This window comes from Pelophylax lessonae (assembly GCF_965119305.1).
Source record: "Pelophylax lessonae genome assembly, chromosome: 9".
NCBI classification, from domain to species: Eukaryota; Metazoa; Chordata; class Amphibia; order Anura; family Ranidae; genus Pelophylax; species Pelophylax lessonae.
Genome location: NC_138776.1, coordinates 201533430 through 201605518, shown reverse-complemented (window position 1 = coordinate 201605518; position 72089 = coordinate 201533430). Strand labels below are relative to the sequence as shown.

The 72089-nt window shown below is 45.4% G+C and overlaps 1 protein-coding gene across 1 annotated transcript; it reads left to right on the top strand.

Moving 5' to 3' along the window:
* Positions 1 to 59332: 59332 nt before the first annotated feature.
* On the top strand, positions 59333 to 60259 carry LOC309564303 (olfactory receptor 5V1-like; the record flags this gene model as incomplete). Its single annotated transcript, XM_082268929.1, has 1 exon — positions 59333 to 60259. One exon carries the CDS (start codon positions 59333 to 59335, stop codon positions 60257 to 60259), a length of 927 nt encoding a protein of 308 aa, XP_082125055.1.
* Between the last annotated feature and the right edge of the window lie 11830 nt (positions 60260 to 72089).

The window sequence follows — 72089 nt, the reverse complement described above, 5'->3', positions numbered from 1 at the left end:
TGGAGGCAGGCATAACATCTGAACTTCTGCAAAGGGGTATATATACTGTGACAGGAAGTCAGGTAAATCTGTGGATGTAGTCACAGACAGGAGATACATTTCCACCTGGTTTAGAAAATTCACCAATTACTATAGGGTGTCGGCTGAAAAGGTAGCCAGGACGGCTTAAGGAAGTTGAAAGGCCTTCAGCTGTTTGGAATGAGGAAGTTAAGGCCTCTATAATTTGTCCAAAGTAAGTCTATTGATTGCTGCCTCCTAACGCTGTGTGAGCTGGGGAGAGGAGGACAGTCAGATGTGTGCCTACCAACGCTGTGTGAAGCCTGGGAGAAGGTTTGCTGCCTCCTGACGCTGTGTGAAGCTGGGGAGAGGAGGACAGTCAGATGTGTGCCTCCCGACGCTGTGTGAGCATGGGAGAAGACCTCCTGGAGCGATGTGCGCTAAGGAGGGTAAAAAGTGTGAAAACTTCTCCAGGTGAGAAAATGAACTATTTCTATGTGGAAGAAATAAATGAACTGTTTGCTATGTGAAGAGACACGCAAAGGGACATGTTCAATGTGAAGAGGAAAAGGGACATGTTCAATGGACATTTGTTGTGTGAAGAAAAAACATGGACTATTGAGTGTCTGCTGTAGGATCAGCAAAGTTTGCCCAACAGTAGGTTGGAGACAGACTCCGTAGGTAGGTTCCTGTATGTGAGAAGGTAGCCGCCCACAGTGGCAAGGATTTATTTTGTGTTTTACTTTTATTTTGATGTTTTTGAGGCTTGCAGTCTGGTGAAGGAAATTGCATGAATAAACCAAACTGTTGTTTGCAACCACTTCTCGGCTATCTCCCTGTGTAACAAACCCCCTCAAGGGGTCATCCACACCCGCCACTGAGCTAATCCCTCACAATACACACACACTTATATGTATATATACACATACACACATATAGGTGTGATAGGAGCGTAGCCCTATGCCTGAAAATAATTTCATTAGCGCAGGCATAGGGTTCTGCTACTCTCACACCTATATGTGTGTATGTGTATATATACATATATGTGTCTGTGTTTATATACCCCTACACAGAAGTTCAGATGTCATGCCTGCCTCCAAAGACGTCCACAAAAAAGCCCAATAAACGCCTGCAACAAAAACGGCCGGGTGTGAAAGTAGCGGAGCCACTACCCTGCTCTACTGCAATTCTAAGACAAACAATCTTTTTTCTATGGCGGTCACCCTGACATTGAAGAGTTTGGTCACCCTGCCATAGCAGTCAGAGTCAGTTAACCCTGCACTACACTACAGTCACCCTGACACTTAACACTTTCCCTACAGAAACTAGATTATTGAATCTAACTATAGTGGAAAATAGTACCCTAACTACACTAGATATCCCTTTCCTCACACTAATAATTGCTAAATGACACTTTTGAAGCAGGAGTAACAGAACTGCTTCCACTCTCTTCCACAGCCCCTGTATTACAATGCTAGAGATTTGGCGGGGCTATCTTATATACTGGGGGGCGTATTCACTACTGATTGGCCTCTGGACCCCCTAGTCACTCCAATCACATTCCTAGCATCCTCCTGCCCCCTCAATTGGCTTTTACTGATGGTTCTGGTCCAGTCACTGGCTTTTAAAGCCCAGTTCCTGTCCCATTGCATTTTGGTCGGTTCTGGTTGCCGAATTCCGAACTTTTTTAGCAAAAAGTTTGGAATTCGGCTGAATTTCGAACAGTCAATGTTCGGGGTGAACCGATGGTTGACCCGAACCGTTCGATCATCCCTAATAGAGATCAGATTTTCCCAGCCACCCACATACAAAGGTAGCCGACAACTTAGCTTGTATTCGTTTTGGAACCGTCCAGGATAAGAACTGTTTATTCAAACACAGGCACAAAGAGATATACACTGTGGGACAATCCCCCCTCCCACTTAGCAGCCAATCCACATACACATATACATCCCATAATAGGTTGATCTTAAGGCAGACAGAAACAATAGAAAAATGGGATACAGGCACTTACCAATAACAAACCCCACCCCACCCCACCTCACAATCTAGCAAGGTTCTATGAGAGACTCCAACAATATTCAAGCAATCTGAAAAGTCAAATTGTTTATCTTTATATATTTCTTGAGGGATATTGTTCAGAAATATTATTGTCTCAAGTGAAAGAGGCCCTTCATTCTTTCAACACAAACCACACATATAGAACCCAGGATAACTGGGGTAACGCAAAATGCGGTGTTGTTGTACAGCGAGTCTGATTAGTGCACACTCGACTGGAGTTCTTGGTCACCCTGTGCCCCTAATAGACACAGGATGACTTACACATTTGAGAGGCCGGGGAAGCTGGAAAAGGAGTTTCTTGACCTCTCTAAAGTAATCTGGGATCCACAAGCCCCCCCCCCCCCCCCAAAGTGACTCCTGTCACAGGACCTTACTTGTTTCTTGATTTTTGTTTGGGTTTCCCTCATAAAATCCATACCAGACCAGAAGGGTCTGGAGAAGAATTTGGAGGAGGCCTCATGCTGTTTTTTTGGGGGTATATATAAGACCCCATATAAGACCCTTACCTAGGATAAGGGTCTGATACAGATAAATGTCTGTTTTTTTTGCAAACAGAATGAAGCAGCTGGGAGCTGTCATTTTGCCAGCAATTTAAATACACATTTTTCTTTAGAGGCCTCAATCCATTTATTTCTCCTTTTTCATTTATACCAGACTTGAAGGGCCTGGTATGAATTATGGTGGAACCTCCACACTTTTTGAGTGGTGGTCCCCCTTTATTATCTATATCAGATCCTCATTTTGAATAAACATCTTGTATAAATGAGGGAATTCCTGGCTGCTTTGCATACAATCAGAACAAATCGGTAGGGAGATTTCATTTTGTCACCTTTTTCTTTGTTGTCAGTTTTACGGCAGTAGACTTTATACATTGTACAGATGTGCCACTTCTCAGGCAGGGTCAGGGCATCCCCACGCATTTCATTTAATCACTTGCAGACCACCAACCGTACATTTACTGCAGCAGGGTGGCCGCTCTGCTCCAGATCAGGTACCTAATATGTGATCTGACACTTCTGGGTCTGGGGCGCGTGCCTCCGGCGACCTGCTCCCCCTGTGATCACACATAGCGGGAGCCCAGCGGCAGGTACCGCGAACTTGATATCTGTCATCACCCGCCGATTACACAGTACTCAGGCAGAACGGCAGTCTGTCTATGTAAACAAGTTCTGTCAGAAGGGAAGGCATTGATCCTGTGTTACTACAAAGCAGGAACACAGATCTTTGCCTTCCCCTAGTCAAAGGACCTCCCCCATATTGAGTAAGCACAACCTAGGCACACGGTTAACCCTTTGATCGCCCCTAATCTTAACTTCTTCCCAGCCAGTGTCATTAGTACTGTCACAGTCAGGGCCAGCCCTACCATGGGCCCCATTGGGTCCATTGGACCCAGGCTGAACTTGGAGAGGGGCAGCAAATTGGCTCCCAAGATTTTTACTCTAGCAGTTTTGTGTGAGTTTTGTGTGAGAACATCACTCACGTGACTGTGGTGTGCGTAATGACGTCAGACATCAGCGCACTCCATCTCACACAGGGCAGGCTGGATGTTCTAGGACGGTGGGCGTGGCAGACACACGAGTGACAGTAGGACTGAGGACAGACGGTGGATGTTTGGAGGACCGGTCTGGTGGTGAGTTATGGAAGAAGATAACAGTATATATAATTATTTAAAAAAAAAATATTTATATAAAATAATGGATGTGGGGGCTTTTTGGTGGGCGTGATTTTTTTTGGGGGGGGGGCAGAATTTCATTCTTGGACTTGGATGTCTTGGGCCAGCCTTGGTGACAGTGCATATTTTTTAGCACTGATCACTGTATTAGTGTCACTGATCCCTAAAAATGTAATTTAGGTGTCCGATTTGTCCTCCGCAATATCACAGTCCTGCTATGAGTCACTGATCGCCACTATTACTAGTAAAAAAAAAAAAAAAATAGATAAAAATATCCCGTAGTAGTAGACGCTATAACTTTTGCAAAAACAAATCAATATTGGGATTTTTTTTACCAAAAATATGTAGCAGAATACATATTGGCCTAAATTCCTTATGTTTTATAACAGAAAAAATAAAAAATAGTTTTTTTTTTTCAAAACTGTCGCTCTTTTTTTGTTTATAATGCAAAAAATAAAAAACTGCAGAGGTGATCAAATACCACCATAAGAAAGCTCTATTTGTTTGGAAAAAAGGACACATGAACGTGTAATTGTCAGTTGAAGAACCACAGTGCTGTATCAGAAAAAATGGCCTGGTCATGAAGGGGGGTAAACCTACCGGAGGTCAAGTAGTAAAGGAATTGTGCATTTTTAATACTTCACTTTAAACTTTACTAAAATTGCTGCTCCCCACCGAATTGATTGATGTTGCCTATTAGGTCTATGAGAAACAAAAAAAAAAACAATTATGGTCTGCTCCCCCCCCCCCCCACCTGTCATTGTTTAGACTATTGATGAGCTGAATACACCTGGGTTTGGTGAACAAAAATGAACTAATTGAACTAAATTTTGGGTGCCAAATCTGAATCCTATTGAAGTCTATGGCAGGTGAATGTTGAAAAAAATCAGAAATGCTATTTTCTAGGCTAATAGACAAAGGAATGTCAAACAAATGGTATGGAGAGCTAGGCACTGTCCTGGAAAACGTATTGAAACAGGAAAAAAAAATGAAAAATTCAAGGTGCAATAATTTTTTTAGCAATGCTAAAACATTAAAATGCACAATTCCAATAAATAACATGTAAAGAAATGCCTTTTTGGGACCTGCCACTGTGGTGCAGCACATTCCACAAATTTGAGAAAGGGAGCCAAGTCTACCAGCTGAAACGGCAGCAACTGTAATGCTAGCAATTTGGCCAAGCTAGCAATAAGACGCTGAGCATGTGGATGGCTGGGACAGTATTTCTTTTTACGTTTCAAATACTGGGTAGTGAAATTTGCCTGCTGCTCAAATCAAGCGGTGGTATACTGCTAGCAGATTGGGTGCAAGTGTCTGTGCCACTCATTGCTATACCATCATCCCTCTCAATGCTGGTATTTGAGAAGGCATGAGGTATAGTAGGGTTAGAGATCGTAGATGAGGACAGGCGTGCCCCGCCTGCAGAGGATGCACTATGTCGACTGTGACCACCATTTTTCACAATGGACACAGAGGCTGCTTGCCCTCTTTTCGTGGCCTGTGAGCATCAGCCTCTCCTTGTCGGCCTATAGATGAGCTGTGGTGGTTATAAATGTACGCAAGTGACCAATTATCAATACTTTCACTGATATATGATGTAATCTATAATCCTATAGATGGATGATCTGTGATCCCTATAGAAAGATCCACAACTGAGCAAAGGTTACTGTGGCTGATGTCTGCTGTGATCTCTATTCCTACAGGTCTGAGGCCCCTATAGAAAGATCCACAATTGGGCATAGGTTACTGTGGCTGATTCCTGCAGTGATCTCTATTCCTACATGTCTAAGACCCCTATAGAAAGATCCACAACTGAGCAAAGGTTACTGTGGCTGATTTCTGCAGTGATCTCTATTCATACAGGTCTGAGACCCCTATAGAAAGATCCACAACTGAGCAAAAGTTACTGTGGCTGATAGCAGTGATCTCTATTCCTAAAGGTCTGAGACCCCAATAGAAAGATCCAAAACTGAGCAAAGGTTACTGTGGCTGATATCTGCAATGATCTCTATTCCTATAGGTGTGAGACCCCTATAGAAAGATCCACAACTGAGCAAGGGTTACTGTGGCTGATTTCTGCAGTGATCTCTATTCCTACAGGTCTGAGACCCCTATAGAAAGATCCAAAACTGAGCAAAGGTTACTGTGGCTGATATCTGCAGTGATCTCTATTCCTACAGGTCTGAGACCCCTATAGAAAGATCCACAACTGAGCAAAGGTTGCTGTGGCTGATTTGTACAGTGATCTCTATTCCTACAGGTCTGAGACCCCTATAGAAAGATTCACAACTGAGCAAAGGTTACTGTGGCTGATTTCTACAGTGATCTCTATTCCTACATGTCTGAGACCCCTATAGAAAGATCCACAACTAAGCAAATGTTACTGCGGCTGATTTCTGCAGTGATCTCTATTCCTACAGGTCTGAGACCCCTATAGAAAGATCTAAAACTGAGCAAAGGTAACACGTTTCGGAGCATGCGCAGTAGATGGAAGAAAATAAGGCGCGCTCCTTGTGACGCTGGCTTGTGACGTCTGAGGAGTGACGCTTACTTACCATCGTGCGTCTCAGCCCTCACCCCCAGCTGGGGATTATTCTCGTTCCATCTCCGGATGGATACAGAGGGACACGAGTGAGACACCATACAGGTATCAAATCGCATAGGTACAAACCCCCAATGCGATCCGATTCAGGTGCGGACCAAAAAAATGGTCCTGCACGACTTTGGTCCGAATGTGATGCAAATTCAGCCATAGAATATGTATGGCTGAACTCGCAATGCACAGACATCTCATGTTATTTGCATAGCAGTGCAGTGCGAATTACATGTGATGTCTGACATCGCTATAGTGTGAACCGGCACTAAAATCTTAGTAAGTCAACTATTACGCCTTAAAATCTTAGTAAGTCCATACAGAGGAAAAACGGGCTCAGTCAGGTGACTTTAAGAGCTTAGGCATGGGAACAGGGCCATTTTTAATGCAGAGCAAAAGGGGCAGCTGCCACGGGCCCAGTCATTGTTGTGAGGCCCAAAATATCTGCCCCTGGAGCCCATGCTTCCTGCAAATGTGAATGTGAATTTGGGTGGACCCGAGAAAATGTTTGCCCAGGCTCCAATCAACATTAAAGATGGCCCTGCATGGGAACAAAGTACACCGTGTTCTCAACAGATACATCACCATATATTTTGCTGCATTCCAATACATAAAAAAAATACTGGCAAGAGAAAACATTTTGTCTTCAATGGGACTCTTTTCACATTAATGTTTCTTGTTGCAGTGCATTGTGGAAGCATCCCGTATGCTGTATTTTGGTTATAATAACCTGTATTTTACCAGTCTATGCTAGGAAATGATTATAAAGACATGTTAACGTGCTAAATTGTGCTTCTCCCGTACTGGGAATAAAAACCAGACCTGGAAATAATTTCATACCAGCCCCAGAGCATCATAATACCAGCCCAACAGCATAACGTCATTATTTTCTTGTTCATCAAAGGGAAACCATGCATTCTAACCAGTTCTGTACCAGAAGGTTTTACCCCCTTAATCACTTTAAAAACCGGTAGGATTTGCCCCCTTCCTGACCAGGCCCTATTTTGTGATTCGGCACTGTGGGGAAGCCGATAAGTCTACGTTGGTTTGCACAGGGCCACTCTGCCGCAGTAAAAAGGTGGCGGATGGTCGGGAAGTGGTTAATGACCAGGCCATTGTTTGCGATTTGGTGTTAATTTAACAAAAAATTGCGCGGTCATGCGACGCTGTACCCAAATAAAATGTATGCCCATTTTTTCCCCACAAATAGAGCTTTCTTTTTGGTATTTGATCACCTGTGCAATTTTTATTTTTTGCGCTATAAGCAAAAAAAGAGCGACGATTTTTTTTAAAAAAACAATATTTTTCACATTCTGCTATATAACATTCTCAAAAAAAATAAAAAAATTTTAAATCAAAATTTTTTAACATTTTAGGCCAATTTGTATTCTGCTACATATTTTCGGTAAAAAAATCCCAATAAGCATATTTTAAATGATTTACGCAAAAGTTATCGCGTCTACAAACTATGATAAAGATTTATGTCATTTTTTATTTATTTATTTATTACTAGTAATGGCGGCGATCTGCGATTTTTAGCGGGACTGCAACATGGCGGCGGACAGATCAGACCCCTAACTGACATTTTTGACACTTTTGGGGGGACCAGTGACATTACTACAGTAATCAGTGCTAAAAATATGCACTGTCACTGTAATAATGACACTGGCAGGGAAGGGGTTAACCCAGGGGCGATAGAATAACCTGAACTAATTATCTAGCCATCTGGACAGAAACAATGTGAGGTCATTAACATTTAACAATGGAACAGACAGACTTAACACAATCCACATCCCACCTCAATAGACAGACAATAAGAAAAGACTGCCAGTGACAGTCTGTCCATCTCCTACATTGAAGTACATGGAATACACATCTAAGCATTGCTTTGATTATTTAGGAGTCACAGACTTCATGGCAACAGGCTATAGGTGTCACAGTGTAAAGTGGGATTAAATCTTCATATTTCTTGAGAGATATTGTTGATAAATATTACTCTCCCATTTGAAGTTATCCAAACCATTTTCTCAGTGTCCATTAAGAATCTGTCTTTCACTCCCAGTGATGGTGAGTACCGTCACAAATACTACAGCTCTATCCATATAGGCGGTTATATGATCTCTCATTTCTTGCACTCTCCAAATGAGCAGATCTATGCAAGATGAATTTAGGACAAAACAAAAATGTCTGTATTTAGCGAGAGCAGTGATCACTAATTAATTGTATTAGAAAAGTGTGCACCTAGCTTGGGGTGGTTGGGATCTGCTGGAAGGAGGAAACACAGCCACAGGTGTGTGCTAATGAGGTCAGCTGATTAATTCCTTCCTGTGTCTTATGGTGACCATACACTATATGAATAAAATCATCCGAAATTTGGACGGTTCGTTCATTTTTCGCCCAGTTAATGGGCACAAATCGGTAATCGGTTGTGACGTTTTTGAGCCAAAAAAAAATGAAGGACAAGTTTTGAAATTTTCTGCTGAATGAACGATAAATTGAAAGGTTAATGTTTTTTCTCGGCCAAACTGTTTGCACTCGGTATATGTGAAAAAACAGACAAAAAAAGGATTCATTTATGTCCTTTGAACGATTTATCAGTCATTACATCACTCTCACGGCCGGAATGAGTTTGAACAATTTTTCATGTATCAATAAAATTCATCACCAAGAAACATCCCAGAGTTCTTATAGAATCTTAGTAGCGCAAGGATGGAAAAACCCTCCTATCATAAAGTGCAAATATGCATACATAGCCTATAAAAGCATAAATTAAATAAATAACTGTGACAAGTCCTTCTCAAGTCCTTATGTAATATATCACAGTGTGAAGAGGGTCTTGTCGGTGCCAATGCAGGGGTCACCAAAGGATGTCACCACCACCAGTGCTGGGGGAGATTTAGCCAAAATGCACACTCACCAGAAGACCATGCCTAACCACTCTCATGGAATAGGCTAAAACCGCATGAATAAATCAGATGGCTTCCTCCCGGTATAGATGGCTGCTGCACACTTACTCCTCTCATATATGGTATATGGGTGACAAAACAAAGAACACCTCCATAGCGTGATAACGTTTCAACATCAATTTATTTGAAGAAGACAGTACACAGTCCGCGGTCCCGCTGCTTACACCAGACGCCAGAGCACCTTCCCCATCACAAAAGCTCTGGGGGACAGGGGGGCTTGATTTTTTTTTATTTAATTTTTTTAAATTATTTTAACACCTTTCCTTTAATTTTTTTTCTTTTTTTTTAATCAATTTTATTGTTATCACAGTGAATTTAAATATCCCCTATGATAGCAATCTGCAGTGACAGGTACTCTTTTTAAAAAATTGGGGTCTTTTAGACTCCAGATCTCTCCTCTGACCTTAACGCATCGGACCACACCAAAATTGGTGTGATAAAATGTTTTCCCAATTTCCCAATGGCGCTGTTTATTTCTGGCGAAACAGAAGTCATGAAATGCTCGTAGCTTCTGGTATCTTAGGCCATAGAGATGATTGGAGCCATTCTCGTCTCCAATCAGCTCTATGGTTAGATAATTGAACTACCGGCTGCACTCTCGGGTTAACCGGTGGGACAGGAGAGCCCGAGAGAAACCACGGAAGGTGGAGGGGGAGGGGGAGTCACCTCCCACTGCTTGTAAAAGCAGTCTAGCGGCCAATTATCCACTAGGATCGCTTTTAAATGTAAGCCGACTGCTGGCTGTAAAAAACGATACCAAGATGATGCCTAAATCTGCAGGCATCATCCTGGTATAACCACTCAAAGTCCAGCAACGTACCAGTACATTGCTGGTCCTTGTTTGGCATATAGTGTCGTTTTTTTTCTTTTTCATGCAGCCTGTGGGCAGAACGAAAAAAAAGAACCTAACAGAAATCTCCGCAGAAAAATTGAGTAGTATACACACCATTAACTGCCCAAACATCCAAACCCACTTCTTAATGGCGGATATACATGACAAAATTCCATGTATATCTAAAGGTATTTTAACTGCAGTAGCAAACGCTGTTTGTGTCAGAATATGTAAAATCAGTGTGGCAGCCAATGAGTGTAACTGCAATGCAAACAGGTTAACAAAAGAATGAAAAACAAACAAAGTACAGTAAAAGTACAGTAGGAAGAGTAGAAGAACATAAAAATAACTGAAACGTTATATATTTTTTGTTTATTTCTGTAAATTTTTTACATTTTATTTGTGAAAAAAATGTGAAAAAAGTGACGCTCATGTGGACATGTGAAAAAAGTGACGCTCTGTCACTTTTGTGACAAAGGCGTTCAGCATAGCCAATTGAAATAAATAAACCAAATTGTATCAGCGTCTCGCTTTAGGGGCAACTAAGTACGGCGTCAAAAGCTGGTCGTTAAGGTCCACACTTATTAGTCGTGGACACAGAGGGGTTTCTCCATAACACCAGTTGCCATAGTAATTTGGACTGTCATGTCTGCGTGAAGGGATGACAAAATGAAAACATTCCGTGTATCCCTCCACTTCACTGCAAGCAATTTGTCCCAAACTATCTTGCCGCTGCTCCCTATGTAGTCTGGGCAGTTGGGGAGCTCCACAGTGCTATCTTTTCCCTTGTAGACCCGGAAACAGTGTTGCCAACCGTCCGTATATTTACAGACAGCCCGTAAAATCAGGGCACTTTTCTCCTGCCCGTAAATGCCCGTAGCAGGAAAAAAGTGCCCGTTAAAAAGATGGCTGTGGCGAGACAAACTGACTGCGCATGCGCAGCGTGCGCCTCTCGGTTTCGGTCACTCACTCACACTCAGTCAGTCAGTCTCATGTCTCCTCCCCCGCCTGTGCCCTGCCCACATGGCCCGCCCAGAATTTTCCCGCCACTTCCTGCCGCTACCTCCCCCAGCCTAAATAGCCCAGGACCGAGCGGGTGGCCGCGGCGCGCGCAAGCAAGCCAAGCCAGGAGGAAGGAGCCTGCTGGAGGTGCCGAGGTGGACAGTGGAGGAGTCCGACGACCGACCAGCCCAGGGCAGCAGCACTAGCCAGCTCCCACCCCTGCCGACGTCCCCCCACGAGGATCCATCCATCCATCTGGCTGGCACACCACCATCCACTCCACTGTCTCTCCATCTGATCTTCTCCAGTGAGTACTCCTCCTAGTCTCCTCGCTTCCGAGTCCAGTGGGGACTCCAGTCCAGTCCCCACCACAGTCCTGGTCCTGGCCCTGAGCCCAGGGCTGCTGGAGGATCCATCCATGCCATTCGTCGCAGGAAATGCAGAATGCGGAAGAAAGTCCAGCTTAAACAAAATGTGTTATGCCCAAAGGAGGATCAATTGGGATGTCACAAGAATGATTGCAGAGAATTTCAATTGTTGTGCTGCTGTATTCCTTCACCTAAGTTTGACTAATAGAACCTACACCCTGGGGGACAATACCATCTAACTAGAAAAGACAAGCATACGGTTGTAGAAAACAATATGAGTGCCAGAGCAGGTAAAATGTACAATATAGGCCTATCTACTACATACAAAATAGTCTGTTGTTAGGGAGACTGCACAAAAATTCGACCATTCAAGCCGGTACCTATGGTGGAAAATTCTACTTTTATATAACGGGCAGCATAATGCTGCCCCACAGTGTGTAATGGAGCATAAGCTTTTAATAACTTTATTGCATCATGTTTTGTGATATTCCTGAGAGACATAGGACACTGAGGACAGCCTCTGTTTCACACAGTCTATGACAAGCTTGTTTGGTGACGGGTCTGTCTGTCCACCACACTCCACACAGTTAGCTTCTAACTGTAAGAAGACACACTTTTGGGTAATACACACACACTACCACTACTGTATCAAAGCTGAATTTGCAGGAGAGGCTATAACACACTACGTATGACCCATTTACTGTCAAGAGGTTAAAGTGTTTTCTTCTAAGGTTATCATGATCAAGAGCATGCAATAGAATTATAGAATTCACAGGACAGGAAAAAAAATGTTAATATACTCATATATACTAATTATATGCCATTGCCAATGCTCCTACATCACAAAAAAAAAAAAACTGCTCTTTCATTTCCAGTAATTCATGCAAGGTAGTGAAAAAATAAATGGAATTGATAAGAAGCCTGAAAAAAAGTCCATTGTGGGCAGGCCCAGCCCCCCCACCCCAGTCAGTCCATTCCACTCTAGTCTAGTAGTCCAGTCAGAGCCAGCATTCTTTTACCTTGAAATCTCCCCCAAATCACACTGTTAATTGCATATTGTATTTGTTTGCAACATAAAGACTTAAATTTGCACTTAAAATGTAATTTTGTACGTTTTTGAAAATGCCAGTAAAAAATTTGCTCTGCCAGTAAATTTTGGGTGTCGTATCAGTGATTTTTAATGTAACGGGTTGGCAACACTGCCCGGAAACTAACTGTATAGCCTGTGGCCCTGTCACAGAGCTTATACAGCTTGACCCTGTATCTGGCACGCTTGCTGGGGAGATACTGTTTCATAGCAATGCGGCCAGTAAACTTAGTCAGGGACTCATTAACGCAGACAACTTGTTGGGGGGGAAACAAGGCTGCAAACCGCTGATTGAAGTGGTCTACGAGGGGCCAAATTTTGTGGAGCCGGTCATATTCAGGGTCTCCCCAAGGACGAAAGATTTCATTGTCGTTGAAATGCATAAACCGCAGAATTTGCTTGTATCTCGCCCTGGACATGGAGTACACGCGCATCTGGTGAATTGGGCTAGTGGACCAATATAACCGCAATTCACTCTTTTTGGTTATGCCCATGTTGAGGGAAAGGCCCAGAAACGTCTTAAACTCGGAAACCGTTACAGGTTTCCAGCCAAATTGTCTGGCAAGGGGCAAATTTGGGTTGTCGGCGATGAATTGACCAGCATATACATTTGTTTGGTCCACAATAGATCTGAAAAGATTTTCCGTGAAAAACAGCTCATAAAAATTCAGGGGAGTAAAATTGGATGTTTCCACGTGGATTCCAGGTTGGCCAGTGAATGGGGGAAGTACTGGCTCTGTAGTATCAGTGGGTTGCCATTCAGGATATGCCAGGGGGGGCACTATGGGCTCTACGGGCCTGTCTTCGAATACGCGGTGGCTGCAGACCACTACTTGTGCTAGCCACAGCAGCAGCTTCAACTGCACTTATGGGACTTGCCACGTCACCAAGTGTTACTGCAGTGCTGGTTGTACTAGGTCCAGGGTGTACTAGGCCGCTGGTGCTCACCAGATCACCAGAAGGCTGAGCGCCACTAGTACCGACACTCTGCTCCATACGAGCACGCTGCGATCTCTGCACCTCTTCAACTCCAGAATGGGGTCGGGTACGCCTGGTTCTAACAGGGACCCATCCATCGTCTGAGCTATCTGTCAGGGAGCCACTGCTCTCTTCAGGTTTCTATACTAACCCTGATTCTGCCAGTGAGGCTTCCCCATCGCTCTCATCTGACATGGTCAGTATACTGCAGGCCTCTGCACTACTGTACCACCGTTTTGTCATTTTAGCAACTAAATTTACAGATACAGTATTGTGACTCACAGGTAAAAAAGCACCTGGTTGTAAAGGACTATTTCAACCGCTACCAAAAAAAAACTGCTAATGCTAGCAGGGATCAGGCCTGACTCTGCTAACACAGCAGTTTTGTGTTTTTTGTAAGTGACAGCAATCTATTGATTACTACACTTGCCTGGGTGGGGTGGGCTGGGCGGAGGGGCTAAATGCTGGCAGCAATCAGTGCTGATCGTGCAAACACCGTGTTTTGGGAACCCTAAACTATTGGGGACGATAGTATAGTTCTGATCAGATCGGATATTGATCTGTTCAAACAATATACTAGTAATGGATGTGTATGTGTGTGTGTGTATGTGGTAATCAAAGGGTTATTTCTAACTTTGCGCCGGGGATCTGCGATATCCTAAACTGACGTTAACACTAACTAATGTCACCTGTGACACTAATAATAGTGATTAGAAAAAAAACTGTACACTATAAAAGTGACACTGTGACAGGGCAATGGAGGGTATAACCGGGGGGGATCAGGGAGTTTATCTTTATTGGGGGATGAGGGGTGGCGGGGACCCTACACCTACTTGGGACAGAAATGTACTAACTGAAGTCACAATCACACTATCACAGATATACAGAAAAACACTATATTACCTGTGTATAGTGTGCAATGTGACAGAGGGGAAGGGGTTAACTGGGGGGGTATCAGGGGGTTAAATCTTTATTGGGAGGGTGGCGGTATCCTAACCCTAAAAGGAACGGCCGCAAGCGCTAACCACCCGGACCACATCCAGGGAGTGCAAGGCAAACTCCTGGGGATGCTTAGGTGGCACACACAGCAAAGGCATAACTATATCATCATTGAGGTGGAACGCAGAAACCACCTTGGGAAGAAACCACTGATTCGGTTGCAGAACCACCTTATCTCTATGAATGATCACATAAGGAGAACAGCAGGATAAAGCCGCCAATTCGGATACTATGTGAGCCGACGTGATGGCAACCAGAAAGGCAACCTTCTGTGACAACACAGAGGAACCTTCCTGATGTTTTCGAAGGGAAGTTGTTGTAACACAGACAAAACTAAATTCAGATCCCAGAGAGGCAAAGGAGCTCTCCTCGGGGAGCCAAATGCTGCACCCCCTGAATGAAGGTGCGGACCAAGGAATGCGACGCCAAAGGTCGCTAAAAAAAGATGGCCAAGGCTGACAATTGACCCTTGACCATAGTCAGTGCGAGACGCTGATCCGCGCCCTTCTGCAAGAAGGCCAAGACCCTCGCCACCGAGAAGGAACGAGGATGAAGACCCTGCGATTCGCACCAAGCAATATACGCTTTCCAGGTGCAGTGATAAATCTTTCTGGAAGTGGCTTTACGAGACTTCAACAAGGTAGGGATGACCGCCTGTAGAAGACCTCTATCCCTCAGGACCTGGCTTTCAACAGCCATGCCGTTAAAGCCAGCGACTGTAAAGCAGGATGGAAGATCGGTCCTTGAGACAGAAGATCGTCTCTCAGCGGAAGACGCCAGGGAGGTTCGACGACCATCTGAACGATGTCTGCGTACCAGGACCTTTGAGGCCAGTCCGGGGCCACTAGAATGACTGACATCCGTTCCGACGCCACCCTGCGGAGGAACCTGGACAGCAGTTGAATCGGAGGAAAGGCATAAATCAGCCGATAGCGGTGCCAAAGCACCACCAACGCATCCGCCAGAGGATCACGAGTTCTGGCCAAGAACCTTTCCACCTTTTTGTTGAGATGGGACGCGAATAGATCCACGTCCGGTGTCCCCCACTGGGCACATAGCGGATGCAGGGACCATTCCCCATGGTCCAAAGTCTAGCGACTCAGATAGTCTGCCTGCCAGTTTTCCACACCCGGAATGTGAACAGCCGAGATCGCCGGTACATGCGATTCGGCCCAAGAAAGGATCTAGGCCACTCCCTAGGCCGCCCGGGCACTCCTGGTGCCCCCTTGGTGATTGATATAGGCCACGGCCGTGGCATTGTCTGTCCGTCGTGGCATTGTCTGTCCGGACACCACCTGTAGCTGAGATGACCACCGGATCAGACAAAGCTTTATCGTTGGAGCTCCAGGACGTCAATAGGCAACAAGGTCTACCCCGCCGACCAAGTCCCCTGGGCACAAAGCATGCCCAGAACTCCTCCCCAGCCCGACAGACTGGCATCCGTGGTGAGAATCGTCCACAACAGAGGCCGAAAATTCTGGCCCTGCATCAAGGACAGCGACTGGAGCCACCACAAGAGATCCGACCTTACTCGACAACTCAAGGAAATTCTCCTTTCCAAGGACTGAGGCGTCCTGTCCCACCTGTCCAGGATCTCTGCTTGCAGAGTCCTGGTGTGAAATTGAGCAAATGGAACTGCTTCGAAGGCCGAAACCATCAGGCCCAGAACCCGCATGCAGGTCCGCAAGGAGGAAAGATCGTTGTGCCTGAGAGCCCTGATCTCTTCCCGTAAAGTCCAGAGTTTGTCCTCCGGAAGGAAGACCCAAGAGTGAGCGGAATCCAGGACCATCCCCCAGGTACTGGAGACGAGTTGAGGGAGTCAGTGCTGACTTCTGAAAGTTGATGGTCCACCCGAAATCATGTAGCGTCTGAACCGTCACAACCAGATCGCTTGCCAAGGTCACACATGAGTTCGACCTTAACAAGAGGTCGTCCAGGTAACCGAGGACCGCAATGCCCCGTAAACGCAGTAAAGCTAGAACCGGAGCCAACACTTTGGTGAAAACTCTGGGAGCCGAAGCGAGACTGAAAGGTAACGCCACAAATTGGTAATGCTCCCCAGCCACCGCGATGCGGAGATATTTCTGACGACCCTCGAAAATAGGGATGTGCAGATACGCATCCTTCAAGTATATGGATGCCAGGAAGTCCCCGGGCCTCAACAATGTCACCACCGACTGGATGGATTCCATCCTGAACTTCTGTACCCGCACAAAGCGGTTCAGAGATTTCAAGTCCAGAATCGGACGTACCTTGCCCTCTTTTCTGGGCACCCTTAATAACGAGAGCTTCTTTTAAGCGCTAATGAGTGCATCCATTTTGCACTTTCCCACGCTACCGAGGAGGAAGATTCCTCCTCTTCCCGCTCAGACGCGGGGGACCGGACCCCTCAGGGGTCCGTGGCAACCAATTCAGGCTCAGAATCAGAGGACTGGGAGGGCATAGGCCATTTTTTGGAGGAGCGTTCCGACATCAGCAGATGCATCTGAGACACCAAAGTCGAAAGGGCAGCAGATAAGGAGGCCATGGAGGAGGATTTAGAGCCCATTCAGACTAGCGCGACACGACTTTGGAGGGCGACTTGCAGAGACTTCACATAATGGAAGTCTATGCAAGTCGCTCCCAGGTCGCCCCAAAGTAGTACAGGACCCTTTTTCTAAGTCGGAGTGACTTGTGTCGCTCCTATTAGAATGGCTCCTGTACTAATCAATGGACCGTGACCTACCGCGACTTGTCAGGCTGACAAGTCACGCTAGTCTGAATGGGCTCTAATGCAATTTTCGTTTACTGCAATTGGACTCTGTGTGTTTACTACCGCTGCACTGCACTTCACCTCCTTGGTGGCAGTCTTCTTGCTGCGGGTGCAGGGTCCATCATGGCACCATTAAAAATGGCCCTGGCGCTACTACCTAAGTTTACCGGCTCCAAAATTCCTCTGGCTGAGTTGGAGGAGAGATTAGAAAGCATCAGGTTCCTGCCCGGCTGATCGAGGAACTAGCTATTAACGCCTTTAAGGATGATGCCAGCAGAGTGGTGATGCGCGTCCTAAAGAGGAACGAGCCACCCTGGAACAGATTGTGTTGCACCTGAAGGGCCTGTTTGAAGAGAACGTAATGGTCCCATAGTTGAGGCAGAGATTCTATGTCCAGAGGCAGCAGGAAGATGAGAGCCTCACATATTTTGCGGTAACACTCCAGAATCTCAAGAAACGCATGGAGAAGAGAGATGTATGTGGCTGTGCTGATATTACTGCTTCAGACCACCTCCTAAGGGACATGTTTATGGGGGGGAATAAAAGCTGGTCTGGTCAGGAGAGCCCTGCAAGAGTGAGTTAGAGAGCAACCCGCCATCTCTTTCAATGACATTGTGGTAGATGCAGTTGCGTGGAAGCAACTGTGGCAGTGACAAAGAAGTATGATCCAATGCACTTGAAAGCAGAGGTCATAGCCCCTTTCAGCCACACAGAGGGCGCTGAGAGAACTAACTCAAGATGTTGCCTCCCTGAAACAAGAAATGTTCTTGTACAAACAAGACTTGGCTCACCCCCTTAAGGGCAATACAAGCTACTGCTGAAACAGCTGGACATTCCTTTCTGGGACTATCCACTGCCATAATGCTGCTTCATCAACTGCTGCAAAAACATCTACTAGTCTTCGCCACCAGCCCAGAAAATTAACGTGTTCACCGATGCCATCCATACAGGGGATTCTCCACACATCCGGGATCGGTACCTGCACATTCTCCCAGCCCTGTGTCAGGAAGTCCAGTACCTGCTCTGCAACATGCTACAGAGTGGGGTGATTCATGAGAGCCGTTGTCCCTGGGCTGCCCCCATGGTCCTGGTGTGAAAAAAAGATAAAAGCCTGCTGTTTTGGTGTGGACTACCGCAAGCTAAATGAACACACTGTTTACACACTGGGATGCCTACCCATTACCCTAGGTGGAGGAGTCTCCTATGGCACTGGGCCAACCCAAGCATTTCTTGGCTGCCAGATTCTCTTACGATTATCGATAGCAGCTGCTATAGCCGGTAGCGATAATCACTGCCTTCTCCGGGTGGGGAGGGCTTCCCCCGCCCGCCCCCGCCGGGAGCAGACAATTGCTCGGCGGGAGGGATTCCCCTGTCAGCACTGTCTGTGTTAATGGGGGAATCGTGCAAATTTCTTTCCTGCAACCTGTGGTTGCAGCCAACACTACAACTTTTACTGCTGAGGAACAGCTGCGGAGACATTAGGTGTGGCATCTTAAAAATACCAGAACACTGGAAAATACCACAGAGTTTGAGGTGCAACACAAGACTGGCCCTTGCATGAAAGATTGCCCAAAATTGGCAGAGGTGCAAATGCAGAACCATTAGGTGCGGTACCTTCCCAGTGTCAGAGCTCTAGAATACAACAAAAACTCTGAGGTGCAATGCAGCAACAACCCTGCAAAAATAAAATTTGCCCAAATTTAGCAGCTGAGGAGCAGCTGCAGAAACATTAACTGTGGCACTTTGACAATGAGGGAACACCAAATTAGAGCTGTAGAGGCAGCGTGAGAAAGTAGCACTTTGGCCTTTTTGCCTTGGGCCAGTGCTGGGACCAATATTATATTAATACTATACAGGATTTATATAGCGCCAACAGTTTGCGCGGCGCTTTACAATGTAGAGGGGGGCAATACAATAAAGTTCAATACAGAAGGAACAGAAGGGCCCTCATGATCTTCAAACACTAGTGTGTTGTGTCATGTAACCAGCTACCTCATTCACTCTCACCCACTTTGTAAGCCTATGGGGGGGGGGGGGGGGCTGTTCACAACTCACAATTATTTGCAGGTGTTGGAAGGGGTACACAGAGTAGTTTGAATCTCAATCCTCAGAGATTAGTGCTGACTGGTAATCCGTCGAGAAGGTAAAGTTGGCCCAATAGAACCAGTGGTTTCAGCATTGTTTCTCTCAGCTGTTCCCAGAGGCAAGCATTTCTTCCATTCGCTGGATTTAATTAATCTTAGAAAACTATAAAACCAATGTTGGAGTTGTGGTTTGCTTCCAACTCAATGGAATGCATGCTTTAGCTGCGTTAAGTATATGGATTAGAAGTGAGCATCTGTATCTCTTAAAGGACATCAGGGCCAGATGCAGCAAAAAAACCACATGATCATTTGGCATCCAAACGTCCGTTAACCTGCAGATGATTTGTTTGACTTCCAAAAAGGCATTCATTTTGGGCAAGACAAAAAAATATGGAGCATGGAGCCCTCTTCCCCCTGGCACCACCAAGGCGAAATGGAGTAACTGCAGGGCTTGCCAAAACTACAGAATTTGGTCAAATCAGTTTTTCAATTCCACGAGTGACAGGGCACAGGTACTGATCCCGAACTGATGGAAGCGAGAGGCTCCCTAAGTACGCTGAGTCCAGATGGACCCTTTCTGTAAACCATTCTGTAAGAATCAGGGGTGACCTGTTACGGGGGTAATAGCGGAGAACGTGGTGGCAGACAGCATTGGATGCCTGTCTTTCTGAAAAAGTTTAAGTGTGGCTCTGATTGCTGGGTGCCCAAGCAATGCTTTCGGATTGTCCTTGAACAGCCACGGCAAACCCCACAAGGGAACCTCTGTAAAAGCCTGTTCCAGCTGCTTCTACTGCTTAGCTGATCCGGCCATACACCATTCCAGAATACAAGTTACATTTGTTGCTTTGTGGTCCTAAACATGATAGAAAGACCTAAAACTCCACAATTTTTGGGGAGCGTTGACAGTGAATATTGCAACCTAATGGAAAAATGACTTGGGGATCCATATTGGTAGAGTTTGGAATAAGTATAATAGGTAAAATGGTAAATATTAAGGACACTATTCCTCCCGCACAACGAAAAGAGTAGAGGACCATTTGGAGAGGTCCTTCCGGATCCATATTAAAAGTGGCAGAAAGTTAGGTGCAAAAATATCGCTGATGAGTGGTGTAAGAGATATAGTCAAATATTTCAAACAGGATCGGACCCATCTAAATGTGAAGTGTGTTTGAAAGGGTCGAGACTCAGCATTGGGTGCATTAAAATTTGTGATTTTTGCAAATAATCTTAAAATTGAAAAGTCTAATACAGTGCTCAAAAAAATTAAAGGAACACTTTTAAATGAGTACAGCATTAAGTCAAGTAAACTCCCGAGATATTTATCTCTGTAAAAACCTGTTCCATCTGCATCTACCTCTTAGCTGACCCAGCCATACACCATTCCAGAATACAATTTAAATGTGTTGCTTTGTGGTCCTAAACATGACCAAAAGACCTATACCGCCACAATTTTTGGGGAGGGTCTGACAATGGGTCCAAGGATTCTATCCCAATACCTAATGGCATTTAGGGTGCCATGTCTAGCCTGTAGAGGTCTCTGTCCCTCCATGGATATGCCTCCCCAGACCACCACTGACCCACCACCAAACCAGTCATGCTGAACGATGTTGCAGGCAGCATAACGTTCTCCACGGCTTCTCCAGACCCTTTCACATCTGTCACATGTGCTAAGGATGAATCTGCCCTGATCTTTTAAAAGCACAGGGTGCTAGTGGCAGACCTGCCAATTCTGGTATTTAATGGCAAATGCCTAAGGCACGGTCCCCATAGGGTTTGCTGTGTAAGGACTTGTTGGGCCTTCTCTAATTACCAGCAGACAGTCACTCCAGCACTTTACTTGTGAAGACAGTGTTACTTGGGCAAATACTCGGCCGCTGCTGGTAGCAACCACTGCTGTAACTCAGAGGAAATCCTGGACAACGCCCTCAAATGTAGCACTGTTCCCATAGGGCTTGCTGTGTCATGACTTGTTGAGTCTCCTCTGATTACCAGCAGACAGTCACTTAGGGTACAATTCACACATTCATCCTTACTCCCAATGGCTCATTACTCAATAAACAGTCCAGGGGTGTTGGTTTTTAGTATTTATTGTGGAACTTGGATGGGAGAATAGAAAAGTGGGATACTTCAAATGGAACTGTAAACAGTTGATAAGGACAACTCTCACTTGACCTCACCAGGTTGCTTGTGAAAGCAGTCACACTGCTTGACCATACTGCCACGTGTGTGGAAAGGGTTACGTCTTCTTTCTTTCTCCAGCAATAGACTTGGTGTAATTATCTCCAGGATACTCTCTAGCATCCCCTTTACTTACATTAATCCACTGACTCTTCTAGCTGCAAGGATGGCCCCCCCTCAGGTCAGGCCCCTTGACACAGATCTGTATGCAGAATCAGAGCCTTCCAGTGTCTCCCTTCCAGTCAGCTTTACAGGACCTCCAAGTTCAGTTCCTCTCTAGCTCTTTAGGCCCTCAGGTCGACTATCCGAGGCCACATGGCAACTTCTACAGAGAGGAGGCAGCTGCCCCCTCCCTCTGAGACTCCACTCTCCAGCTGAAGGACCCTGAATGTGCTGAATGTGCTCCTGGCATTTATACAGCATCTCAGTGTGCACAGAGGCACTTTCCTCTGCCAATCACCAGGGCTGTACTAAATGCCTGAGCACTCATTTGTAAGGTTTCCTCTCACTGTCCAATATACCTCCCTATTGGACCAGTGTGAAACACTTCAGACAAACTGAGTTGCACATAAGCAGATCCTTCTCTCTGGTAGGCAGAGAACAATATATATTTACTTGGCAATCCTTCTGGTAAGCAGAAAGGATCCAAAACTATACTCTCTCTCTTTCTAACACCTACCTAGGAGGGCGCTACATACACCCCCCCCCCTCCCACCACCAAACTGAGCCATGTCCTCACTGGCTCTGGGCATCTGCCCCTACAACAATACCTAAACAAAATTGTACACTTATCCCACAGTGTCTCACAAACTTGGAAAGGGGAAAAGGGCGATAACATATGTACAGGGCCATGTGTAACGCTCCTGCGTTTCTTATATGGTGTGGATTTTCAGCTGCAGAAATAGTTCCACGTCAGTTGTCATGTAAGAGATATGCTGAGATACCATTCCCAACCTCAATGACTCATCATGTGTGGAGGGTCTTATTTCAGCCAGTAAATACACACAATTAGCAAGCTGGTTCCTAGAGTGACTTTATATATGCGGTAACACAATGATGAAGGTTTGAGGGATAGGTTGAGTGGAGGTGGTAGGTGATAGACACTTGAAGGTGAGACAGTAGCAGATGGATGCAGGAAGGTTTAACAATGTTGTATGATAGCAGATGATAGAATAGCAGGTGGACATACAAAAGAGATCAACCCAGTGCAGAAAAGTAGCAGTAGTCTCAAGAGCTAGCAATCTAGTTTATGCAGATGTGATAAACAGTCTCTACTATGCAGAGCTAGATAGTGTAAGCTTAGTATAAGTTTATAGAGAATTCCCCTGCGGGGTACTTAGCACTATTAGCGATACAGCCGAAGGGTGGTTCAGGAGAGGCGGATGATCCAGTAGCGGGATACAGGGATCAGCGCAGCGAGGTTCCGTCAGCGAAGTAAGCTTGCAAGCATGGAAGCTTCAAGCAAGGTTAGCATCCAGATAAGGGTGTTTGAACGAACACATGTGAGTGAGAGCCGACGCCGTAAATAGCCATCTAGTCCGGCGCTGAGTGATGACAGCTCCAGTCTTAAAGGTGTATGCGCACCTTTCCAAAAGTAAATGGTAGGGCGCATACACTTGTGGAAAGTGTAATTTAGGGTACCAAAGGTACCGGAACATTACAATACCCCCCCTTTAAGGCCTGCTCCTGAAGGCCTCTGGAGCTGGTTTGTCTGGGTATCTCGCATGAAAATTGCGGATTAATCTAGGGGCATGTATGTCAGAGGTGTTTAGCCAGGTGTCGTCTTGGGGCCCATAGTTCTTCCATCTAACCAAGTACTGAAGTCTTCTTCTGTAGATACGAGAATCCAGAATCTCTTTTATCTCGTATTCTTCTCCACCTTCAACTTGTACAGGAGGGGGAGGTGGAATATTAGGCCTTATTCCTTGGTCCGGAACATGGGGTTTTAGTAGCGACACATGGAAAATGGGATGGATTTTTAGGTCCATTGGCAATGTAAGCTGCACTGCAGCTTTTCCAATAAGTTTCTTGATTGGGAAAGGTCCCAAGAACAGAGGTCCAAGCTTTTTGCTAGGGATCTTCAGTCTCAAGTTTTTTGTTGAGAGCCAAACGAGGTCCCCGATAGTATACTGTGGAGAAGGTCTTCTACGAAGATCATAGTACTTCTTTTGTTGACTGTGAGCGTGTGCAATGGTAGTATTTAGTAAACCCAGAGAATCCTTTATTTGGGAAAGATAGTCTGAGGCTACTGGGTTATTTGAAGGAAGGATGCGTGGAGGGAGAATAGAGGGATGGAACCCATAGTTCAAGTAGAACGGACTCTGCTTGGTTGTACTGTGAGTTGCGTTGTTGTAGGCAAATTCTGCCAGGGGGAGAAGATCCAACCAATCATCCTGTTGGTAAGAAGTGTAACAACGTAAATACTGCTCGATGCATTGGTTGACTCTTTCAGTCTGTCCGTTGGTCTGCGGATGGTAAGGAGAAGTGAGCTTCCGCTCAATCCGTAGTATGTGACATAGTTCTTGCCAGAATTTAGAAATAAATTGGGATCCACGGTCAGACAAAAGAGTTTTTGGGATACCATGTAATCTGAAGACATGTTTCATCAGGAGTTCTGCCGTTTGTTTGGACGAAGGTAGTCTGCGAATAGCAATGAAATGTGCCATCTTTGTCAGATGGTCCACTGACACCAAGATGGTATTAAATCCTTTGGAAGGAGGCAATTCTACGATGAAGTCCAATGACAGAACCTCCCATGGAGTTTGGGGTATTGGTAGACTGCATAGTAGGCCTGATGGTCTCGTAGTGTCAATTTTGGACCTGGCACAGACATTGCATGAAGAGACGAATTTTTGTATAGATGTTTTCATGTCAGGCCACCAGAATTGCCGAGAAATCAAATTGAAAGTCTTTGTCATACCCATATGTCCTGCCATAGGCACATCATGCGATAATTCCAAGATCTTGGTGCGTAGGGTAGGTGGTATGTAAAGTTTGTCGTTGTAGTAGAGGAAGCCTTCTGCATCGGTATTTAGTTGTGGTGGGGGTGAATCCAACCTTATACCATGCAGAACCTCTTCCTTCAAGGAACGGACAACTCCAATAATGCGTTTGTGAGGTATTATAGGAACGGAAGGAATTTCAAAGTAATTTTCTTCAGTTAGTCGTGATAGTGCATCCGCCTTTTTGTTCTTATCTGCAGGTGTGTAGGTCACTAGGAAGTTAAACCTTAGAAAGAATAGTGACCATCGTACCTGTCGATGCGAGAGAGTTTTGCTAGTCTGAAGATATTGGAGGTTTTTATGGTCCGTGTATATAATTATTGGTAATTGGGTGCCTTCGAGTAAATGTCGCCAATTCTCCAGAGCCAATTTTATAGCAAGCAGTTCCTTCTCACCCACGGGGTAATTTATCTCGGGACTGCTCAGGGATTTAGAAAAAAAGGCGACTGGATGAAGTGGTGAAGTGGGGGTAGGTCGTTGGGAGAGTATTGCTCCTACTGCCAGGTTTGACGCATCTACCTCCAGAATGTATTGGAGGGATGGGTCTGGATGGCGTAATATGGGAGCGGAAGTAAACCTTGTCTTTAACAAGTGGAAAGCCTTATTTGCTTCTTCTGACCATTTAAATGGTATTTTTATGCTAGTGAGCTGTGTGAGGGGTCTCACAATAGCAGAAAAGTTTTTTATGAACTTCCTGTAGAAATTTGAAAATCCCAGGAATCGCTGTAGCGCCTTGCGTGTAGTTGGTGTAGGCCAATCCTGAATGCAGGATATTTTACTCATGTCCATCTCGATTCCTGTTTTGGATATGATGTAGCCTAGAAAGAGTACCTCATCTTTATGGAACAAGCATTTCTTCAGCTTCACATAAAGATTATGTGCAAGCAATCTCGATAATACAAGTCTTACATGTCTTATGTGTTCAGACAGGGTCCGTGAATATATAAGTATATCGTCCAGATATACCACAACACAGACATCTAGTAAGTCTTTAAAAATATCGTTTATAAATCGTTGGAAAACTGCAGGGGCATTGCATAGGCCGAATGGCATCACAAGATACTCGAACAATCCGTATCTAGTTCTGAACGCAGTCTTCCACTCGTGTCCATCACGGATTCGAATGAGATTGTATGCTCCTTTCACGTCTAATTTTGAAAATTAGGTAGCTCCACGCACCTGCTCAATGAGCTCAGGGATAAGTGGTAGAGGATAGCGATCTTTTATTGTGATAGCATTCAATTTCCTGTAGTCGATGATAGGTCTGAGACTTGAATCTTTATTGCGAACAAAAAAGAGTCCTGCTGCTGTGGAAGAAGTGGAAGGTCTAATAAAACCTTTTTCCAAGTTCTCATCCAAATAGGTTTTGAGATGGGCAAGTTCATCCTGTGAAAGAGGATAAACATGACCGAACGGCAATTTGCTATTTGGGAGTAGATCAATGCTACAATCATAGTCTCGATGAGGAGGTAATGCTTGAGCATTTTTCTCAAGAAAAACCTCAGAAAGATCCTGATAACATAGTGGTGCAATCTCATCTGTCACCACAGACAGAATCTTCCCGGAAAACGGGAGGTTACACGTTTCCTCGCAATAACAAGAAGGGAAGGTCAAGGACCATTTCTTCCAATCTATGGTTGGTTGGTGTGTGTGCAACCAGGGAAGTCCCAACACAATGGGGAAGTGGGGTGATGGTATTAAATCGAAGGTAGAAGTCTCCCTATGAGACTCGTTAATAGTGACTAGAAGTGCTTGTGTCTGATCGGTGATCGGACCAGAGGATAACGGAACACCGGTAATAAGACTTACTGAGACAGGTTTGAGTTTAGAAATAATAGGAATTTTATTTAAAGCAGCAAAACATATATCCATATAATTTCCACAAGATCCTGTGTCAATCATGGCCTTAGTAGTAATCCTGTTCTGGTCCCACTGTAATGTCAAAAAAACAGAAATGTAGGGGTTAGTGAATGAAGTTGTCAATCCTCCTAGAGAGACATGTGAACACTCACCCTTCTTTTTGTTGACTAGGGGACAGACGTTTATCTTGTGATCCGGGGATGCACAGTACAAGCAGAGATTTTCATTTCGTCTTTTGGCTTTTTCCATAGTTGATAGCGGTGGGCGTATGGTTCCTATCTCCATAGGAACGGGGTCAACGGCCAGACTCCGAGAGGAAACGGATAATGGCATTCCCATCTTTTCAGCCTTTCTTTCTCGTAGTCTTCTATCTATGGTAATACTGAGTTGTATTAATGCATCCAGGGTTTTTGGCAGATCCGCTCGGGCGAGCTCGTCCTTAACGGCTTCTGATAGGCCAAGCCTAAATTGGGTTTTCAGAGATGCATCATTCCATTCTGAATCAAGGGTCCATCTCTTGAACTCTGCGACAAAGTCTTCCACAGGCCTCCTTCCTTGTTTCAAGGATCTTAACTGAAGATCAGCAGTACTCTGCCTATTGGGGTCATCATATAGGCTAGTGAGCTCTGCCAGGAACAAGGCATAGGAGTTGAGAAGCTGGTCGTTTTTCTCAAAAAGAGAATCTGCCCAGGCTCGAGGATCGCTTGATAGGTAAGAAATAATAGTACAAACCTTAATGTGATCAGTAAGGTAGGTACGAGGTTTTAGCAAAAAAAGTAACTCACATGCGTTTTTAAATTCGCGAAATTTTTTGCGATCGCCTGTAAATACCAAAGGGGGATTTATCTTGGGTTCAGGGGACTGAGCAGAGGTAAGTTGTGTCAGTCTAATTACCTGCTGCGACAGAGCCTGATTGTCTTCTTTTAATTCAGCAAGTGCGTGTATTAACGCAGATACTTGCTGTTTTAATTGTGTCACCTGAGTGGCTATTTCTGCTGAATCCATTTTTTAGGTTCGTTCAATCTGTAACGCTCCTGCGTTTCTTATATGGTGTGGATTTTCAGCTGCAGAAATAGTTCCACGTCAGTTGTCATGTAAGAGATATGCTGAGATACCATTCCCAACCTCAATGACTCATCATGTGTGGAAGGTCTTATTTCAGCCAGTAAATACACACAATTAGCAAGCTGGTTCCTAGAGTGACTTTATATATGTGGTAACACAATGATGAAGGTTTGAGGGATAGGTTGAGTGGAGGTGGTAGGTGATAGACACTTGAAGGTGAGACAGTAGCAGATGGATGCAGGAAGGTTTAACAATGTTGTATGATAGCAGATGATAGAATAGCAGGTGGACATACAAAAGAGATCAACCCAGTGCAGAAAAGTAGCAGTAGTCTCAAGAGCTAGCAATCTAGTTTATGCAGATGTGATAAACAGTCTCTACTATGCAGAGCTAGATAGTGTAAGCTTAGTATAAGTTTATAGAGAATTCCCCTGCGGGGTACTTAGCACTATTAGCGATACAGCCGAAGGGTGGTTCAGGAGAGGCGGATGATCCAGTAGCGGGATACAGGGATCAGCGCAGCGAGGTTCCGTCAGCGAAGTAAGCTTGCAAGCATGGAAGCTTCAAGCAAGGTTAGCATCCAGATAAGGGTGTTTGAACGAACACATGTGAGTGAGAGCCGACGCCTTAAATAGCCATCTAGTCCGGCGCTGAGTGATGACAGCTCCAGTCTTAAAGGTGTATGCGCACCTTTCCAAAAGTAAATGGTAGGGCGCATACACTTGTGGAAAGTGTAATTTAGGGTACCAAAGGTACCGGAACATTACACCATGGGGCATACTCCATATGTGGCCAGTGGATACAATAAATTAAGTGAAAGCTTATATATCTCTGCTGTACAATATTTACACATAGGAGTGTACCAGGTGCATTTAGACGAATGCACCCCCCGCCAAACAAAAATCTGTCTGACAGGTAAAGGTTAGACATCCTAACTGACTATGCTACAAGTAACATTTGTACATATATACAAAATGGACAGTGACCAGCCTTTCTAAGGCCTGAAGATCCTCCGCAACCCAAAGAATGGGTGAGCACATACAGTATCTCACAAAAGTGAGTACAACCCTCAAATTTTTTATTATATCTTTTCATGTGACAACACTGAAGAAATTACACTTTGCTACAATGTAAAGTAGTGAGCGTACAGCTTGTATAGCAGTGTACATTTGCTGTCCTTCAAAACAACTCAACACACAGCCAATAATGTCTAAACCGCTGGCAACAAAAGTGAGTACACCCCTAAGTGAAAATGTCCATATTGGGCCCAATTAGCCATTTTTCTTCCCCAAAGTCATGTGACTCATTAGTGTTACCAGGTCCCAGGTGTGAATGGGGAGCAGGTGTGTTAAATTTTGTTTTATCACTCTCACTCTCTCATACTGGTCATTGAAAGTTCAACATGGCACCTCATGGCAAAGAACTCTCTGAGGATCTGAAAAAAAGAATTGTTGCTCTACATAAAGATGGCCTAGGCTATAAAAAGATTGCCAAGACCCTGAAACTGAGCTGCAGCACAGTGACCAAGACCATACAGCGGTTTAACAGGACAGGTTCCACTCAGAACATGCCTCGCCATGGTCGACCAAAGAAGTTGAGTGCACGTGCTCAGTGTCATATCCAGAGGTTGTCTTTGGGGAATAGATGTAATAGGCTACTGCCAGCACTGGTGCAGAGGTTGAAGAGATAGGGGTCAGCCTCTCAGTGCTCAGAACACTGCATCTAATTGGTCTGCATAACTGTTGTCCCAGAAGGAAGCCTCTTCTAAAAATGATGCACAAGAAAGCCCGCAAACAGTTTGCTGAAGACAAGCAGACTAAGGACATGGATTACTGGGAACCATATCCTGTGGTCTGATGAGACCAAGATAAACTTATTTGGTTCAGATGGTGTCAAGCGTGTGTGGCGGCAAACAGATGAGGAGTAGAAAGACAAGTGTGTCTTGTCTACAGTCAAGCATGGCGATGGGAGTATCATGGTCTGGGGCTGCATGAGTTCATTGAGGGAACCATGAATGCCAACATGTACTGTGACATACTGAAGCAGAGTATGATCCCCTCCCTTCAGAGACTGGGCCGTAGGGCAGTATTGCAACATGATAATGACCATAAACGACCCCAAACACACCTCCAAGATGACCACTGCCTTGCTAAAGAAGCTGGCCAAGCATGTCTCTAGACCTAAACACTATTGAGAATCTGTTGGGCATCCTCAAACGGAAGTTGGAGGAGCGCAAGGTCTGTAACATCCACCAGCTCTGTGATGTCATCATGGAGTAGTGGAAGAGGACTCCAGTGGCAACCTGTGAAGCTCTTGTGAACTCCATGCTCAAGAGGGGTAAGGCAGTGCTAGAAAAAAATGGTGGCCACACAAAATATTGACACTTTGGGCCCAATTTGGACATTTCCACTTAGGGATGTACTCACTTTTGTTGCCAGCAGTTTAGACATTAATGGCTGCCTGTTTAGTCGTTTTAAGGGGACAGAAAATTTACACTGTTATACAAGCTGTACACTCACTACTTTACATTGTAGCAAAGTGTCATTTCTTCAGTGTTGTCACATGAAAAGATATAATAAAATATTGACAAAAATGTAAGGGATGTACTCACTTTTGTTAGATACTGTAGCAACGTATGCATCCTACATACTTACAGTGAGACTGTCCTCCCTGTAGAGGCAACCTTCTCACCTGCAGACTCTCTAACTAAAACATAGAGATTTCTGATGCTTCCGGCCCCCTAAGGGCACACTTGACTCATCGTTCTGTTGTGCACCTGTAATAGACAAAAACAGAACAACTCCTGCCAATCTGACTAACACATTTGCACTGGTTCCATACAGGAACCATTTGACTAGCAACAGGCACAGTACCTCTCAGTTACTAGGGCACTGACTCTTTCATATCCTAGTCAGAGCCACAAATTAGGATGAAGAAATGCAGAGTCCACCCAACTGGTGTTTAGTGTCCTTCTCTCTGTAACACAGAGGCAACACATCTCCTAGCAGCAAGCTACTATTGCTGGAGCCTGAGCAAAGCTTGCCTTACTTGGGGGTGTCTGTAAGAACTCTCCAAGGGATCTTTCACTCTGGCATCCCTCTCTCTGAAGAGGCAATGAGTCACTACCCTTCTCTTACAAGGTAGCAACTGGTGCAAAGTTTCCTTCAACATCATTCTGGCCCACTGGTCCAAGGATCTTCGCAAAGTGTCCTATAAACAAAGTATTCTCGCAAAGTGTTCTTTTCTCTGTACTTCATTATCCTGGCCCACTGGTCCAAAGGATCTTCGCAAAGTGTCCTTTAAACAAAGTATCTCCGCAAAGTGTGCTTTCTCGTTGCTTTAGCAACAGTAGTGGCCCTAGGCCAAAATGGGTCTTCACAAAGTGTCCTTTAGCAGGATGTCTCTGTGAACTAGGGGTTTACCCCCTCCAGGTAGCAGCCCCTGGTTTTAACAGGAGACGTTCTTTGTGGCAAAGGTTCTTTCTCCCAGGTGAAGAAGCTGTGGCAGTTTCGCTGATCCACATCTTCTTTTGCAAGGATACAAGGGAAGGGGGATTTGGGAATAGGGCTCCTAGCCCTAACAGCAACTTTAGAATCAAAGAGACTCTTCAGGAATACTAACCCCTTTGTAACTCTTTTCAGCTGAAACAAGAACTCGGCACACCTCAATAGTAGTGATCAGGATGAAGCATGCGGACGATTCCGTATACTGATGGCCAAGGCTTGATCTTTTCCATATGGGCAGTGAACCTCCACTCAGTCAATGTAGATTGACCACACCAGATTCTATTTTGCCTTGATTAATAGGAAGGTGTTCCATAATTGAGGCTTAAACTGGTTCCTATGTGGCTTGGGGACATACATGAAGTCCCAAACGGCTTCTTTACACCAGGCCCCTCTCTTGCGCTCAATTTCCTCCATTATCTCCCGGGCAACATTTGGATAATCGTATCCGTACTCCATGGTCATTTTCCTCTGGACAAGGTGTTGAAAACATGAGAACCTTGGGAGTTTTTGCCTGTCTCCTCTCCAAGGTGGGGGTCTAAAGGGTCTCCACTAATGATGAGCCGAACACCCCCCGGTTCTTCGATTCGCACCAGAACACCGCAAATAGAGGAAAAGTTTGTTTGAATAAACGAACCCCATTGAAGTCAATAGGATTCGAACCTCGAAAATCAAATAGCCTCATTTTGAAGACTTAAATGCAAGTCATTGCCCCAAAAAAGTGTATGGGGGTCCGGGTCCTGACCTGGGGAACATGTATCAATGAAAAAAAAGTTTTTAAAAACGATAATTTTTAAAGGAGCACTGATTTACTGACTTTAATGAGGCTTAAAGTGAAACTATAAAAATTAAAATTCCTTCAAATATCACGATTGGGGGGGTCTCCTGAATGTGCCTCTACGATGTATGTAGCCTGCTGCAGCTATACTAACACTTCTAAAGCAAAAAATACCATATACAAATATACATACAAGTTTCAAATTGCATGTACTTGTCATACAGGTGCAGAAAAATTGGGCCTTTGCGGAATGTGGTGCCTGAACACCGTAACCAAGGCCTCGCAGTTACTCTTGCTGGGTGCAGGAATGGGACCTGCTGGTAAGAATTCCATGCAAAATTGAAATCGCATGTGCTATACAAGTAACAAAAATTGGGCCTTTGCGGAAGGTGGTGCCTGAACACTGTAACCAAGGCCTCACAGTTACTCTTGCTGGGTGCCGGAACGGGACCTGCTGGTAAGAATTCCATACAAATTTGAAATTGTATGTGCTATACAAGTGCCAAAAGTTGGGCCTTTGCCGTTTGTGGTGCCTGAACACCGTAACCAAGGCCTCCCAGTTACTCTTGCTGGGTGCAGGAACGGGACTTGCTGGTAAGAATTCCATACAAATTTGAAATTGCATGTGCTATACAAGTGCCAAAAATTGGGCCTTTGCCGTTTGTGGTGCCTGAACACCGTAACCAAGGCCTCGCAGTTACTCTTGCTGGGTGCAGGAATGGGACCTGCTGGTAAGAATTCTGTGCAAATTTGAAATCACATGTGCTATACAAGTGCCAAAAATTGGGCCTTTGCCGTTTGTGGTGCCTGAACACCGTAACCAAGGCTTTGCAGTTACTCTTGCTATGTGCAGGAACGGGACCTGCTGGTAAGAATTCAATGCAAATTTGAAATCGCATGTGCTACACAGGTGCAAAAAATTGGGCCTTTGGTGTTGGTGGTGCCTGAACTCCATAACCCCTCACAGTTAGCAGGGCACAGGGACAGGGCTTGCTGTTAAAAATTACATACGACATTTAAATTGTATGCACCAAGGGCAAAACAATTAGGCCTTGGGTTGGTAGTGACCTAAACCAAAAACATTGTTGGAAGCTAGCAGAATCAAGGTAGAGGAATAGAATAGGCAGCATATGCAGTCTTCATGGGATGGCAGACCCCTAGCAAATTCAATCTGTTACATCAGCCTCAGGGGCGTGATAGCTCTTGTTGATCCAGGACTGGTTAATTTTGATGAAAGTCAGCTGATCAACAGAGTCTGCGGACAGACGCACTCTTTTGTCCGTCACAAAACCTCCAGCAGCACTGAACATCCGTTCCGAAAGCACGCTGGAAGCAGGACAGGCCAGTAGCTCAATTGCATATTGAGCAAGTTCTGGCCAGTGGTCCATCCTCAAGAACCAGTAAGACAGTGGATGCGCAGCTGGAAAAGTCTCCAAGTCTGCTCTTGCGCCTAGATAATCATGCACCATATGATGGAGACGCTGGTGATTGTTGCTTAAAACCTAACAGCCCTGGGTGCTGCTGAGGACATAAGAACTGTTTAAAGGCATCGGTCAGCCGGTCCCCTTCTCCACCGCTCCTCCTTTGGCTGAACGATGCCTCAGAAACACGTCCGGAGAATGTTGACCTCCCAGTGTCTGGAAAGGCGGTAGACAAATTTATAATGTATAAGGCCTCCTCAAGATGTTTCATCCTCTGCTTCCTCAGTGAAGGCAGGATGAGCTCTGCAACTTTACCCTTGTAACGTGGATCAAGAAGGGTTGCCAACCAGTAATTATCCCTCTCCTTGATAGCACGCATCCTCGGGGCCTTTCGCAGGCTTTGCAGAACCAGGGAGCCCATGTAACGTAAGTTGGAGGAGGCATGAGCTTCTGAGTCCTCTGGGTCACTAAGGATGACATTGTCAGCAGGAGCAACCTCTCCCCAACCTTGTACAACTCCTGGGGTTTCTGGGGAATCAAAACCATCCCTTGAAGACTGCTGTATGCTATCCTCTTCCTCTACATCCATGCTGCCGAAATCCTCATCCTCCTCCTCCTCTTTCTCCTGTGTGTTTTGTGGCTCTGCAGGAATGATATCTGCATAAAGGGGGCCTTGTGAGGAAAAGGACGTCCTCCTATTCCTGCCGCTGTTCTGCCTCAAGTGCCCTGTCCATGATTCCAAGCAGCGTGTGCTTTAGCAGATAGACTAACGGGATATTGTCACTGCATGCATCGTCCCAGCTTAGAATCCTTGTGGCCTCCTCAAATGGTGACAGGACGATGCATGCATCCTTAATCAAAAGCCACTGGCGTGGCGAAAAAAAGCCAAGCTCCCCTGACCCTGTCCTTTTGCCATACTCACACAGGTACTCATTGGTGGCCCTCTGCTGCATGTGCAGCTGCTGCAGCATTGCCAACGTTGAGTTCCACCTGGTGGGCGTGTCACAAATGAGGCGGTTGGTGGGCAGGTTGAATTCCCCTTGAATGACAGATGAGCGAGCACTGGCATTGAACAAATGGTGGAAATGGCCACAGACTTTTTTTGGCCTGCCTCAGGAGATTTTGGAAGCCTGGGTATCTGCTCAAGAAATGCTGCACCACCAGATTCAGAACATGTGCCAAGCATGGAACAATTGTCAAGTGTCCCTGTCAGAGGACGGAGAGAAGGTTGGTGCCATTGTCGCATACAACCATTCCTGGCTCAAGCTGTTGTGGCGTCGACCATCTCTGAGCCTGCCCCTGCAGAGCTGATAGAATCTCTGCATGGTTGTGACTACTATCCCCCTAGACAGACCAACTGAAGCACCGCGTGGCCTCTTTTAGCCTGACTGCTTGTGTAGCCCCTTGAACGCTTACGGAGCACTGCTGCTGCAGAGGAGAATTGAGCAGAATAGGACATGGAGGAGGAGGAGGTGGTGGAGTAGCCAGATGTGGCAGAACCAGCACCAGATTTTTGGAGCCGTGGTGACAAAACAAGCTGCAACACCGAACCCTGTCCTGCATCCTTCCCAGCTGCCAGCAAAGTTACCCAGTGCGCCGTGAAAGAAATGTAATGTCCCTGTCCATGCCTGCTGCACCAAGAGTCAGCAGTAATGTGCACCTTCCTGCTGACTGCTTTGTCCAACGAGGCCAAAACACTACCTTCCACATGACAGTAGAGAGCCGAAATGGCCTTACGCAAAAAGATATGCCTTTTTGGGACCTGCCACTGTGGTGCAGCACATTACCCATATTCGCGAAAGGGAGCCAAGTCTACCAGCTGAAAAGGCAGTAACTGTAATGCTAGCAATTTGGCCAAGCTAGCATTAAGACGCTGAGCATGTGGATGGCTGGGACAGTATTTCTTTCTACGGTTCAAATACTGGAGTAGTGAAATTTGCCTGCTGCTCAAATCAAGTGGTGGTGTACTACTAGCAGATTGGGTGCAAGTCTCTGTGCCATTCATTGCTATACCATCATCCCTCTCAATGCTGGTATTTGAGAAGGCATGAGGTATAGTAGGGTTAGAGATCGCAGATGAGGAGCAAGGTGATGTATGCTTGTTTTGATCTGGTGCCTCTTTCAGGTGCTGTTGCCAACTGACTGCATGGCAGGTCGTCAAATGCCTTGTCAAGCATATGGTGCCCAAGCAGCTGGTGTTCTGGCCACGCTTGATCCGCTTTAGACAGATGTTGCAAACAGCAACGCTGTGGTCTACTGCACAGATGCTGAAAAAAACCCACACTAATGAACTTTTTGGAGTCCGCTGGGATTTTTCAGCACCTTGCACCTGTGGAGCTCTGTGCTGTGACGCAATAGGTTGGCTACTGCTATGGTGGCCCCTGAAGCACATCCTGCCTCGTTGGAGTTGTTCGCACCCCCCCCCCTCCTCCTCCTCCTCCTCCATCCTGTCAAGCACCCAAGTACAGTCAGTGACCTCATCATCACCTCCCTCCTCATCACTGGAGCAAACTTGGCAATATGCTTCAGCTGTGGCAACATGACTGCTGGTTTCTTGTCCGTCATTGTCACCCCCCTCTCTCTAGGCTCACGTTATTCCCTTCATCAACCTGGGAACCAACATCACAGCTTTCAGATTGCTGCGCATCCTCCAGGAGCATGTCAATGACACTATGATGGAATAGTTCAGGTGACTCCTCCGTGTATGATGGTGGGGCAACTAAAGGAGTAGCTGTGGTGAAGGAGACTGTTGAACGGGCCCCTTTGGCAGCTGCGGTGAAAGGCAAACTACTGGGTGCTGGGGTGTTAGAGGAAGAGGAGGATGAGGAGGATGAGGATGGCTTATTGATCCACTCCACCAACTCTTCCACATGTTGTGGATGAATAGCATGAGCAGCACCGTAAATAAAGGACGGGCGTACCCTGCACTTTTCACAATGGACACAGAGGCTGCTTGCCCACTTTTCGTGGCCTGTGAGCGTCGGCCTCTCTTTGTCTGCCTTTCAGGCATGCTGTTGATAAAGATTAATATAGGGTATACGCAACTAACTAATAGATACTCAATGACCTGATATGATGTAATTGATAGCCCTATAGATGAGCTGTGGTGGTTATAGAGGTACACAAGTGACCGATTATCAATACTCTCACTGATATCTGTTGTAATCTATAATCCTATAGATGGATGATCTGTGATCCCTATAGAAAGATCGACAACTGAGCAATGGTTACTGTGGCTGATAGCTGCAGCGATCTCTCTATTCCTACAGGTCTGTGATCCCTATAGAAAGATCCACAACTGAGCAACGGTTACTTTGGCTGATATCTGCAGTGATCTCTATTCCTACAGGTCTGTGATCCCTATAGCAAGATCCACAACTGAGCAAAGGGTATTGTGGCTGATTTCTGCAGTGATCTCTATTCCTACAGGTCTGTGAATAATATAGAATGTTGCAGAAACTAACCGATGAACAATACTGTAACTGGTATCTGATGTAAAGAAAGACAGCTCTCCCTACCTCACACAGGAACCTTGGCCTTCCCTACACTGCTACTCCCTCACTGGCGCTATACTGTCTGATATGATGTAAAGAAATCCATCTCTCCCAAACTCACACAGGAACCTGTCCATCCCTACACTGCTAGGAATGTCTCTCTGCACTGTCTGACTTAAAAAAAAAAAAAATGACTCTCTCCCTGCCTGAATTGCATGCCTGTCCCTGTCTGATAGCCCACACAATGGCACTACACGCTGCCTCTGCGCGAGCAGCCTTTATGTAGTGTTGGGCGTGTACCTGGCCCCTGAGCCATGATTGGCTAAAGGCAGCCTGCCTTTAATCCAATCATGGCAGAGGTCATTTGATTGGCCAAAGCATGAGGTCAGGGTGCATGCTTTGGCCAATCACATAACGCGCTGCGCGTGCGGTGCACGTGCAGTGCATTATGGGAAACTCTAATTTCCCACGAAGAAGCACATTTGTTCGTCATTCGACGACCGATTGAATTGGCAATGTTCGAGTCAAACTTACCTTCGACTCAAACTTGAGGCTCATCCCTAGTCTCCGCTTTATGGATCAGATGAGAATATGCATCATTCTGTGCCCGAGCCCGGGCATAGGTGCAAGGTGGGGATAGATCTGGGACCCTAGTGGCATAGGCCTCACAGAACCCCAAGTTCCTTCACTGAGGGACCTGAAACTGGCAGGATTCTTCTTCCTTCAGTTCCCCAGTCCCACTCAGCCTCTACTTCTGATCCCCAGTCATGGATTCCCTCTTCCAGGGACCCGTAGCGATACTGGAAACTAAGTGACCCCACATCAATGGCCCCATACCTCCCCTTCACTGGACGTACTGGAGGACTTCAATATCTGGGCCCATTGACTGCCCTCTGCCTCTTTAAGAGCTGGACTACTTGCTGCTGTAACTGCTACCAAGGCACCTTGCAACTGCTGCTCAGCTCTGACAACTTGTGCGCATTGCACCTCTAAGATTTGGGTCTCCTTGGTTTGGCAGATGGTTGTGCTGGTCCCAGCCCCAGCGGTACGCTCGGCACTCCCGGTTCTCTCAAAAAAGGGATAGCCACTATGGGTGTCAGCAGTTCTGAAGTGGTTTGCACTTCCCAGTTCAGATACAATCTTCTGGGCTGGCAATCACTCCTCTCTAGCTTCAGCAGCATGTCACCGCAGTGCCCACACTGACCCCATGCTTGCAGCGGCATGGACATATTCAGGCATCTGCTACATACTAGTCCAAGATGCTCCGTGTCCCCTCCACTGCACAAGGCCAGAATTCCCTTGGGCTCAACCGGAGCCCTGTGTCCAACAGGGTCAGATTCTGCCATTCAGTCCGCTCTGCAGGATCTCCGCCAACACATGGGATAGCCACTGCGCTCACTCCGGCATCCGCCATCACACGTGTCCATGGGCGTCCGCAGAACTTTTTTCAGGGGGGGGGCATCATTTTAAGGTCACCCATTCTGTGCCCCTTTTAAAGCACAAGTGCTTGTGCTGTGTAATCCCCCACCCCCCGTATCACCTTAAAATACCTGGCTGATCCTGCCTGGCTATGTCCTTCCCTCCGTTTACGTACCTCCATCACCTGCAGCCCTCCTGTTCTCCTCTGTCCTCTCTTCCCCCTCTCTCCCTGCCGGTCTGCTCCTCTCTCAATGCCCCCCTCCCCCTTCTCCCCCTGCTGCTGTAGTTTCATTTAAAGTTTCCTATCCTGTCTACAGTCTGTTTAATAATCCTGTGTGCCCCTGTGTCTGTGTTTTATAAAAATAAGCCATTCTTTACAAGTTTTCAGAGTGCCGATCGGTGCTCACGTGACCCACCGCCTCTCTCCTTCTCTCCTCCTCCCCTCCCAATTGACGACAGGAATCCTCAGCCCCACCGACTGCAGGCGGCTGTCAGATAGGGAGAGGAGAGAGCCGACGGGTCACATGAGCGGTACTCGACGCACTAAAAACTGGTAAAGAAAGCCTTATTTTTTTAAAATGCATACACAGGAGCACACAGGATTATTAAACAGAACAGACAGGGTGGTATAAAGTGGCTTAACAATCACTTTAAAGGGGCAGTTGAGATTCCAGGGGGGGGGGGGGGGAATTTGCCCCTCCTTGCCCCTACCTGCAGACGCCCATGCACGTGTCTGCTCTTCAGCTACACCCGATGGTAGAAGTGACATCTCAGCTCCCTTAAGATTGGCAGCCTGCGGATGGTGAATCCGCCCACAGCCCCAGACTAGCTGATTCTTCAGCGGTGGCTCCTCCTGCAAGGCAGATCTCTTTGGCACGCTCTCTCCCGTGTCGTGCAGTAACCCCTTCGTCATTGCTATAACGTTTCTCAGCCTGCACGAATGGTACTGCATTGCAGATTGTGTTCCCTGCCACAGATACACATACATCTGCTTCTTCTGTCTGTACTTGAGCTTCAGTTGCACTTCTCCATTCACAAGCCAACCAAACTCCCTCACTGCTGCTAGCAATTGTTCCGCTGTAACCAGCTGTACTGCAGACATTTTCTTCCACAGCACATGTACACACACAACCCCTGACGTGCCGATCCCTGCATCCCAGGTCAATCTTGACCAAAACTTAAAAGCCCACTTGCACAGGTTACTATAAGGCAGACATGATTTTCTCCTACAATAAAGTATATCCTTTCTCCATTGACCCTCCAGCACTTTACTTGTGAAGACAGTGTTACTTGGGCAAATACTCGGCCGCTGCTGGTAACAACCACCGCTGTCACTCAGAGGAAATCTTGGACGATGCCCTAAAATGTAGCACTGTCCTCGTAGGGCTTGCTGTGTCATCACTTGTTGGGCCTCCTCTGATTACCAGCAGACAGTCACTTAGGATACAGTTCACACATTCATCCTTACTCCCAATGGCTTGTTACTTAATAAACAGTCCAGGGGTGTTGGTTTTTAGTATTTATTGTGGAACTTGGATGGGAGAATAGAAAAGTGGGATACTTCAAATGGAACTATAAACAGTTGATAAGGACAACTCTCACTTGACCTCACCAGGTTGCTTGTGAAAGCAGTCACACTGCTTGACCATACTGCCATGTGTCAAGCTGGAGTCCTCTTCCACTCCTCCATGACGACAAGGTGGTTTTCTCTGAAATACTGCCTGTACCTCGAGCCACACAGGAGAGGCAGAAGGAGATTAGGGAACTTAACGAGTGGCTGAGGAATTGGTGTAGGAAGGAGGGGTTTGGGTTCCTGGAGAACTGGGCTGACTTCTCAGTCGGCTACCGGCTCTTTAGTAAGGATGGGCTGCACCTTAATGGGGACGGTACAGCTCTTTTGGGGAGAAAGATGGCCACCAAGTTGGAGGGGCTTTTAAACTAGGAGATGGGGGGGAGGGCTCAGAAGTAGAGTCAGTCAGGAGGGAGCAAAGGACTGAAGGCAGTTGTAGGGTCAGCAGCGACACTAGGTCCACAACGTCAATCGGTAGGTCTGTGCGGGAGAACCTCAGACCGAACAGGAATAAACATAACCAATCACGTTTAACGTCCGTAAAACTAAGAGGGGTATATGCTAATGCCAGGAGTCTAGCTAATAAAATAGATGAGTTGGAAATGTTAGTTCATGAAGAGGTTATAGACCTTGTGGGAATAGCGGAGACTTGGTTTGACCCCTCACATGACTGGCTGGCAAATATCCAAGGGTATTCGGTGTACCGGAAGGAAAGGATAGGAAAAAGAGGGGGAGGGGTATGTCTCTACGTCAAGAACAATGTAAGGGTGATAGAGCGGAGTGACATTACGGAAGGGATGAGTATGGAGTTAGAATTCGTGTGGTTAGAACTCCTTAGGGAAGGAGAAAAGGGAAAAGTAATTGTGTGGGTTTGCTATAGGCCACCTAAACAAGGGGAGGAGGTAGAGTGGGAATTTTTAGCACTGTTGGGTAAAGTGGCAAAGCTAGGATCTGTCATCATATTGGGGGACTTCAATTATCCCGACATTGACTGGGGAGAGGGGACTACACACTCACAGAAGGCCCGTCTATTCACGGAAACCTTACAGGACAACTACATGTCACAGTTGGTGGACTCTCCGACTAGAGAAAATGCAGTCCTGGATCTATTGATCACTAATGACCCAGACATAATCTCGGAGGTAGGAGTCAAGGACAACCTGGGCTCTAGCGATCACAGGATGATCACATTTAGTGTAAATAACAATAGAACAAGGCAAGTGGGGAACATAAGAACCCTTAACTTCAGAAGGGCAAACTTTCCAAAATTGTTCTCATTGATGGAAAGGGTAAACTGGGACCGAACCCTAGGATCCCTGACCACAGAGGAAAAATGGGAATGCTTTAGGAACATATTAAGCAAAGGCATCTTGCAGTGCATTCCTATGGGAAATAAATTTAGAAGAGACAAAGCCAAACCTGGCTGGCTAAACCGTAGCGTTAAAAACCTTATTAGGGGAAAAAAAAAGGGCCTTCAGGAAATATAAATCAGAAGGCACAGTATTGGCTTTCGACCAATACAAGAAAGCAAATAAGAAGTGTAAACACGAAATCAAGATGGCTAAAATAGACTTTGAGAGACAAATAGCGGAGGATAGTAAAAAAAAACCCAAAGAAATTCTTTAAGTATATCAATAGCAAAAAAACTAGGGCAGAGCATATTGCACACATAATTAGCGATGATGGGAGGATGGTTACAGAGGACACTGAAAAAGCAACCGTGCTGAATGCTTTTTTCTCGTCAGTCTTTACACAGGAAACGGAGGGGTACACTGACCATGACTGTTTGGTTAGTAGCAATACACAGGACTTGCCACTATGGCTAACAGAGGGTGAAATCAGGGAAAGGCTGGATAAACTTAACACAAACAAATCACCAGGCCCGGGTGGCGTACATCCGAGAGTACTCAAGGAACTCAGTAAGGTTATATCCAGACCACTGTTCCTGATCTTTGCGGACAGTATTAGGACAGGAGAAGTACCAGGAGATTGGAGGAAAGCCAACGTGATTCCGATATTCAAAAAGGGTCAGAGGCATGTCTCGGGAAATTATAGGCCTGTCAGTTTGACATCGATAGTATGTAAACTTCTGGAGGGGATGATAAGGGACTATATTGTAGAGTTTGCTAAAGACAACAGCATCATCAGTAATAACCAGCACGGGTTTACAAATGGGTGTTCTTGTCAAACCAATCTATTAGCATTCTACGAGGAGGTGAGCTGTGAGCTAGATAGGGGCAGACCAGTGGATGTGGTGTACCTAGATTTCGCTAAGGCGTTTGATACAGTTCCCCATAAGCGCTTAATTTATAAAATAAGGTCTGCAGGTATCGACAGCAGGGTGTGCTTTTGGATACGGAACTGGCTAAAAGGGCGTGTCCAAAGGGTGGTAATAAACAGCGCATACTCAGACTGGTCTGAGGTAGTAAGCGGGGTGCCCCAGGGCTCGGTCCTGGGACCAACCTTGTTCAATTTATTCATAAACAGCATTGAGGACGGGATCAGTAGTTCAATCTCAGTTTTTGCAGATGACACAAAATTGGGCAGGGCAATAACCGCACAGCATGAAGCAGATATCCTACAGAATGACCTGGACAAAATAACAGAGTGGGCAACGACTTGGCAAATGAGGTTTAACGTAGAGAAGTGTAAGGTTTTGCACTTGGGGACTAGAAACATAAAAGCACAATACACGTTAGGAGGGGAACCCTTGGGGGAATCAAAAATGGAGAAGGATCTGGGAGTCTTGGTTGATGATAGATTAGGCAACAGCATGCAATGTCAGGCGGCAGCTGCCAAAGCTAGCAGAATATTAGCATGCATAAAGAAAGGGATGTATTCCAGAGATAAGACTATAATCCTTCCACTTTATAAAACTCTGGTCCGACCGCATCTGGAGTATTCTGTCCAGTTCTGGTCGCCAGTCCTCAGGAGGGATGTGTTGGAGCTGGAGATAGTCCAGAGAAGGGCAACTAAACTAATTAGGGGATTGGAGGACCTTGATTATGAAGAGTGTCTGCAATCGCTTGATTTATTCTCCCTGGAGAAGAGACGCCTGAGGGGGGACATGATAGCAATTTTTAAATATCTCAATGGGGATCTCAGCTTAGAAAAAAGCTGTTTAGTCGAAGGGATTGCATGAGGACTCGGGGGCATACAATGCAATTAGAGGAGAAGCGTTTTAACCTCAGGCAACGTGGGGGGTTCTTTACTGTTAGGGCTACAAGATTGTGGAATTCTCTACCACAAGAGGTGGTTTCTGCGGGTAGTATGGTGGCTTTCAATAGACTATTGGACGTGCATCTCAAGGATCAGAACATTCAGGGGTATGAGAGATGATTACAGCCACACACACCTACACAGGTTGAACTGGATGGACTATTGTCTTTATTCAACCTCACCTACTATGTAACTATGACGGAACAGGTAGATGTTAGAGACCTTGCGCTCCTCCACCTTCCATTTGAGGATGCCCCGCAGATACTCAATAGGGTTTAGGTCTGGGGACATGCTTGGCCAGTCCATCACGTTAACCCTCAACTTTTTAGCAAGGCAGAGGTTGTCTTGGAGGTGTGTTTGGGGTCGTTATCATGTTGGAATTCTGCCCTGCGGCCCAGTCTCCAAAGGGAAGAGATTATGCTTGCCTACAGTATGTCACAGTACATGTTGGCATTCGTGGTTCCCTCCATGTACTGTAGCTTTCCATTGCCAGCAGCACTCATGCAGCCCCAGACCATGACACTCCCACCACCATGCTTGACTGTAGGCAAGACACACTTGTCTTTGTACTCTTCACCTGATTGCCGCAACACACGCTTGAAACCATCTGAACCAAATAAGTTTATCTTGGTCTCATCAGACCACAGGACATGGTTCCAGTAATCCATGTCCTTAGTCTGCTTGTCTTCAGCAAACTGTTTGCGGGTTTTTTTCTGTGCATCATCTTTAGAAGAGGCTTCCTTCTGGGATGACAGCCATGCAGGCCAATTTAATGCAGTGTGCGGGGTATGGTCTGAGCACTGACAGGCTGACCCCCCACCCCTTCAACCGCTGCAGCAATGCTGGCAGCACTTATACGTCTATTTCCCAAAGACAATCTCTGGATATGACTCTGAACACGTGCACTCAACCTCTTTGGTTGACCATGGTGAGGCCTGTTCTGAGTGGAACTTGTGGATCCTGTTAAACCGCTGTATGGTCTTGGCTGCTGCGCTGCAGCTCAGCTTCAGAGTCTTGGCAATCTTTTATGGCCATCTTTATGTAGAGCAACAATTCTTTTTTTTTCAGATCCTCAAAGTTCCTTGCCATGAGGTGCCATGATGAACTTCCAGTGACCAGTATGAGAGAGTGCGAGCGATAACACCAAATTTAACACACCTGCTCCTCATTCACACCTGAGACCTTGTAGCACTAACAAGTCACGTGACATTGGGGAGGGAAAATGGCTAATTGGGCCTAATTTCGACATTTTCACTTAGGGGTGTACTCACTTTTGTTACCAGCAGTTTAGACATCAATGGCTGTGTGTTGAGTTTTTTGAAGGGAGAGCAAATTTACACTATTATACAAGCTGTACACTCACCACTTTACATTGTAGCAAAGTGTAATTTCTTCAGTGTTGTCACATGAAACAATATAATAAAATACAGTAAAACCTTGGTTTGAGAGTAACTTGGTTTGAGAGCGCTTTGCAAGACAAGCTAATTTTTTAAATAAATTTTGACTTGATATACAAGCGATGTCTTGATATACAAGTAGCGTCATGTCCCAACTAGGTATAAAAGAGAAGAGAGCAATATTGTTACATTTAATGAAGGTTCAATATTTAGCAGCTCACATGGTTGATGATTAAAACAGGCACATCTAAGTCTGCAGGCATCCGGGGTAAAGCTGTCCACATAGACCATCCTCCGCACTGCCATCTTCATCACACCCTTCCACGCTGCGCTCCATGAGTAATTCAAAGTCTCGCTTTCAGATCACTCTACTGCAGGGTAGTCTTCCCAATCACAATTGCAGACTGACAACGGTGAGAGCCAGTGGTTCAGAAGATGGTCTATGTGGACAGCTTTACCCCCGATGCCTGCATACTTAGATGTGCCTCTTTAATCATCAACCATGTGAGTTGCTAAATGTTGTACCTTAATTAAATGTCCCCATACTGCTACACTTAGAGGCGCCTCTCTTCTCTTTTATACTCTGTAGCTCCTGCTGGATTTTGCTTCTAATCCCCTTGTGGAGGCTGCCATTTGTGGATGGACATTTTATGATGACACAACCTATCACATTGCTATAATCTTTGTATATAGACTATAAACTGAAAGACTTATGAATAAATGGTTGTGGAACGAATCATCTGAGTTCCCATTATTTCTTATAGGAAAATTCGCTTTGATATAAGAGTGCTTTGGATTACAAGCATGTTTCCGGAAAGAAATTTTGCTCAGTAAATTTGAGCTCAGTAATTTAGTCCCCATACTATGTGTTATTATATTAATTGTTATTGTTAAAAAAACCATAATGACTTAGTCCACAGCTAGCTAAGTAATGAATCCCATGAAAATACACTCTGCTCCCTCTTTATTCCAAAGAAATAAATATATTACTGCACGATATATAGTTTAATTGTACGGCTCTGCATAAGTGATCCCTCAAGGAACCCATTAAGGAATACCAATGTATTTTATACAGTCTGGGAACATCAAACCTTCAAAGCAAATTTACATTTTTTTCGGTCCATCAAACAAGATTATCTGTTATCTGGGTTTTTGTTTAATTTGTTGTTTTGATCCTGTGTTTTCAACAGGAGATGTTGACAAAGGGATCTACAATTCAGCAATAACTTATCCTAATTTATTGAAACTGATTTTTCTACAGTGTAAAGCTTTACCATCTGGATTGTGAGTTTTTATAATTTTTGCTTTTACCATATCTATAAGTTTTTGAGTTTTTACTAATTCTATGGAATATATCAGAAATATTTGCCCAAATAAATGATGGTTAAAGGAGCACATGTGTAAAACAAAAATGAAACGTATTATTAATTAAAAGGTATATACAGCATTACGTAGGCTAGACTATTCATATTACATTATATGACATTAATATTTGTCTATCCTAAAGTATCAATGTTGATGTAAGTTATCTGGTTCCCAGAATGAGCAGGTTCCCTGGGTGCAGCTTTATTTGGTAGGGGCCCACTAGGAGTTTGCTGAAAAGCCCCTTCTCCACCTTTCTTCTGGATTCTCTAGCTGTTGCTTTGCTCAAAATCAGCAATCCTTCTTACAGCAGGGAGAATATACAACTGTGGCCAGCACAGAGAGCAGAGAGAACAGTGGGAACAGGCCATAATCACTAACATGCCTGGACAGTGCGGGATCTCCTCCTTCTGTATCAATAGTCACCCCCTCTCTCTCAGAACATTGCCAGGAGCTTCTATGTGTGTACGGCTTCAGATAAACCCACTCACTCTATTCACCTTCCATGGGGTGGGTTGAGGGGGGAGCTGTCTGTACTCCTCCTAGCGGGGGGTCTCCTTCTACTGGAGGGAGTTGTGAAGGGGGGAGTCTGTATTGGGGTCCCCTTTGATTACCTTGTTGCACTTTTTCTGGATAGGGATCTCTTTCTACTTGAGGGGAGTCAATATTCCTGGATGAGAGGGAAGGGTCCCTTCTGATCACCCCCCTGTACTCCTTAATGGTGGGAGATCTCTGAATCTTTCCTATGTACACCTGGCAGTGTGGAGGAGAGGTCTCCCTGTACTCCAGTTGGGGGTTTTAGATTACTGCCTGTAATTGTGGATGGGGGTCCCTGATTAGTTCTTCATTATAGGGGCCCTGTTTACTTGTAGAGCCTCATTAGTAGTTAAACTTCTTAAGGATGGCCTTGGCCTTGATACTTGTACTGAGCTCTCCGAATTAGGTTATCACAGCCTGACTAATCAGGATATTTTCCCTGGACACTCATAGAAGTCTCTCCAGTCCTGTTGTCCTATGCTGGGGTCTCTGGGTGGGCCTGCACCCTACAATCTCAGTATGGGATTCCTATCATACCAACCTCTGCTAGCATTTCTACCGACAGTCCTCCCCCTGAGTCTCTTCCTCCCCATACACAGACATACTGGTGGGGGGTGAGGCAGAAACAGGATATATAATACAACTGCTATGTATGATCCATGTGTCCTTTTATACAAAGATCCTATAGGGCAACAATGAGATTGCTGTGGGCTCTGGATGATTGCTATGGGCTGTATATGATCCATGTGTCATTTTCCACACAATTCATATAGGGGTACACAATAGGAATGCTTTGGTCTTGCACAGTCAGGGCGAGGAAGGTGGAAGCAGAAGGGGCCCAAGCTTTGGATGCAATGTTATTATGTAGAAGGGGAAGGAAGCGCACTGGGAGCATGCCGTAGCTCCATTTTCCACCTGCCTCACTGACAGGAGTGACAGCAGTGTCTTTTCTTTCAGAAGGAGCAGGAGCTTTGATAGTTCCTCACACCAATGCCGAAGTAGTTATACCTTCGTCTCTGTTAGCCCCATATTTTTCTGTGGGACAGAATGTGAACTGCTATTAAACTTTTTAGTTCACTGTGGTGTGCCACAACCATTTGCACTATTTTATGCAATATAATTAGGGATGGGCAATAATTAGGGATGGGCTCTGTGTTCATGTGTTTAAACCCTATGACAGAGTTAAAAACCAAAAACGGCCTGCCCCCCCCCCCTTAACCTATACCAGGCCCTTTGGGTTTGGAATTAATTTTAAGTGGAACTCCACGCCAAAATTTAAAAAAAAACTGGTACAGATTTTTAGGGGAACTCCATGCAAAAAGGTAACCCCCCCAGAAGTCCATACCAGACCCTTATCTGAGCATGCAGCCTGGCAGGGCAGTAAAGAAGGGGGGGGGTGAGCGAGCACCCCCCCTCTCCTGAATCATACCAGGTCGCTTGCCCTCAACATGGGGAGGGTGCTTTGGGGTGCCCCCCAAAGCTGCTTGTCCCCATGTTGATGGGGGCAAGGGCCTCTTCATGAGAACCCTGGACTGTGGTTGTGGGGGTCTGCGGGTGGGGGGCTTACATGACGTCATGTGATGTCAGAAGGGGCAGTGCCACCAGTTGACGTAACCGGGTGGCCACGTCTCTTGCCTATAAAAGAACTGTCAAAGCTGAAGATCGGGTAGATGGTGGGTAGCCTCTGAAGAGGCGAAGCGTTTTTAATTTTTTTTCGGGCCCAGTGGGTGTCATGATTTCTTTTTCTTTTCAATAAAGGACTTGTCAAAAACTGTGTTTTGTGGTTTTTACATTTATACAATTTTTTGGTGAATGGGTAGGGGTACGATGTACCCGATACCTATTCACATGGGGGGGGTGGGATATGGGGGCCCCCTTGTGAAAGGGGACTTCCAGATTCTGATAAGCCCCCCACTCACAGACCCCGAAAACCACAGCCCAGGGTTGTCATGAAGAGGCCCTTGTCCCCATCAACATGGGGACAAGGTTCTTTGGGGTGGGGGCCATGTTGAGGGCATGTGGCCTAGTATGGTTCAGGAGAGGGGGGGCGCTCGCTCGTCCCCCACCCCTTTCCTGACCTGCTTGGCTGCATGCTCGGATAAGGGTCTGGTATGGATCTTGGTGGGGACCCCACGCCGTTTTTTTTTTTATTTTTTAAATCTGTATTGCCGGGAGACGGCAATACATTAAAACTGCGAGCAAAGTTAAATTACATTTTTTTCTTTAGAAATGTCAGTATTGCTGCAGCAGGCTCCATACATCATACAGATGCACCACTTTACAGGCACATAGGGGACCCCCCAGGCACGATATTTGAAGGAATTTTTCATTTTTATTGATTTACTTTAAGCATCATTAAAATCACTGCTCCTGTAAAAACTATCTTTTTAAAAAAATCTTTTTGCATTCATTTTTAATGGCAATTACTTGCATATAAGCCTTTAAAATGAGGACATTAGATTTTTCATGCTCATGTCCCATAGACTTTAATAGAATTTGCATGTTCGCTAGAACGTTTTCCCTGTTCAAGATGTTCTGGTGCAAACCGAACAGGGGGGGGTGTTCGGCCCATCACTATCCATAACCATTACATAGGTTTCAGCTTGGAGCTGCACAAACTTTTATTAGCCATGCCTACTATCTTTACCCAAGGGGGCACAGTTTCAGACATCTTTGCCCTGGGCACCAGATAGCCTTGTCTTTTTGCAAGTTCAAATCATAGATGTTAAAAGTTCATCCAAAAGTTGTATTTTTGTTAAAAGCGGAGCCTGGTGCACCTCGCTTTCCTATTTGCTACTCCAACAATATGGCTTCCATAGGTCCTGGACCTTTTCCTGTTAACTTGGGAGCTTTGGCTTTTCCATCCGCCTTTGTGCGTTCCAGCTCCTCCTGCTACATTCTCCATAATATAAATTAAATGCACATTTTACAGGGAGAGTTTTAATCACTCAGCAGGTATACAGATCCAGAAAGGCAGCAGCGGAATTTACCTCTCAAATATCAGGTGGGCTGACCTCTTATACTCCCTTTAAACTTCAGGTATTTCTACATGTAAAATTATGGAGGTCAAACAATTGGAGATCTTCTTTTAATTGTATCTTTAGGCACCTTAACAATGAAAATTAAAACCAATAAAAAGGAAGGCTTTATTTTAGAGGCTAATAGTTATTTTTTTTTCAATATGTTTCATTGGCAAAAGTAAAAGTACAATTTGTCATCACAAGTAAAGAAATGACAGTAATGACAATAATGACAGTACAGTGTTCATTTGCATATGGTCTTTCATAGCAGTACATATCCTTATTAATCCTTATTATCAGTTTATAGACTGTGGAGAAAAATTGTACATGAGAATGTGATTTGAATTGGGTGATTTAAATCAAACAGTTTTAAATCAGACCTTAGAAACCCTTTAGTGTCGCTCCAAGCCCAAGGTAGTGTGCTGCCCGCTGGAGCTTAGAATCAGGTTGCTGGTGACCTTTCACTCATCCAGAAGTGCCGACATGTGTGTAGGAAATGTGGAATGCCGCTCACCTATTGCATATTATTGTAGGTAATGGCCTCAGGGGGCATGGCCAGTGGAGTGGCGCTGGCTGAGGCCATTACACTGTACATGTATGTACCAGGCTGGGTGATCAGCATCCCACATTTTCTACACACATGTTGGCAGTTTTAAATTAGAATGGGGTATGGGAAAGGATCAGAAAGGAGAAGTATGGGGAGTAATGAGTGTCCCAGTCTAACAATGGAGAGTTCCAGGTCAAAAGGAATGGGTGAGATTTAAGGTCTCTTAATCATCGGCCAAAGTCTGTCAGCAAAAGTGTGAGATGCGTGAGCTTTCTTTGAATTTATGCATTGAGTCAATTAGATTTTCCTTGGAAAATGTGTTGTGAACTATGGCCTTACAGTAACTTCAGACAGTGAAAAGGTGGTGGATAGCCATGCTTTTGCAGTATTTTGTTTAGTGTCTGTCAGTCTGTCCAGTTTAAGATTGAGTAAAGCTTCACTTGGGTTCATGAGTATTGTGGTGTCTAATAGTAACGTTCATATATTGTATACACGTTTAAACAGAGATTGGGCTTTAGACAAATCTACCATTTGCGTAAATACATTCCTTGCTCTGGACAACCTCAGAAGAATTGCCCTAAACAGCCTGGGGTAAAGTGGGCAAATCATGTAGGGACCAGATACCAATGGTATAGAATTAAAGTGGAAGGGATAATGGATGGGATTTTATCAGCACCAAAAAATTACAATTATAAAAAGTGCAAAAGTTTATTGTACATCATAATATTTTATATGATGTACAATAAACTTTTGCACTTTATATAAATGAAATTTTTGGTGCCAAATAAAATTCCATCCATTATCCCTTCCACTTTACTTGTTTCCAGGGATGTGGCACTAAGTATGGGGGGGAGGGCAGTTACTATGGTCTGAAATATTTTTTACCAATGGTATAGTTGGTTTCTAATGCTAAGACATGTTGTGAATATGACTAATTTGATATTTAGGGTCCCTAATCCACTTGTCCATGTGAGAATGATGTGGAAGAGATTTGGAATGAGAATAGCACAAGCTTGCGGAGCGTGGATTGTCTTGACATTTCTGCTTGAAGGAGGTCAATGATGTCCCATCTGATTGGGGACAAATCGTGGTGCTAACAAAATTTTGATCTGTAGATATCGGAACAACTCAGATTAAGGAAAGTTATAGGCAGCCTGCAACACTGGGAATGGTTTCATTCTGTTAGTGGTAGCAAGGTGGTAGAGGTATGAAATTTCATACCTGGATCATTGTCTGAATGAATTTGACTCTTCAAAACCTGGGGTGAAAGAAGGATTTTGAAGAAATGACATCAGGGTAAGTGCAGTGATATAAGACCACCTTAGTATTTAAGGGTGTCCCAAAGCCTCAGAGAATGGACTGAGATTGGATTTTGTAGGGTCACTCTATAGTTGGAGAGAAGCCAAAGCAAATTATCCATACTTAGGGGATCACAATTGATTGCTTTAGGTGATACCCATAGGAATGTCTTGGTGACAGTGTAAAAGTTAGTCAGTGGAGTTAGTTGGGAGGCCTAATAATAATTTTGTAATTGGGAACATCTAGCCTGCCATGGATTCTAGGTTGATACAAGACACATTTTGGCAGTCTAGGTCTTTATTGCAGCCATATAAATTGCATGATTTACCTTTGTTGATTGCAGAGAATTTACTAGGAGACCCTGAATGATAATAAGGCTAATAATTAATCTTGGTAGCCACTGCATAAACATAAAAATATATGTATGGCCAAAACTTTTTTCTCTTACGTCCTCTGACAGTCGCCGCCCATTCACACAGTCTTCACTAATGGGGTATTGCTTCCTCTCCGCAGGAGTTTCTAGGCAAAAGACTTGTAAAAGAACAATTCATCTACATAGTCATACCCATGGGGGCTGTCCTTCTAGTCCAATACCCCCCTGCAATAGCTATCCCAACTCAGTTTGTCATTTTTTTCTTTACATTCCTAGCTGTTTATTTTATTAGCACTAGTTAGTTGGATCTTCGGATGAAGACGACGTTTGCGGAGCTGGGAATCGGACTGACCGTCCTGGCTCTGCAGGACAGAGGATCAGATGGAATCCCAGCCTGCTATCGAGCGTTCCGCAGGCTATGTGTTCGCCCTGGCCTCGCAAATGACCCATCCCTGTCCTCAGGGATGCAGCCTGTGAGGTGGCTACCTCACTGGACACGGCATAGGTTCGTCCATGCACTTCTAGTGTCCTGCGTTTTTTGGCTGACGGCACTCCCCTGCCATCTGAAGGTGGGCGGTTTCCCGTTTGATATGAGGCACCCCACGCCATCGGGTACAGGTAAGTACACTCTGTGTGGGGCCTCTGTCTTGGGTCGGCAGTCCATGTGTGTCTGTGGTGTCCCCCTATGTCTGTGCATTTTTGGGCTCCCTAGTCCCAGTCCCTGCAGGGGTTTTGTTCTCTCACAGCAGCGCTGTGTGGGGTTTTGGGGATCCCTCTCCTAATGTCACTTTAGGGTGCTTGGAGGTACAGACACATGCGGCGACCGCTGCGGGGTTAAAAACCGCCGGTCTGCCATTTTAGGTGTGGGCAGCATGTCTGGCTTCACTATGGGCACTTAATACAGCATGCTATGTAGTGATTTTGGCGCCTTGCGGCGCCATCTTGTGTGTGGCAAACGGTCGTTCCAAGCACATGTCGGCGGCCATCTTGCCGAAGCCTCCCATTAGTTTCAATAGGCATCCATTTTCCCTTGGTCTGCAGCCTTGGTTCAGCCTCCAGCGATGACATCACTTCCTCCCTTCTCTCAGAGCCGACCAAAGGAGCTGGTAACACACTTGGGGGGTTCTGTCCTGCTGTTCCTTTACTTTACTACTTGTGCAGATCTTCCTGGCCAGTTTTGACCCTGCGGGGGATCTGTGTGTCACAGTCCTTATAGCGGTGTGCTGCGGGGGGCCGCGGCGCTCTTAAGGGGGCCAGTATTCAAAAAAAAAACTTTTTATTTCTGCTATGGAATCCCAGGACAGCAAATTCCCTCCAGCTTTGGTGGGGGATTCAGGTTCCTCCGAATCCTCTGCCCTGACTAATTTGTCTGCTGTTGTGGCAACTTTGGTGTCAGAAATGGATGTGCTGATGTCTGACCGTGCTGCTAGAAAAAGGCCTAGGATTTCCTTTTCATCTGATTCTTAATGTGACATAGTTGCTTTAGGTAGCGTGGCCCTTTCGGGGTCTCGTTCTTCTCAGGACCCGCAAGAGTCCGAGGGGGAGGCGGAGGTTGCAGGGGTGGATGATTCCCCCCCCTGGGTCGCCCGAGGAACGCGCAGTTATGGATGCGCGGATTCTTGCCGTAAAGGAAACACTACATTTGGAGGATGAGCCCACTCCCCCGGGGCGTTGTGTCCTCTTTTGGGACACACAGGACCCGCAAGACGGCGCAGGTTTTTCCTTGCCCCGCAGAGTTTCACCATAAGGTGAATGAACTATGGCGTAATTTAAAACGCATCTTCGTGGTACCTAAGAAGTTTCAACTTCTCTACCCTTTTGCGGCTACTACGATTGCGCGCTGGTGTGTGCCTCCTCAAGTGGATCACACGGTAGCCAGATTGAACAAGGCTACTCAGCTCCCCGCCGAAGATTCTCCGGTGTTTAGGGACCCTACTGATAGGAGGCTGGAATCTCTTGTCCGACATTCTTATATGGTGGCGGGTTCCATGCTCAAGCCTATTTTTGCCTCTGTTATGGTGGCTCAGGCTGTGGCGGATTGGACCAAGGTGCTCAAACGCACCCTCGTGGCTGATTCTGCCCCCCCCCACTACCGTGGAGATGGTGGATCAGATTTATCAAGGGGTCATGTATTTGTGCAATGCGGCCTTAAATGAGTCCCCTTTAGCTGTGCGCCTGTCCTGTGTCGCAGTAATTAACCGTCATCTTATCTGGTTGAAGAGCTGGTCGGCTGACCAGAAATCCAGGAAGACGGTGGCGGATATCCCCTATGCGGGGTCTCGCCTTTTTGGGGAATCCCTGGATGAATTGGTTAAAGGAGTCACTGGGGGTAAGAGCACACTGCTACCCCAGAACCCTAAGGGTAAGTTTTTCCGCGGCAAGCAGGGCTTCTCCTTTAAACCTAATCAGGGGTCCTTTCGTGCCTTCAAGGCGCAGAACAAGGGAAAACCCTTCAAGTGCCAAGGTGGCCAGAAAAAGCCCTGGTTCGGCAAACAAAAATCCGGCCAAGCTGGGTCGGCGGCTCAGTCCGCCTCTGCCTGAAGGGGCGCCCTCACCCGTTTCAGGGGTGGGGGGACGTTTGCGCGGTTTCCTTCAACCTTGGCTGCTCCGGACCACGGACAGGTGGGTTCAGGAAATCATTCGATCAGGGTTACATAGTTACATATTTAGTGAGGTTGAAAAAAGACATCAGTCCATCCAGTTCAACCTATGATGTGTGTGTGTGTGTTTGCTTTTAACCGTACATTGTATACCCCTGTATGTTGTGGTCTCTAAGGTGCCCATCTAATCGTTTTTTAAACTATCAATGCTCCCTACTGATACGACTGCTTGTGGAAGAGAATTCCACATCCTTACCGCTCTTACAGTGAAGAACCCCTTACGCATTTTAAGGTTAAAACGCCTTGTGGTGGCTTCAGTCCCCGGCTGTGTCGGAAGGAAAATCCTTCCGGCTGATTCTGTGGACGGTGATACTGTACCACGGATGCCAGCCTGTCGGGCTGGGGTGGAGTCCTGGGCAACCTGTCTGCCCAGGGCACTTGGTCGGGGGAGGAGTCCTCTCTTCCGATAAACATTTTTGGAATTGAGAGTGATCAGGCTGTGCCTGCTCCATTGGTCGGATCGTCTTCAGGGCCGTCCTGTATGGGTGCAGACGGACAATGGCTTACATCAACCACCAAGGGGGCACCAGGAGTGGCCGGGTGGCCCAGGAGGTGACCAGTATCCTGTCTTGGGCAGAGACTCATGTCTCGGCGATATCGGCAGTTCACATTCTGGGTGTGGAGAATTGGCAGGCCGACTATCTGAGCCGCCAGACCCTGGACCAGGGGGAATGGTCCCTACACCCGGAGGTGTTTCAGATGCTGTGTGCGAAGTGGGGATCCCCGGATGTGGATCTGTTCGCGTCTCGGCTAAACCACAAGGTGGAAAGGTTCGTGGCAAGAATGCGCGATCCTCTGGCAGATGCCTGCAAGAACGATTTTTCCTGAATCCATGCTGATTACTACTGATAATACAGTTTTCATTACTAAAGTCTTGTATGTGGTCCCTTAACATCCCCTCCAAAATCTTTCAGACTACAGATGTTAGGCTGACCGGCCTATAGTTACCCGGGATACATCTCGGCCCCTTTTTAAATATTGGTACCACGTTGGCTTTTTTCCAATCAGCTGGCACCATACCGTCTGTAAACTATCCTTAAAGATCAAGAATAATGGTCTGGCAATCACCTGGCTGAGCTCTTTAAGAACCCTCGGGTGCAAGCCATCCGGTCCTGGTGATTTTTTTATGTTAAGTTTCTCTAGTTTAGTTTTAAGTCTATCTTCTGTTAGCCATGGCGGTATTTCCTGAGGTGTGTTGTTTAGTTCGGCCTTACAAGCTAGGTTCGTGTAGCCCCCCGATTCTTTTGTGAAGACTGAAGAGAAGAAATTATTTAACACTTCCGCCTTTTCTCTGTCCTCAGTGGCCATATTTCCTTTGTCATCTTTTATGGGGCCAATGTGTTCTGGCCTCGCTTTCTTACTGTTTATATGCTTAAAGAATTTCTTGGGGTTCTTTTTACTCTCCTCTGCTATATGTCTCTCATGTTCTATTTTAGCCACCCTGATTTCGTTTTTACATTTCTTATTACACTCTTTGTAATGCTTAAATGCTGCCAATGACCCCTCAGTCTTGTTTTTTTTGAAGGCCTTTTCTTTAGCACTAATATGCATTTTTATGTTGGAGTTTAGCCACCCAGGGTTTAGTTTTGCTCTTTTAAATTTATTTCCCTTTGGAATGCACTGGTCAATCCCCTTGTTAAGTATGCTCTTGAAGCACTCCCATTTTTCCTCCGTGTTCTTTGTTCCCAGGGTTCTATCCCAATTGATATTTTCTAGCAGCGGGCGCAGTTTTGGGAAATTGGCTCTTTTGAAATTCAGCGTCCTTATATTACCCCTCTACTGTAATTAATACTGAAACTTATTGACCTATGGTCACTGTTTCCTAAGTTGCCCTGTATTTCTATATCCGTGAGCAGGTCTGTATTGTTGGTAGTCAGTAGGTCAAGTACCGCATTGTTTGCACAAGGGTACAAGATCGAATTTCTTTCGCGGCCAGCAGACAGATTCTTTCCCTCAAATCTTCATTTGACCCCAGGGTGGTTGCAGGACCTGCGTCAAGCGGTGGAGGATCTCCTAGCCCAGGGGGTTGTCGTCCCGGTGCCTCATCGAGACAGGTTTCGGTGGTTTTATTCAAATCTGTTCACTGTGCCCAGAAATGAGGGCAAAGTGCGTCCGATTTTGGACTTAAAAGCTCTGAACAGCTTCGTGCACATTCGGAAATTCCGCATGGAATCACTCCGCTCGGTGGTGGCCTCCCTGAATCCGGGGGAGTTCCTGGCCTCTATAGACCTGAAGAATGCGTATCTGCACATCCCCATTTTCGAGGGTCATCAGAGGTACCTCCAATTCGCTATCGCAGAGGATCATTACCAGTTTGTAGCGTTATCTTTCGGTCTCGCTTCGGCTCCATGGGTCTTTACCAAAGTGTTGGCGCCTTTTCTGGGCCTGTTGCGGGCACAGGGCATTGCGGTCTTGGGTTATCTGGATGATCTCCTGCTAAGATCGAGTGCCAGTCAGAGCCTGTTATGCGATCTGCCCACTACAGTCCAGACGCTCCAGGAATTCGGTTGGACAATCAACATTCAGAAGTCGACCTTGACGCCTTCCGTTCGGCTCCCGTATCTGGGAATGATCCTGGACTCTGCTCAAGCAAAGGTGTTCTTACCGGAGGACAAGCTCCGGACCCTACAGTCCGAGGTCAGGTCCCTCAGGGACAACGAATCCTCATTGCTCAGGACCTGTATGCGGGCCCTGGGGTTGATGGTGTCAGCCTTCGAGGCGATACCATTTGCACAGTTTCCCACACGATCTCTCCAAGCGGAGATCCTGGCCAGGTTGGACAGACCAGCTCAGTCCTTGGGCCTGAGTGTGTCTCTGAGTCGCCAAACCAGAATGGATCTCTTGTGGTGGCTTCAGTCCCCGGCTGTGTCGGAAGGAAAATCCTTCCGGCTGATTCTGTGGACGGTGATACTGTACCACGGATGCCAGCCTGTCGGGCTGGGGTGGAGTCCTGGGCAACCTGTCTGCCCAGGGCACTTGGTCGGGGGAGGAGTCCTCTCTTCCGATAAACATTTTGGAATTGAGAGTGATCAGGCTGTGCCTGCTCCATTGGTCGGATCGTCTTCAGGGCCGTCCTGTATGGGTGCAGACGGACAATGGCTTACATCAACCACCAAGGGGGCACCAGGAGTGGCCGGGTGGCCCAGGAGGTGACCAGTATCCTGTCTTGGGCAGAGACTCATGTCTCGGCGATATCGGCAGTTCACATTCTGGGTGTGGAGAATTGGCAGGCCGACTATCTGAGCCGCCAGACCCTGGACCAGGGGGAATGGTCCCTACACCCGGAGGAGTTTCAGATGCTGTGTGCGAAGTGGGGATCCCCGGATGTGGATCTGTTCGCGTCTCGGCTAAACCACAAGGTGGAAAGGTTCGTGGCAAGAATGCGCGATCCTCTGGCAGATGCCTCGAATGCGCTGGTGGTGCCTTGGCGTCAGTATCATCTGATATATGCCTTTCCTCCGATTCAGTTGTTGTCCAGGTTCCTTCGCAGGGTGGCCTCGGAACAATCAATGGTAATTCTGGTTGCGCTGGACTGGCCTCGCCGGTCCTGGTACGCGGACATCGCTCACCTGGCCGTAGAGCCTCCGTGGCAGCTACCAATGCGAGAAGATCTACTGTCTCAGGGACCAATCTTCCATCCTGCTTTACAGTCGCTGGCGTTAATGGCCTGGCTGTTGAAAGCCAGGTCCTGAGGGACAGGGGTCTCTCCTCAGAGGTCATTCCTACTTTGATCAAGGCTAGAAAAGCCTCTTCTGGTAAGATTTATTACCGTACATGGAAAGCTTATTTTGCCTGGTGTGAGTCCAGGGGTTTCTCTCCTCGTTCCTACTCGGTGATGAGGGTGTTGGCTTTCCTCCAGGCTGGTGTGGACCAGCGCCTTGCGTTGGCCATGATTAAAGGCCAGGTATATGCCCTGGCTGTTCTTTTCCAGCGCCCTGTGGCGTCTCATTCCTTAATTCGCACCTTTATTCAAGGTGTGCCTCACTTGGCCCCTCCTAGAAGGGAGCCCTTACCTCCATGGGACTTGAACTTGGTTCTGTCCCTGTTGTGCAAGGCTGCGACTTGGTCGTCGGTGCACACCTTTTCCAAATTCCAAAGATTACAGGATTAAAGTTCTGGCATCAGCCGATGCCTCCATTGGCCGCAAAGTTTTCTGTGCGGCAGTGCCATAGGGGACCCTGGTTTTGTACTGGTCCCTAGCTGTTGGGGGTTGTTTTCCCCTTGGTTATTAGATTTCCTGTGTTGTTGCTCCTGTTAAGCCCTTTTTTGTTACCCAGAAGGTTACCTTTCTGCTAATGTAAGGTTCCTTTCTCTGATGTGGGTACTGCGTTGCTTTTCTGATGGTTGCGTTGCCCACCCCTCATGTCTACACTGCTTTGGGACATCCCCATTAGTGAAGACTGTGTGAATGGGCGGCGACTGTCAGAGGACGTAAGAGAAAACAGAATTTTTGTAAAATATTACCGTAAAATTCCTTTCTCTGAGTCCTCCGACAGTCGCCGCCCCCGTCCCTCTTTTGGTTTTTTTTCTACACTTTCACTGCTTGCGACCAAACTGAGTTGGGATGGCTATTGCAGGGGGGTATTGGACGCGAAGGACAGCCCCCATGGGTGTGACTATGTAGATGAATTGTTCTTTTACAAGTCTTTTGCCTAGAAACTCCTGCGGAGGGGAAGCAATACCCCATTAGTGAAGTCTGTGTGAATGGGTGGGGACTGTCGGAGGACTCAGAGAAAGGAATTTTACGGTAAGATTTTACAAAAATTCAGTTTTTTTTAGTTGTGGGATTTTTTTTTTTTTGTGCTGTGTACCATTGGGGACATTTCACTTTGCTTCCTGTCCCAGAGATGCAAAAAGAAGGTAATCTCCCAATGTAAGAGGAGTTCCCTTCTTAGACACTTGTTCCCAGAACAGATGTTCCCATCGGAAGATTTCCCCTTATCTCTTGTTCTGGAAACAACTGTAAAATGTTGGATTTTCCCTCTTTCTTTCTTGGTGGCAGTACAAATAGAAGCATGAAACTCACCAATGGGAATATGAACTGCAAAAGATAGAGTCTAACCCTTCCCCACTTTATCAATTCAAAAGAGTTTGCCTAAAAATAAACATGTATTTTATTTGATTAAACTTGTATTAATTAATTGGTTTCATTTGTGTATTTGTATTAGTACACAACAAGCATGTTTTAATTTTCATTACCATTTACACTTAATAACAAAAAATTACCAAACAATGGAATGGAGCTCTTCAATCAAACTTATTCAAAAAAATTCATCCTTCTTGGACTGTCTGATATTCCTTATTTAAAACCAATCTTGTTTCTGATCTTCTTTATAATGTATATGGTGACAATATCTGGAAATTGTCTTCTCATTATCATGGTGAGACTTAATTCCCGTCTCCAAACCCCCATGTACTTTTTCTTAACTAACCTTGCCATCATTGACATCTGCTTCTCATCAACAGTGGTACCCAGAATACTGGTAAACACCATATCACAGGATAGAACTATATCTTTCCTAGGATGTGCAGCTCAGATGTATTTCCATCTGGCTCTTGGAGGTGCAGAATGCTTAATACTGACTGTCATGGCCTTTGATAGATATATTGCGATTTGTAAGCCATTACAGTACAATATGATAATGGACAAACAACTCTGTCTATGTCTGGCTATTGCATCCTGGTTTCTAGGCTTTAAGAATTCAGCTATCCAAGCAATGTTCACATTTCAGCTGCCGTTCTGTAAGTCTAATGTTATTGACCACTTTTTCTGTGAGATACCACCTTTACTTCGGCTCTCCTGCAAGGATATCTATCTCAATCAGGTATCAGGCATCATTGCAACTGCCCTCTTTGCATTCGGTACGTTCTTCCTAATTTTTCTGTCCTACCTTTGCATCACCTTAACTGTGATAAACATCCATTCTGTAACAGAAAGAAGGAAGGTTTTCTCCACTTGTGTCTCCCATATTGCTGTGGTCTCCATCTACTATGGTACTATCATGTTCATGCATATACGACCTCAGTCCAGTTACTTCCCAGAACAGGACAAAGCAGCCTCTGTTATCTATACAGTTGTGACTCCAATGGTTAATCCTGTAATATACAGCATAAGAAATAAAGATATCAAAGAAAGTATCAGAAAGACATTAAAGATTATCTAAACCCAAGAACACAAATTGAATATATTGCAGCTTATAAGTCTATCTTTATGTTGCCAGAATTTTAGTGTCCTTGTACCTTCCTGTGCAATGTACTGATAAATCCAATATTGTTATCATTCTTCAAAGCTATCTTATGTGCACTACAGAAGAATGTCCCCTCTGTAATGGAGATGACGAGTGTAGGAGTGGTTAGTGTTCCAAATCAAGAAAGCAGCCTCGTAACACTGATGGCTCCCCCCACAGATAGAGTACAACAAGTGAGTGTTGTCACCCTAACACAGGAAGTGTGTTCTAGGGTGACAACAGTGAAAATGAAGGGAAAAAGCCTGCCACTGGGCCTAAGCACTGATAAGCTGCAGTATATTAAAGTTTTGTTTTTAGCTTTAGACACTTGCTAAAACTAGTATATTATTTTGTCTCCCAATCTGGCTCCACTATCTTGAAGATTAGGCCCTCAACTTTGGAAAATATATATTACTTGATGACTCCAAAAAAGACTGTCTGAAATATATAAAGAACTTTTCCCTGTTTCTCCCCCTTCAGTAACTAAATGGGTGGAGGAAGTCCTGGATCTAAATGGGGAGGATTGGATCTGCATGTGGAGTTTCTCCTTTACTCGATTAGTGCCAGCAAGGGACAGGTTTATTCACTTTGAATTCCTACACAGGATATAATATACCCCAGCTAAACTGTCCAGTATTTATCCGCCGGTCTCGACAGAGTGTTGGCGTTACTTCACTTCCTGGCTACTTTCGGACATATCTTTTGGTACTGTCCAGTGGTTCAGGACTTCTGGAAAGTTGTCCTGCACTGTATAACAGAGGTCACTTCCCTACCCCTGCCCATGACGATGACAGTTTGCCTTCTTGGTCTTGTGAAAGGTCTGGCACTGATCAGGGCTCATCCTACTCTATGGCTATTTTATGCTTGCAAGGCATTGATCCTTTACTGGAAGAAGCCAGTGACACCCTCCCTGACTTATTGGAAAGGGCTGGTAAATAAAGTGGTTCCCTTTTTAGAAGGCTACAGGTTACAAGGCACAGTGAAGCTGCATTTGATGGGCACAGTGAGGCTGCATTTGGTGGGCACTAAAAAGGCTGCATTTGATGGGCACAGTGAGACCGTGAGGCTCACAGTGAGTGACTGGTAGCAAGCAGTAACTACCACTGTATATAGTTTATTGTTGTTTTTGAAGTTTGAAAGTTTGCATGCGGCCCCCATTGGATATGAAAAACATGTCCAGTGGCCCTTGAGGTAAATTGAGTTTGAGACCTCTGACTTAAAAGCATAGTTTCTATTCCCTGACACCAGCGTAGACAAATTTACTACCCTCTTTTTGCATGAGACACTGTTTCTGGCTAGGAAAGTGATTGCACGACAATGGATGCGCGACAAACCCCCCACCTTTCATGACTGGCTCCGAGAGGTTAACACGCTACCCTACAAAAAGTTAATATATGCCCACCATGGGTGTCCTTCCAGGTTTTACAAAATATGGGACAGATGGGTGCAGCCCCCAGAGACATGCATTTGATTTTATACTGCTGTTTGTATTGAATCTTTTTTTTTTTTCACCACCCCTCTCGCTTTTGTATTCTGTCAGGAACATAGAGCTACTATTGTTACAGCTTGGCAATTCTTATGCTCATCATATGCAGAGATATATAGTAACTAAGTAGAACTACTTCACTACTGTACTTAAGTACCGAAAGGCGTTATCTGTACTTTCCTAGAGTAGAATTTTTTTCTCCTACTTCCACTTTTACTTCACTATATTTTTTCGATGATTTCAATACTTCTACTCCGATTTTTTTTTTTTTGTGCTGCATAGTTACTCGTTACTATTATAAAAATTACCACTGCCAGAACAGTAGATGGCTGATTTCATGAAGCTCAAAACATGTGTATTATCAGCGCATACGAAAATAAAAGCTACTGTATGTATAAATAAAAGCTGCATTTGAAATAATAAAAAAAAATATGATGTTCAAACTTTTGACTTCTTTCTTTAATAACTACATAACACAGTACTTGTACTTTTACTTTCAGTACTTGAGTAGCAACATTTTAAAAAAAACTACTTGCAATACTTAAGTACAAAAAATGTTGAATACTTTAGTACTTCTACTCAAGTCACTTTTTGATCGAGCACTTCCACTTCTACTCAAGTCACTTTTTGATCGAGCACTTGTACTTTTACTCAAGTATGGGTTTCGAGTACTTTATACAACTCTGACCATATGCGATGGATGTACCTAAGTATTCTTTCTTTGACATCACCTATATTGCTGTATTACCATGACAATTCCTCTGTTTGCTTCTTTGTATTTGTGTTTTTTTTTTTTTTTATCAATAAAGAACTTGTTTGATTAAAAGCATAGTTTCACTGCTTTCTACATAATGGTCAATGTGTACCTATCGTGGTCAACCAGTACCCAAGTACCGATCACCAGCTCATCAGAGTCCCCGAGTACCTATCACCTGCTCATCAGAGTACCCAAGTACCTGTCACCTGCTCATCAGAATACCCGAGTACCTGTCACCAGCCCATCAGAGCACCTGAGTGCCTGTTACCAGCCCATCAGAGCACCCGAGTACCTGTCACCAGCCCATCAGAGTACCGGTCACCAGCCCATCAGAGTACCGGTCACCAGCCCATCAGCGTACCTGCCTCAAGCTCATCAAAGCACCCGAGTACCTGTCACCAGCCAATCGGAGTACCTGTCATCAGTCCATCAGAGTACCTGTCACCTGCTCATCAGAGTACCTGAGTACCTGTCACTAGCTCATCAGAGCATCCAAGTACCTGTCACCAGCCCATCAGAGTACCCGAGTACCTGTCACCAGCTCTTAAGAGCACCCGAGTCCCTGTTACTAGCTCATCAGAGTACCCGGAGACCTGTCACCTGCTCATCAGAGCACCCGAGTACCTGTCACCAGCTCATCAGAGCACCCGAGTACCTGTCCCCATCTCATCAGAGCACCCGAGTACCTGTGACAGCTCAACAGAGCACCCGAGTACCTGTCACCTGTTCATCAGAGTACCTGTCTCCAGCTCATCAGAGCACCTGAGTACCTGTCATCAACCCTTTAGAGTACCTGTCACCAGCCCATCAGCCTACCTATCACTAGCCCATCAGCATACCTGTCTCTAGCTCATCAGAGCATCCGAGTACCTGTCACCAGCCCATCACCCCTGTCGTGCAGCCCAACAGTACCTGACCTGCATCCCATTAGTACCTGACTTGCAGCCCATGAGTACCTGATGTGCAGCCCATCACTACCTATCGTGCAGCCCATCACAACCTGTCATTCAGCCCATCAGTGTCACCTGTCATACAAGCCACCATGTCCAAAAAAGTTTTTACTACCGAAGAGGCATATCAATTTCTAAGCCTGACGGATGAGAGCACTCACTGTCCAATTCCAGTTCCAAATCCAGTTCAGAATTCAAGCCCTTTGCATGCAGTACATCAGCGACCGAATCAGGGGAGAAAGCAGTCCATCCTAAAAGATGTTCTGAAAACCAAGCAGCCACCAGCAGCACCATACATCCCAATGGCCAATCGGCAAACGCCAACAGTGCTAGACCCCAGGAGGAAAGGCCCAGTACAAACACTGGAATTTCACACCAGACCTAAAGAATTAGAGCCCAAACTCATCTTCCAGACAGTTTAGCAAACTCATTATGGTTACCTTCTAACTCAGGGTCAGCTACAAGCTACAAGCTTTCACAGCACAGCCAGGTGTGCAGGTCAACACTGAAAGTTTTTCTGTGATTGATTTTTTTTAAATGTATTTTTCCCTGACGAGTTACTTCAAAGCATCGTGGACCAAGCAAATCTTTTACATAGAGAACAACCCCAACTCATGCCACACCTGTCCTTTTGAACGGAGACGCCTAACAGTGGAGGAGTTTAGCTTGTTTTTCTGCCTTACAATCAATATGGGGCTTATAAAAAAAAATGATTTGCATTCTTATTGGTCTACCAACCCCATCCACCACATGCCAATTTTTTTCAGCTGTCATGTCCACGTCCCGCTATGACATAATGCGCTTCCTGTATTTCAGTGATAACTCGCAGTGCCCTCCCCAAGATCATCCCAATTTTGAAAAACTATATAAAATTTTCCCCCTAATTACTTTTTTTTTAAGAGGTTTCCCGAACTTTATGTCCCTGACTAGAACATCTCTGTGGACGAATCCCTGGTCCATTTCACAGTCCAGCTGGGATTTAAGCAATACATTCCCAGTAAGAGGGCCAGGTACAAATTAAAGCTCAACAAGCTCTGTGAAAGCACCACTGGATATGTGTACGCCTTCTGTGTGTACGAAAGCAGAGACTCCCAGCTCCAGCCCCCTTAGTGCCCAACGTACATGGGAATAAGTGGAAACATTGTCTGGGACCTAGCGTTTCCACTGTTGCAAAAGGGGTATCACATTTACGTAGACAATTATTATACAAGTTTGCCACTTTTCCACCATCTGTACCCTAAGAAAACTTTGGCCTGCGGTACAGCAATAAAAAACATGAAGGGCTCCCCACAGCGTTTAGTCACCACAAAACTACGAAGGGGGGATCCGGCAAGCCTGAGGAACGAGGAAGTGTTGGCCGTGAAGTGGAGGGATAGGAAAGATGTGTACATCATGTCCACAATCCACAATGACACCTCAGTAAAACTTCACAGAAGACGTGGTCCCATTCAAAAGCCTGGGTGTATCTAAGAGCACAATAAGTTCATGGGGTGGGGTGGATTTAAACAAGAAATGCTGCAGCACTATTTATCAACACGAAAGTCCCTCTTCTGGTATAAAAAAGTTGCAATTTACCTTTTCCTTTTGGCCATTTATAACGCAGATGTCACCTATCAAAAATCTAGAGAAACACAAGACTCCTTCCTCAAATTTATCAAAGATACTGTCACTGCCCTGATCTACCAGCAAGGATCCCCCCCCCCCCCCCTGAAAGTATTCGCTCTGAATGTTTCAGCAGACTGCAAGAGCGCCATTTCCCTGACAATGAAGGGAAGGGGGGAATCGGCGCTTGTTTCGCTAGATGTACACAAAGATCCAAACAAATTATGCAGCAATATATGGAGCCAGAACTATGAATAATCCTACAGCTCGATATAACACATAATCCTAGCTATGATGTGAAGAAAATTTAAAAGGTGAGTAACAATATGTAAAACATGTGGAACAGCTATATACACTGTGTGACTTCAATAAGATGATAAATCAATACAAATGAAGTGGTGTGCAAGACATACACAATGATAAAACAATATATGTTGAAGCAATACTAAACAATATCACATATTCTCAGTGTGAAATACCAAAGCTATGAGTGCTCAGATATAAGTGTAATAGCATAAAAATTACAATAAATAAATATATAGATGGGGTGATGATCAATAAAAATAATAGTCCATGTGCAAATAAATGTGCAAAAAATGCTTCAAAATAGGTGGCTTTATGTGATTCTTCACAACAATCAGGTGACTTTCGTGGAACTCCAAAGTGTGTCTCCAGAAGTGAGCTATATCCTCAAATAAGTGTAATGGCCGCTCACCTCCAAAAACATCTTTACAGGCGTTTTGTGATAGCGATCAACGGGCTAGGGTAATATAATCCTCCTCCACAGGTGGGGGCTTCTATTGGGTCCTCTGGGATGTCCTTTGTTCCTACTGGATATCAGTCACCTCTTTTGTTAATGGGCAATAATCCTCCAGATACTCCCAATACTCCTCCAGTCACTCAAAGAGATAGTCAAGTACTCATGGTGAAGTATGTAAGAATATTTATTTAAGAACAAGCAAATAAAACTTACAGTTAAGTAAGAGAAGGTCAGCAGCCGCCAATGCGGTATAAGTCCAATACTTCCAGTCTGGGCCGTAGATCAGAAGTGACGTCACCCGGCTCCTCCTGATGTGTTGCGTCACTCAACACGTGACTTTATCAAGGGTGATAAAGTCACCATGCCTCTTACTAAATACCTTGGACTGTCTACTTTCCAAAAAGGGATAAGGTGGGGGGTATTTATACTGTCCTGACATATCAGGGCCTCGAGAAAAGAGCTAGGCAGTCAGTATATCAGGTGTGATCAATTTTCAGTAATTATAACCATAGCTTGTAGACTCTATAAGGGTCCTTTCACACGGTCCGTTCAGTTTTTTCATCTGCTCAGTTACTTTTTTTTTTTTCACACAGACACGAATGCACTTTTGGAGGGTCCGTTCCGTATAAAGGTATATTTTACTCTAAGAGTGCGATTCCTGCGCTATCTTGGGTAAGTAAGCCACCCTGATGACGCACATACAGTAACTGATACCAAAAAACAGTTTGAAGTATTAACCACTTTCGCACTGCTCACTAGAGCTGTACTGCGGCAAAGTGGCTCGAAAACGTCTGGCGACGTAGACCTACGTCACCAGACATTCCCCCTTCTCGGCGGCGCGCGTGTGCCGCCGGAGGCTCGCTCCCACTGTATTCAGTCACAGCGGGAGTCGGGCCAGGGGAGGAGCGGCGGCGATCGCCGGGGAATCGAGTGTGGAGATCCGCCTGCTTGTGTAAACAGAGCGGGCGGATCTCCTAAGTGACAGGCAGGGTCAGATTGCAGGGTTCAGCATAGTTGAACCTGCGATCTGTCCTTCTGTCACATAGTCCCCTCCCCCCACACACGTCAGTAAGCACCAGGCATACATTAACCCCTTGATCACCAATTAAAATTAACCCCTTCCCTGCCAGTGTCATTTTTACAGTAACAGTGCATATTTATAGCACTGATTACTGTAGTATTGTCACTGGTACCCCCAAAAGTGTCAAAAATGTCAGTCAAGGGTCCAATCTGTCCGCCGCAATGTCGCAGTCCCGCAAAAAAAAAATTGCAGATCGCCACCATTACTCATTAAAAAAAAAAACACCAAAAATGACATAAATCTTTCCCTTAGTTAGTAAACGCAATAACTTTTGCGCAAACCAATCAAAATACGCTTATTGTGATTTTTTTTACCAAACATAGGTAGCAGAAAACAAATTGGCCAAAATTTTTTAAAAAATTTGATTTTTACATTTTTTTGGGGGGGGGGGGGGGGAATTTCATATAAAAAAAAATGTGAAAAATATTAATATTTTTTCAAAATTTACGCTCTTTTTTTGTTTATAGCACAAAAAGTAAAAATCGCACAGGTGATCAAATACCACCAAAAGAAAGCTCTGTTTGTGGGAAAAAAAGGACGTAAATTTTGTTTGGGTACGGTGTCGCACGTCCGCGCAATTGTTAGTTAAAGTCGCACAGTGCCGAATCGCAAAAAGTGGCCCAGACGTAAGACAGCAGAATCCTCCGGTGGTAAAGTGGTTAAATATATGGGGGGGGGGGGTTGTACTGCGCTTCAAGGGTGTTTAAATAGATCTCATATACAATTTAATAAATACAATAAATAAATATCGTGCTTTTATGTGTGTCTTGTGACTACAAATATCATGTGCAAAATACTGTCACTTGTCAAAATTAATCACATTGGTACAAATCAATATAAAAACGTAAATACTATAAAGTGCTAAGGTGTCAGAATCACAATATAAATAGACTATAAGGTGCTTATATTGCTTAAATGAATCAGTGCATAATCATATAAATATATGTGTTTCGTGTCAACCAGTGCAAGTGCCTCTCTCCTGTAACCATGTATATAAACACTTGGTGTACCAATATTAGTGAAAAACCGAGATTCTCATCAAAATTAAGTATAAAGTGTCCAATCACAAAATTGTAAAAAAAAATATATAATAGGTAATTCTCAGTGCTGATTATCTTCCTCCAATTTCCCTTTAATCTCCATGATTGGGGGATTTTTAGTGATCACACATCTAGGTGTCCTAAATGCTCACCTCAGTGAGGTCAATAATACGCCTGTATCATTAGACCTGTAGTGGATGTGGCTCCTTTAATTCCTTATCCCAAAGCAGTCCTGCTCCTTCGGGGGGAGTCTCCGTCTCTCCTGACCTCGGTCCGTCTCTTTTACGTAGGGTGAACTTCCTATGGGGGCTTTTTGGGTCCTTCCGGGATCGTTCTGGTAGCTAATACCTCTGCTCCTTGTAGCTCATCAAAACAATGGGGCCATCATAGTATATGCATAGCTTTTATTTTCAACAAATATAGCAGACTAAAGGCCCGTACACACGTACCGATCGTCGGCATACAAACGTCGGCGGACGAAAGATTTGCCGATTGTACGCTTGTTAGTATGGTGCCTCCGACAGCCGTCAGAGCACATTCTGCCGACAAGAATCTGTCTTGCAAGCATTTAAATTTTTGTATGCCGACACCAGAACGGCCGATTGTTCGCCAGTCAGTACAGAATTCGGCCGACAGACCGCAGATTTGCAAGACTGGGCATGCTCAGAAAAGAAAAAACACAGGGAAAGTTAACCATTACATGACATCACTTCTGCAGTCGGCTGTAGTCGGCGGACAAAATTCTTGTGCAGTCTTTGCACTTTTTAACAGACACCGACAGCCCGGGGACAAAAGACGGCCGATCGTCGGCCGACGATCGGTACGTGTGTACGGGGCTTTGCATTTAAAATGACTGTCAACTGTATGCAGAGAAGCGCCGCAGGACATCCGTCCCGTTCTGTCACGTCACTTCCGGGTCGGTTTTTCATCCATCCGTTTGCGGATGAAAAACGGACACAATGTATGTCTATGGGATTGCGGATGTCAGCGGATGACACCACTGACATCTGTTTTTGTGTCCGTTCCGTTTTTTTAAACGGAAGAAAAATAGTTTTAAAAAAACTGAACTGAACGGAATGGACGCGAAACGGATGTCAGCGGATGGTCATCCGCTGACATCCACAATCCCATAGACATACATTATATCCGTTTTTCATCTGCAAACGGATGGGATGAAAAACGGACATACAGACCGCCCGTGTGAAAGAACCCTAATTTTCACACAGACTAAATAATATAAGCTAATTTGGGTTATTTTTACCAAAGGTATGTAGCAGTAAAAATTTTGGCCCAAATGTATGAAGAAAATTACTTTTTTGCAACATTTTATAATAGAAACTAAAAATAAGTGTTTTTTTTTTTCAAAATTTTCACTTTTTTTTCGCTTATATCACAAAAGATAAAAAACCCAGTTTTGATCAAATACCACCAAAATACAGCTCTATTTGATAAAAAATGATAACAATTTTGTTCGGGTACAGTGTAGCATGACTGAACAACTGTCATTCAAAGTGTGAAAGTGCTGAAAGCATAAAATTGGTCTGGGCAGGAAAGGGGTGAAAGTGCCCTGTATTGAAGTGATTAAAGACCAGGAGCAGTGCCATGTCAAGCTGACCAATATTTCCCATAGATGCCAATGAGCACTGAAAACTGGTCTAGGCAGGAAGGGGGTGAAAGTGTCCTGTAGTGGTTAAGAAGAATCCTATGACAACATTTTAAAACAAAACAGCGTGTAGTCTCTCCCCAAAATCTACACCAGGCCCTTTGAGTCTGGTATAGATTTTAAAGTGAACTCCACACCAAAATTTGTAAAAAAAAAAAAAACTGCGTGGGGTCCCCCCTAAAATTCATACCAGACCCTTATCCGAGTATGCAGCCTGGCAGGCCAGGAAAGGGAGGATGAGCGAGCGCCCCCCTCCTGAACCATACCAGGCCGCTTTCCCTCAACATAGGGAGGGTGCTTTGGGGTGCCCCCCAAAGCACCTTGTCCCCATGTTGATGTGGACAAGGGCCTCTTCCTGACAACCCTGGGCTGTGGTTGTTGGGGTCTGTGGGCCTGGGGCTTATCGAAATCTGGAAACCCCCTTTAACAAGTGGGCCCCCAGATCCCCGCCCCCCTATATCAATGGGTATTGGGCCCCCCCCTATGTGAATGGGTACTGAGCCCCCCTGCCCCAAAGCCCCCACCCCCACACCAAAAAAAAAAACGGCGTGGGGTTCCCCTTGGATTCCGGAATGGGGGGGGGGGTCTCTTTGCTGTTATTTTTTTTTTTTTTTTCATTTTTTTATCTGTATTTTCAGGAGCCGACAATACATTACAGCCGCAAGCAAGTTTAAATGACATTTTTTCCTTTAGAAATGTTAGTAATGCAGCAAGATCCATACATCGTACAGATGCAACACTTTGCAGGCACATTAGGAGACTCCCCAGGCACGATATTTAAAGGACTTTTTCATTTTTATTGTTTCACTTTAGGCATCTTTAAAATCACTGTTCCTTTAAAAACGATTGTTTTAAAAAAAAATTGCATTGATACATGTCCTCCAGGGCAGTACCCAGGTCCCCATACACTTTTTATGGCAATAACTTGCATATAAGTCTTTAAACTGAGGACTTTTGATTTTTCATGTTCATGTCCCATAGACTTTAATGGAGTTTGCATGTTCGCTAGTACCTTTCCCCTGTTCAAGATATTCTGGTGCGAACTGAACAGGGGGTTGTTCGACCGTTCTCCCTACTTGGGACCTGCATCTTACCCAGGGCCGGATTAAGAGCATCATGGGCTTGGTGCTGAGGATTTTGAAGGGCCTTAAGGGCCGTGCCTTGCCATGCACCCAGAGGAGGAAGGGTGCAGCCATACATGCCTAATTCAACATGGGATGCTGTCTCTGAAGCCCATAAACACATCCATGCATCAGCAACTGTCCCTCCTTGTCCGGCCTTCGCGCTGTGTGGGGAGGTTCTGAGGGTGCTGCCTGGGGAAGCGAGCATAGAAGCCAGACTTCTGTGTTTACAAGTGACAGAAGAGCGGTAACAGTGAATATGGCCAACCCGGGGCCTATATAAAAGGTAGGGGCCTGGAGCTGCAGCTCCAATAGCCCCTACGTTAATCTGGCCCTGATCTTACCCCCATATTTGAAAGGATTATAAAGATGCATGGAGATCACAGGAACAACAGGCATCCCACTGAACAGGAGAACAGAGCCTCCAGGTGTCTTTATTATCCCTTCACCATCCCATGTTTGGTCTAATGAATAAGTTGGGGACCTATCTTACTCTGAGTTCCAATCTTGGAGCAGTAGTCTTTATGAGGAATTAGAGTTTCCCCTAATACCAAGCTCAGAGCTCATCCCCTGGAATTATAGGTGACTGGCACATTTTAGGGAAAGCAGGAAACTGGAAGCTTTCACCAATGTGTTGTAAGCAAGCAACCTTTGGGCCCAACTGTCCATGCTTCATGACTGGGCTTTTCATTAGCTTTATAGGGAGCTCCGTCTTCCTCTTTCCTGAGGGGTTGGTTATATAGGAGAATTATACACAGTGTTTAGTGTTTCTTGTTTTTCTGCTTATTAGAACACTTGTTATACAGTACTCTTCTTTCCAACCCCCCCTCCCCTCTTTTCTTTTCATCCGCTGCTTACCTTTAGTCTACAAAGAGGAGGACAGGAGTTCTTTCCCTGTCCTTTTTTTTCTCTGTGTTCTCCCCTCCCATTCCCATCCCCTGCACCCACTCCTTTAGTCCTTCACTCCTACACAGACCATATCCTCACGTGACAGGACACACTCAACATTCCCATAATGACTTCTTAACATGCACAATCTCAAAGAGTCACCCCCAAATTACCTACTAAAATACACACCTGGAATGTAAAAGGTCTCAACATCCATGAGAAGAGATCAAGAGTGTTGGGTGATTTATGAAGAGCAAGAGTACATTCTTTCTTCAAGCATTTCTTTAAGAAACTCACTTTCTAACAAGGAAAGTGGAGAAACTCCCTAACATCTGCTACCCTCATGCCTATAATGGGACATCCATGGACTCTAGATCCAGATGCGTGAGCACTGTAATAGGGTGTTTTGCCAAATGGGA